A 70,720-nucleotide genomic window follows, 5' to 3' on the forward strand; every position below is an offset into this window, starting at 1 on the left:
CAGGCTATTATTATTTGCATTACCACGGACCAGGACCTCACTGTGCCAGGCGCTGTACAGGCACAGAACAGAAAAGCAATCCCTGCTCCAAGGAGGCGGCAAGTTCTTCAAAGCACTTCTCTCTTCCTACCGACCTCCCGTCGGTCTCACCTGCATTCGGCCTTAGCCAGCTGCTCTTTATCCAGGGGCTGAATTTGGCTGAGCGAGTGGGGAGATGGGGCCGTCGATAGCCAGGAGTGTGGCATACTGCCTCCTGCTGGCACTGCTGCCCTGAGCATCTCCCCGGCTCCCCCCACGGCCTCCTGCAGGTGGCGACTGGCAATGGGGGTGGGATTGGAGCCCTACAGCTGAGGGCTGTGCAGGTGGAGCCGTTGATGGGCCCTTCCGCTCACCGTTATGGCTTTTTTGGGGTCAGGAGTATCCAGTGGTTGGCAGAATCAAATGCAAACATTATTCGACTGGATCAGCCTTCTCCACCCTGAATTCTGTACATCTTAACATGTCCCATTGTGTCATTGCCCGGGCTTGAGCAGTAACAACCCCCCAGGGGAACTGCCCCCTCACACAGCCCGAACCCCCTTGGACATAGTGAAATGCCGGGAATAGAATGAGAGCCCCCCATTGCTCCTGGGCTCGGGGATCCAGGCCGCGGCTCCACTTCAGAGTTGCGTTAGGCCTCTGCCCTGTAAGCCTCTGCTGATTGGGGCCCTGAACTGCATTACAGAAGGCCTCCTCTGTATCCCGCGGTGAGCAGGAGAACGGGGTCCGCCAACCAAGCTGCTTCCCCAGCTCGTGCCTGTTGGTTATCCCCATGCCGGTGCCCTGTCGGCTGACGCTGCTTTGCTCCGGGTTTGCTGTGCTCGAGCTGTTGTGGAGTTTGTGGTTCTCAAAGATCGCTCAGGTGCTTTGTGTTCCCCCCCCCAAAGCCGCTGCGAATCAACCTGCAGCAGAAGAGCTGTATTATCCCCAAGGGGAGGGGAATACACAGCTTGAGCCAACAGACAAGAGGGGTGAGGTGACTTGCCCAGGGGCACCTAATATCTGTGGCAGACAGAGGCAAAGAATCTGGACGTCCCGATGCCCAGCTCTGTGCTTTAACCACAAGACAATGCTTCCTCCCCTACTGCGCTCCCGCACCCCCACCTACAGTAGCTCTGCCAATCTACCTCAGCCCGCAGCCCCCCTGCTGCTCTCCCTGTCCTGGGTCCCCCACTGCTGATCCACCTCACACTCAGACTCTGCCGCAGCTCCTAGAACCCCCAGAGCAGGATGAGAGTGCAGGTCTCCAGGACTGAGATACTCATGCCCTGGGACCCCCAAGTCTTTAATACCCCGGCCCCAATTCTCAGTGCATGAATGGACAGAGAGCAGGGCACCTGGAGAGACTGTTCCAGTGAACAGGCCTTAATTGTGCTGTAGCTTTAAACTATCGGAGGAGGCAGGGGATCCCCCGAGCGGCTGCAATGCAAGAGTAGAGTGAAACGTCGCCCGTTTCATCAGACACAGGGCACCTGCCACCGGCTGCTGGCCAGGGTGAGTGTCTGGCTCTGCTACCGTGGGCAGCTGGCACTCTCCAGCCAGATCCTTCCTGCTGATCTGTTCAGCCGGGAGAAGGCGATTACTGGGGTCTGCAGGGGCTGGAATGCGAGGAGGGGACTGAGGAGTTAGGAGGCAAAGGAAAGAAAAGGCGGTGGGGACATTGGACGGACAAATGGGGATGTTTCATTTCTAATTCGTCCCTCAACCCCAAGGAGGAGCACACACCCTCCTCCCTCCCCTCCCCCCCCCCCCCCCCGGCCAGCTCAGACAGGCTGTCCTGGGGAAGTCCGGGGTTCTCACCCAGCTGATGGAGTGTCATAATTCTGCTCATGCGCCATGAGGCAGAGTGCTGACTGGGGGCCCCCCTAAGGACTCGGGGTGTCTCCCCCTTTATTGCAGTTCTCCCCAGCTTTCTGTTTAACAGTCAACCTCCCTCTCCTCTCTTCCCCTGCTTCCACACCCAACTTTTCCTCCGCTCTCTCCTCTCCCTGCAGGACTGACCCCCACCCCAGCTAGTCTGGCAGAGCTGTTGAGTGCCAGGTGCTGCCCTCTGACCATTGTGCCTCACAGCTGGAGGGGGGTGGAGGGGAAGCAGGGGCTGCTGGAGTTGCTTGTGCCAGCCTCGCTCTCCCTTGGCAACTGGGCTAAGAGAAGAAAAGCTCGGCAGGAAACCTGCCCTGAGCCAGGGGCTGAGAGCGTGGAGCCCCCTCCTTCTGCCGGGAGATGCAGGCCCAGGCCAGCGAAGAAGGAGACAAGCGATGTCATTTCCTAAGGGACCCTGCACTAAACGGCTTAGACAAATATTTGCCCCTGGCCCTGGGCTGGTCCAAAGGTTTTCCCTCGGACTTCAGCAGGAGCAGGTTGGGAGTCAGTTCTCTGAGCTGTCACACACTTTTGACCTCTTAGTCCCTAGGGATCTGTCCAAGCTCTGTGGGCGGGGAGGGGAAGTTAAGGTAGTCTGTGCCTCACAGAGAAATAAACCAGACAGTGGGAAGCAGTTGTGAACTTTAATGGTGATTATTAGTGTATGATCAGGGAAACGAAGCATTTTTTAATGCGGGCAAAACAACATATTTGCCCCTAGCTTCACTGGCAGAAATGACTGATCTGTTTTAGCTGAAACTTAAAAAACAAACAAAAATCAGCTTGTGGCAAACACCTGGTGTGGAAAATGTCATTAAAGTTTGGCGAGTTGTAAGCAACTGAAAACAGGGGCTTACAATGGAACGTGTTGGGCAACCTTAACTATAGGTGGTGGTGTGCTGCCTATAATAATAATGCGCAAGCGTTGACGAAGGACGTTAATGATTGTGGGGGTGATAGGCACTTACTTTTATTTTTCCTTGGGGGTGCTCCGCCCTTGCTCTGCCCCCTCCCCAAGGCCCTGCCCTCGCTCCGCCCCCCAAGGCCCTGCCCTCGTTCCACCTCTTCCTGCCACCGCTCAGCCCCCTCCCTGAGACCCCCGCCTGCCCCCCGCTCGCTGCTCTCCACCCTTCCCAAGCTTCTCCCCCAGCCACCGAACACTTGGGGCTGGTGGATGCCGTTATTTTCTTCCATGGGTGCTTCAGTCCCAGAGCACCCACGGAGTCGGCACCTATGGTGGGTGGTATTCCTGCCTGAGAGGTGGAGGAGCATGGCTGATTGTAGTGCTATCCACAGTGACAAATGTAAAAGCAAAACAAAGCCCCAATAAGGGTATCTCAGAGACAACAGAAAGTCATTGCTGGCCTGAGCAGAGAGACAGTGTGAATAAGATGGAATGGCCCATCTACATCAGAGTAGTTTGGGTTTCTTGGATTTCTCTTTATTGCCGTAATGTGGCTTGGTATCCGGGTATCGGCTCATGGGTTCTCCCGGAGGGGGCCTCGTGCCCAGGTGGGTAATGCTGCAGGGGAGCAGTAACTCTTTGTTGTCCATGATGGTGGAAGTTAAAACTCCGATGGATCTCTTCAGAAAGACAAGGGCATAACCCCTGTCATCTGGCCTGATCCAGTGAACGGGGTTCAGGCCTCAAGCTGCACAGCATGGTGGCAGTGTTTGAGTGCACAGGCATGGTCCCACCTCTGTCTACCTCATGGCTTTGAGACACCTTGGGTGCTCATACCCCGAAAGAGGATAGTCTTGTGGTTTAGGTGCAGGGCTCGATGCCAGAAAATGTGGTCCCAGCTCTGCCCTACAGTTCTAGAGCCATCTCGGGCAAGTTGTGATACCGCATGGTGCCTCAGTTTCCCTATTTGTTACATGGTGATAATGATACTCTGGAGTCTCACTGGAGTTGTTGTGAGACTTCGTTTATTAATGGCTGCAAAGTGCTTTGAGTTCCTCCCACAGGAATTGCTAAGTGTGAGCAATAAAACCACTGGCATCAACTCCAGGGAGGCCGTGGGGCTTGAATCCCTAGAAAAAACAGGGGGAAAGGCTTAGCTGTAATACAACATATAATACTTGCTGGTTGAGGCCCCCTCAGCAGCACTGTCCAACTGTCTCTTTACCTGGGGACCATCTCTGGTACTGTCTCTGGCTCAGGGTTGGGTGGCTCACAGAGACCTTTGGCAACAAAAATAATTAGGGGGCTGGAGCACATGACTTATGAGGAGAAGCTGAGGGAACTGGGATTGTTTAGTCTGCAGAAGAGAAGAATGAGGGGGGATTTGATAGCTGCTTTCAACTACCTGAAAGGGGGTTCCAAAGAAGATGGATCTAGACTGTTCTCAGTGGTGGCACATGACAGAACATGGAGTAATGGTCTCAAGTTGCAGTGGGGGAGGTCTAGGTTGGATATTAGGAAAAACTTTTTCACTAGGAGGGTGGTCAGGGCCGGCTCCAGGCAGCAGCCGAGCAAGCTCGTGCTTGGGGCGGCAGATTCTACGGGGCGGCATTCCGCCCAATCCTAAGGCGGCACGGCCGCTTTTTTTTTTCCCCCCCGCTGATCCGGCCGTCCTGTAGGGGGGCGGCGGCGCGGAGGAGGGGAGTGCCCTCCTGGGAGCGGGCTGCATGCTCCGTCTGCCCCAGCCGGAGCCAGGTCTGCAACAAGCCCGGCAGGGCAGCCCCGTCCTTCCCTCCCCGCCGACCGGAGCGGTGCAGAGCCCTCCCGGCAGGGGGCATGGCGGGAGGGGCGGCGTGGCAGCGCCCCACTGAAACCCTGGCTGCCCCCCTTCTCTCTCTCCCCCCGCTCCCTCCCCCTCCCCCCGCTAGCTGGGGCACGTCTGCAGCGCAGGGAGTCCCCCTGCACTCTGGCTCCAGCCGCGCCGCAGGTTTTTTTTCCCCCTGCTTTGCCGCTCCAGCCGCGCCGCAGGTTTTTTGTTTTTTTTTTGCTTGGGGCGGCAAAAAAGCCAGAGCCGGCCCTGAGGGTGGTGAAGCACTGGAATGGATTACCTAGGGAGGTGGTGGAATCTCCTTCCTTAGAGGTTTTTAAGGTCAGGCTTGACAAAGCCCTGGCTGGTATGATTTAATTGGGGATTGGTCCTGCTTTGAGCAGGGGGTTGGACTAGATGACCTCCTGAGGTCCCTTCCAACCCTGATAGTCTATGATTCTATTTGGGGGCAGGGGGAGGATCTCCTCAGAGTCCATGGTCACCTGGATGCCTTCCAAACTGGCCACAATGTAGTGGGGGTGTAGTGGCCTCCCTGGCAAAAAATCCGGTGCCCTGTAGTAAGCAAATGTCCTGGGAGTCTCATTTTGTCTCTAGTGTTTTTATAATTCTGCCTCAACTCCCTGGCTGTGGCCTGGTACAGGGTCCGTCCCTGCATTTGTGCTTGTAGCTGCTCGTAGAGCTTGGCATTTCGGTGACTCCTGTTCAGATGTAACCGTGCAGAAGCACAGGGCACGGTCACTATCATGTACTCTAGGTATGGGAACCAGCCAGGAGCTGGAATCGCAAAGGTGTGTGCCAGGATTTAAACAAGGAGGTGACATCTGGTCAAGATGAGCAGAGGAGTGCACCCAGGTAAAGGGAGGGGCTGTTTCAGGTGTGAAGCAATGCAGTATGGGATAGCAGGGGGAGGCCTGCCTGAAGCTGTATAGTTTATCCAAAATAGGGGTGGGTTCACAGGAACCGTAGCCCGGTACAACTCATTCTGAAATAGCATTCTGCTGCCTTTCAAAGCAGATTGATTAAAGCGGGCCAAGACTCCAGATAAATTGAAAACAGCACTTTGTGTGTGGCTGCGAGGCAGTTTATGCTGAGTAAACTAAAGTTACCGTGGAAAAACTTCTCCGCGTAGACAAGCCCCTACACAACACTTGATTTGTTACACATACATGAACACAGGTGCTGACACATCTATTTGCACATATTAACATACATGTGCTGACATACACACGCATACTCATCCATGCACAAATGATCACACATATATGTATCCACACACATGCATATAGGCCCTCATGTGCTTGCAAACATAAACACATACACAGTCATGTAAATATGTATGCACACAAATTTACACATACATATATGTACACACACAGATGATGGTATAAATATATGTATACACACACGAACAAAAGGCGCATTCATGCATATGCACACATACAACCACCAGCTTGCACTCTGTGGATGCCCATACATGCACTACCTACATATACACATGCACACACATGTGCACACAAGTAACATATATGCACATGCACATGCGTACAACTGCTGTCACACATGTATGCACACAAATGCACAAGCATCTTTTACTTTATAAGAAGATGGACGGTTCGTGTGCATGTCTGAAAATCTTAACGTTCTGTTTGAGGTATGTGACAACGACAGGCCCAAACCATGAGTACTCTGGCTGCAAAGATAATGACCACTCCCGTCCTTTGCAGCTCAGGAAATCTGGATGCACCCAGCCTGATGCACTGGGCCTGATTATAAAACGCAGCTCTTGTAGAGTCCAAGCACACTTGTGTGTATGGTGCAGACTGAAGCATTATTGTGCAAATAAATAACCTGCACCTAGACCCTGGCTATACTGTACATTATCCCTCCCTCCCTGCTTCAGACCTGCCCCTCCAACTGTTGGTCAGACCCTGCTCCAGCGCTGAGCTTGTGTGGTGCTCTTGTTTTTTTCACGCTTCACAGAGCAGAGCAGGGCCTGTGTCTTTGGCTGCTGAACTGATGCCCTCAACTTGCCCACTGTTGGGAATGCCCGCAGCCGGGGGCCTGGAAGTGGATTTAGGGACCCTGTAGCTTGGCGGCATTCCGAGCTAAATTTCCCAAACTCAGTCCTTAAGCGGCACAAGCAAATGATGCATCTGCTTGTGCATATTGCCGAGAAACTCTATGTGAGCTGGCACGGCTACGTGTGGCTTTTGCATGTACGTTTGCACGTGTGCATGCGTGCACAAGCGTTTCCCTGCATTTTGCATGGGCACACAAATGCAGGTTTTGCGCACCAAGTTCTCTGGCATGCGCACGCCTGTGGGGTTTGCACACGTGGCTCTCTCTTTGCCCTCGTGAATGCACATGCACCACACCCCAGTTATGGATTTTAGTTTATTTATGTACAGCCAAACATTCCAGAGATATCTCATGGGAGGCACCTGTTCAGTTCCTGAACATATTGGGAAGTGTATCCCACTATCTAAATAGTCCCATGGTATGTTAATAGAACAACAGCTGGACAGCAGGAAGGATGGAGACCCAGCCGTGAAGGGGTTAAAGTTCCTAGAATTGTTGAGGAAATTCTTTGGAGCTGCATGGCTGTTTGGTGCATGTCTGGCAAAGCAGCTAGGCTCACAGGGGCATGAGGACTGGAAAATACTGTGATGCCCTGACAGGGAATGCCATCTATTTATCAATGGAGCAAAATAATCTGGTTGTAATTGTCTGTCACTGCAGCACGATGCCATGATGTTTGCTTACTCATCTGGCGATTTTGCATCATGATGCTGTGAAGATGAATCCTAGCTTAGTGTCACAAGCTCCAAACTAAACCCAGAGTTTTATGAACTTTCTGGCAATGCCTGGCTTGCAGGAATTAGGCCAGACTGTGGAAATCAGGAGTGGCCCTTGGATTGCCGGGGGACAGTTACATGGACCACACATGGCTGCTGAGGGATTGTCAAACTGAAATCTGGTTAATTTCACAAAATGAGTTCAAAGTAGTTTCTGGTGCTACATCTGCCCCCAAAGCATCCCCTTCCTCTGTGCTAATTTATAGCCATATTTTTCTGTGGTTTCCCTCTCCCTTGCTGCTGCATGAAAGACCCACACAAACAGGAGGAGAAACGGAGGGTGATATTTTTCAAAAGCACCTAAGCGACTTAGGAGATGAAATCCCATTTTCAAAAATGACTTGGGCATTTGTTTTTATAATTTATTATTTGCAATTATAGGATCCTAAGTCTCCCTGAAAGTCCTGAGGGCCAGATTTTTAGGTATTTAGGCACCAAAAGATCCAGATCAGTGCCTAGTGGATAGTCCAAAGCAGCTGGGTGCCAAACTCTCATTGATTTCAATGCTTTAAAAAAACTCCCTTAGGTGCCTATCTGCATCTTTAGGTGCCTGGTGACGCTGTACGGAATATGTGGAACACATTATTGGCATCAGCACTGCCTAGCCTGTTCGATGGCCCATCAAGGGTCATCAACTATACAGTTGATCCTGTGATATTACGCCCCATATTCTTCAAAGAAATACTGTTATGATATGAATATGGCATGACTAAGAAACGTTTTATGCAAGATGGGTCATGTGAGGTATCATTCGAAAGTTATGATTTACTGGATATGATTATCCTATTTGTATACAGGTATCATTTCTGTATCTGAAGTTAGGAATATGGACTATGTAGCAATTACAAAAGTGCTTGCACCTGGGGAACGCCCACCGGACAGTAGACAATCAGCCTGGATGGGCCATTAGGAAGGACAATAGGACTTTGAAGATACTAATCTCCCACCTTCCTGGGATGCTGCTTTGACACTGCAGGGTCATGTGATCATGTCACCTAGTACAGGAAGCAATCTTGATCTGCTGGTATTTTTCCACTGGAAGGGGGTGAGCGTCAAACTGGGAAACAAAGGATTCCCACCATATGTAACTCCTATTTAAGGCTGGGGAGTGAGTTAATCTTGGGTCTTCTCCACTGCCTCCCCGCCCAAGAAGAAAGACTGATGAAAACACCTGAAGAAACAAAGGAACTAAGCTGGGGGTGGCAGGGGCTGAGCCCAGGCGAGAAAGGTCTTGTCTGTGAAAGGAATCCCTGGAGAGTTAAGCTGCAGACAGTGCAGTTTACCGTCAAGAAACTCTGCAACCTGCACAAAACAACACTTAGGGTGAGAATTTGCTTCTATTAACCAGTTAATTTAGTGTATTAAGCTTAAGTTGCGTGTTTGTTTTATTTGCTCAGTGATCTGCTTTGATCTGTTGCTATCCCTTATAATCACTTGAAATTTATCCTTTGTAGTTAATAAACTTGTTTGTTTTCTAAAACCCAGTTTGTGGCAAAAAGCTGTGAGTATCTTCCTCCACATTGAGGGAGGGAGCAAATTTCACAAGCTGACGCTGTATAGATCTCTACACAGCGCCAGACAATATCATTTTGGGTTTGCATTCCAGAGAGTGTGTGTACTTGAGTGCAAGGGCAATCCCTGTGCTGAGTCTTCCTACACAGAGCTGATTGCAGACTCTGTGATTCTACAGCTGGGTGAGTCCCTCCTGTGGGTGTGGGTGTGGGCAGCAGGACATGGTGAGGGAGCCCAGGCTGGTGGAACAGGCGGGCTCAGTGGAACCCCAGTACAGCGGTGGCAAAGACCCATTGAGAGAAGGCAAGGCATGGAGGGGCAGGCCTATGGACAGAACTCTAAGGCTTTTCCATGCCATGTGCTGTGAAGCTTGTGTTTGGGAGGACACAGGAAGTACAAGCCACATTGGCAAAGGATATAAAAAGGCATCATCTCCATTTTGTCTTCATTCCTGCTTCTTACCTCTGGAGGAACTTTTCTACAAACTGAGGCTCTGAACAAAGGACTGCATGACCTATCCCAGCTGTGGATGTGTTCAGAGAGACTTTCAAGCCAGCAAACTCAATACTGCTAAGAGCCTGATCTATGCTCTTTGTAGTCTCTGTATGTATCTAAGTGCTTTATCATTTAACAGCTCTTTTCTTGTTCTTTCTTTTTTAGACCCTAAAGGATTGGCTGGCCGTGTGGTATTTTGGGTAAGATCCAACCTAATATTGATGGCCCTTTGGGGTTCAGAAGAACACTTTGTATTCAAATAACTTCTCACTGTACTGGACCTAGGTGCTGACTGGGAACCAGAGAACTGGAATGCAATAAAGGGGGCTGTGTGGTTTCTTTTTCCTTTTTTTTTTGCTTCTTGATAACCAGCATGGGGGGATCAGAAACACAATTGGTTGGTGAGTTTAACTTCAGTGTTAACCACCAGTTTTGGGAGAATCTGCTCTCCTTTTCGCAGCCTGCCCTGACCTTGGCGTTTTCAGTGAGGGCTGACCCCGCACACCGGGTTACACACCTAATAACATGGAAAATGTGGCCCCAAATCACTTGTGGAAATGGGGCTTTGGCAGCTTAGTCACTCAGGTGCTTTGGAAAATGTTACCCTGACTAAACAGTGAAACTGACAGCATGCAAAACGCCAAGTAAATAGACTGGAGAATAGAGTGTACTCTGTTGTTCTTCTCTAATCTTGTCCAGTTCTGTCTTATTCGGTGATATTTGCAACAAGAGCCCATGAAACATTGTCTGGACAGAAGTCGGCTCGTCAAGATGACAGGGTCTCTTGAATGTAACTCTCATTCACTCCGTTTCCCCGCCTCCATTTCTTAAACTTTGCTCTGCTGGTTGCAGTTTGGAATCACCGGCTCCTCCCCATCTGCATGCGTGGGGAAGGGCATCGCCTTTCGGGCCTGTGGCGAGGAGGCAAGAGATCCCAGCCAGAATCACGGTAAGTATTCCAAATACGAAGCAGATGGCAGGCCTGTCACTGTGCAACCCAACTGACAGGCAAAGTTGCTGAGGACATAGCTAAGAGGGCTGGGGAGAGTTGAGGTCCGGGAGCCAATCCTGTCCTTGCATGCAGGGGGGGTGTCTAACTCGAAAGGGATTTGCTAAGGACATAGCCTTGTTCTTTTAGGGAGGTAATATTTTCAGTTTAGGCCGAGATTATCTGTTTATACCCATTAACCCTTGAATGAGTCTGACGCACTTCCCTAGGTGCATGTAGGCCGTGCATATGTGCCGGGATCACACTCCGCGTCAGTAAATAATGAATGAGTGAGTGAACTCTGTCCTCTTTCTTCAGCCCTCGGGCTGGTCAAGCCTTTGACAACTGGTCAAAGGTTCTGATCTCAAGACTTCCCCGTTTCTGACCGCAGCCGCCCTCGATCCCTGGGTGACGTCTGCTGAAGCTGTGCGGCTAGCAATGGCCATCTTTTAGCTTTCACATGAGGGTGCGCTCTGAAGCAAACTGCCTGGGGACTATGAAGAGCAGCTCCTGAATGGGTCAGGAGAAGGGATCCAGCGTGGATTCAGACAGGCCCAGAGCCTCACAGAGATTTAGGCATCTACCTACCTTTGAGGATTGGGGCCCAAGAATCTTCAAAAGGAAATGGCAGGGACAGAGGGGTGGGGAGTTGGTGCCCTGTTCTGCAGCAGTGCTGTCACCCTCAGCAACGTGTTTGATAACTCCGGTGACGGGCTAGATAGACAGATTTCTGATTCTCAAGGTGCATCGGAGGGACTTGCTTGGGGTCCGACTCTCCGTTATAATAATGCCCCCGGTGCCCTCTTGGCAGCATAAGGGGGCAAGGAATGAAACACCCCCTTGTGCAGAGGTGCTCCTGCATTGATGTGGAACTAGCATGAGAGCTCTGCTATGACCCTACTTCCAGCTCCTGCCATAGAGGGCATGTTAGGGACAGAAAGGGAGCATGGCTGATGTGCATTGTATTACTCTCTGCTCCTGCAGGGGGCAAATCCTAAATCAGAGCAGCTCTCAGGCTGCTCTAACTTACACCAGGGACTGGACAGGGTCCTGCAGAACCCCCAGAAACATGGATGGTTAAAGGATCCACAAAGATGGTTAAAATCTCTTCCCCCCTCCCATTCCTGCCCGCAGAGTAGGCACAGACTGACTGAGCTTCAGGCCCCCAGTGTCTAACAGAGAGCAGCTGGCTAGCGATGAACCAGATGAAGGTGCCAGGAGAACTTGCAGAGATTGTAGCGGCGCCCGTGGTTGACAGGGTGCGTCTATCACTTGTCTCCGAGGTTTGGCACTTTGTTCCATCCCCAGCTGCTGCTGGATTCCCAGCTTGTGGCTGCTGAGATGCGTGTTTCCTATTATCTGCACTTAGCCCAGAGGTTGAGTCCTTTCCTTCGGCCGGGGGAGCTCGCCACGCTTAGTCATCCCTAGGTTTTGTTCCTTCCTGTCTCCACCATTGCCAGGGGTTCTTTGCGAGGCTGCACATCAGGACCACTGGGAAATTGCTGCTAGCACAGAACACAGTAGCTGCGGTTAGCAGGGCCTAGTGCAGGGAGCCCACGACACCCACCCTCTGAGATCTGCTGAGTGATTTCTGGGGCAAGCCTAAAGTACTAGGTCTGATCCATAAGGCCCTAAATGCCCCAGCTGTTGGAGAGATCTCCCTGGCCGGTAGTGAGGCAGTTCGTATCAGTGGAAGTGAGCCTGGCACCCGGGCGCGCTCTGTGCAGGGTGCTCGGATCTGGAAAGAACACGGGCCTGATCCTCTGCTGGCGTAAATCAGCGTAGCACAATTGAAGTCAATGGAGCTCTGCTGATTTATAATAGCCAAATGTCTGGTCCCACGTGAGTAAAGAAAGCCAAGAAACAATTTATTGACTATTGATGTCAAGGCAGTTATCCAGAGTAACTGCAATAAATAATTGTTAAATGTTCTTTTTTCCCCCAAAAGAGAAGAATTTTATTTTACATTTTACATGGTAATAAGCAGACTAGTGTCCAGGTGTCACCACTGTCCTCTACTGCATGATATCAAAATTGCGTAACTGTGTGTCATATGTCCTATATTGCTTTTGCTAAAGAAGAGTCTCCTTGAATTTTAGCTCAAGTAGGAAGAGGTTTTGCTTCTGGAGCAAGAATATCTGGGTTCTGTTAATTACTAGGCAAATGGCAGACAATTTCTTAAGCAGTTTGTTCATGACATTTTCCACGATGTATTGATTTCATCAGTTTTTGTGGTGGTGCTGTCCTTTGTTGCTTTCAAAAAAAAAAAAAAAATTACCAGCAAAAGCCATGCAAAATCACCAAAGGCCATGTTGTTACAGTGATAGCAATTTGGCTCAAGTACAGAGTCTCTTTTTCACTCAAAATAGCTCACTCTTGGCATTTTTGAAAAAAAAAAGGGGGGGGGGGGGATTTCAACTTGGCAATGAACTGCAAAAATGTTCCAATTTCAGCCATTCAGATGTCCTTGCAAATAGCTTGCAAGGCATAGCCTTCCCTTGGAGCCAGATCCTGCAACTCTAACCCATGCAAAGAGACCCTCTCATAGGCCTTGACTTTTACTTTTCCCTGGGGGTGCTCCGAGACCCTGCCCCCACTGCACCCCTTCCTCGAAGGCCCTGCCCTTGCTCCACCTCTTCCCGCCCCCTCCCCTCAGGCCCCCGCCCGCTGCTCACTGTCTACACCCTCCCCCAAGCACCTCCTGCCAGCCACCAAACAGCTGATTGGCGGCCCTGCCGAACAACTGTGGCTGGTGGGTGCTGAGCACCCACTGTTTTTTTCCCCGTGGGTGCTTGAGCCCCGGAGCATCCATGGAGTCGGCACCTATGGACCCTCTGAAGAATGGAACAACACCTCTGTGCAAGGACAAAGCCCTTGTATTGTGGTAATAGTCATTTTGCACCTACCTACTTGGTTCCCTGGGCAGAGAAAGCAGATTTTGGCCTCTTAGGTTTTCCCTGCACCCTTATCCATGCGTGGCATGAAAGGCTGGATTCCTTCACTATGCCAGTGCAAATCCAGGGTAGTTCCAGGGCCGTCCTTACCCATACGCAAACTACGCAGCTGCGTAGGGCACTAGGAAATTTGGGGCACCAATTTGCAACTGCGTGCTGCTCCAGCGGCCAGCCCGATCCCCTGGCCGGCTGAGCTGGCCAGAAAAGCTGCCCCCACCCCTGCTCCGCCCCACCTCTTCCCCTGAGCTATGTCCCGGGGGACTGCAGCAGGGGTCAGGCCCGACGCTGCACTCACCGGGCGGTGGGAAGTGGAGTGACCCGGCCCCAGCTGGCTCCGCTCCACCGGCTCCCAGCCGCGCCACCGGTGAGTGCTGGGGAGCGGTTCCCCCTGCCCCCCAAGTCCCACAGTTGGGAGCCAGGGAAGCAGAGCGGAGTGGGCTGGGATTGGGTCACTCCAGTTCCCGCCACCCTGTGAGTGCGGGGTCGGGCCCACCCTGCAATCACCGGGCAGCAGGAAGTGGAGCGAGCCGGCCCTAACCCGCTCCACTCCGCTGGCTCGTGCTGGGAGGCAGTTTCTCCCCTGCCCCCCAAGCCTGCTCCTGCCCCCCACAGACCTTGGGTGCCGCCCCCCGCGGAGGCCTGAGGCCAGCCACCCTTCGCGGGGGGGGGAGGGGGCCTGTGTAGGGCACCACAATGTCTAGGGATGGCCCATCCATTAACTTCCAATCAGTGGAAATGCTCCAGATTTAACTGAGAGTAGGATTTGGCCTCTTGTATCTCTTGCCTTGTCTCATTGCCTTGGGACATGCCTTGTCTGTACTTTAGGTGTTTTCTTTGACACCGATGGCAGCCCTGTTGGACAGAGATGGGAGAGGGTTCCACATCCTCACTCCTGTGCTGGAAAGCACGGCCCTGTCCAAGGCTGCAGGCACCAGGGTCTACATGAAACTGGAGAATGTCCAACCTACCGGCTCGTTCAAGATTCGGGGGATTGGCTACTTCTGTCAGGAGGTGAGCCCAGCCTTGGGACGTTAGCCCTTGCTCTTCTGATGTTTTGAGGCGCTTGGTGACTGACACAATGTGCCGTGAGTATGCCCAGAAGAAGGCTGTGTGCATTTTTGTGTGTGGGTAGGATGGTGCAAAATGCATTGGTGTGTGCCTAGTGTGTGTGGGGGGGTTGCAAAACACACTTGTATGTGCTTGCAAAATGGTGCGGAAACATTAGTGTGTATGTGTGCAGTATGGGTGCAATAGACACTGGTGTGTGTGTATGTGGTGGTGCAGACAACGTGTGTGTATATGGCACAGAATGCATTCGGGTGTGGGTGTGTAGTCCAAATTGTATTCCTGACGTTGCAGTATTATAGCTGTAATTGTATCGCTAATTTTACCTCCAATCTGTGTTGGCTGATGCACAGGCCAGCCCTGAGAAGTGAGTTACGTGAATTCCAAGCTCTACTTTCTCTTTCAGGCTGCCAAGAAAGGCTGCAAACATTTTGTTTGTTCGACAGGTAAATTTACTTCAAACTATTCTTCTGCCTTGGGATATTTAGCAAGACAGGGCCGTTCTGCTCCATCACCTGATCCCTGGGGAGGTGACCCAGGCGTTCCCTGGGGTACCGGTGCAGATTTCTTTAAAGCACAGGGGAAGTGGGACGTCAGCTCTCACCCTGCCAAGGCCCAGGTGAGGGCATCCGGCCTTTCAAATCCAGGCCAGAAGACACATTTGGGACTCAGCCAGGAACCCAAGGAGAGGGAAGCGGTGTGAAATGATGCAGTGGATCATTTCTGGGCATAATGTTTGTGTCTCGACGCAGTCTCATGACTCAGCGTTTCTAGCCTCAGCAGTAAACCGAGAGCAGCCGGTCTGGGGTTACAGAGGGACAGACAAACGATTAGTCATCTGAAGGGTGGAAAGCCGGACGTTCACCCTCTCAGCCGTGCTAGCCACCACGCTCCCTGCACTCGAGTTCAGTCTGACTGCAGGATATATTGGGGGGGGGGCATGGGGGCTTGGCCTGTATCAGTGGGTCCGTATTACACTGCGCCTGGCATGAGCTTGCTCATTCCAAAGTCCAGTGAGTCTGTAAATCCATGAGGGGAAATAGCCCCAAAGAGGCTGCGGGTTATTCTATGCTGTGTGTCGGCGAACAGATCTTACAATCCTGTTCTCCCTTTGACTGCCGGCCTGGTCTCTGCCAGGGAGAGCGGGTACCTGGCACTGAAGAGGGCTGGGGATTAGAACCCACTCCAGGTTGACACATCAAAGCTCTTTTATTTGAATCGCTTGGTCCAGATTCTGTCGCAGGCTGGAGCCAATGCGCTGGTGCCGCTCACTGCGCGTTTCTGTACCCGCCTGGGGTGCCTGTCCCCACACGCCCGCTTCCAGCTCTGCCCCTGAAGCCAGCAGGGGGCAGCGATTGATGCTGAGATCTTTGTGTCAAGGGAGCAGCATGGGTTCTCATGCTGTGATTTAGGGTTCCCTACATGGTAGGGGGGAGCTTGACTCCAAATAGCCCTCATCCATGCGTGGACCCAGATGTGGAGACCTGGGTCTGTTTCTGATTCATCGAGTAGGGCCCGAATCCAGAGCCCGCTGGATCATTGTTCCGTTGCCACGCTGGGGGGTCCCCAAGCCCCCACTGTTCTTCACTGACCCCTGTCTCCTTGTCCCTACAGGGGGGAATGCTGGCTTCGCCACGGCCTACGCTGCCAGGAAGCTGGGGATCCCTGCCACCATCATAGTGCCAACGAGCACCCCCCAGGCCACAGTGCAGAAGTTGGAAGAGCAGGGGACGGAGGTGGAGGTCTTTGGGAAGGTACCTGTTGTCACGGATGCACAGGGTCTGGTCTGTGCCCCAGCCTGTAACCAGTCCCTTGGGAGTGACCCCTGTAGCAGGCCGGACCCCAAGGACCACAGGGCAGGTCCATGGAGTCCATGACACCGAAACTGGGCCTTCGGGCACCAGCAATCTCTGTCTCTCTCCGTGGCTCCCTGGAGCCAGTGCAGCTGAGCCAGACTCTGGCGGGAGGCTTGTGTCGGCCCCTTTGGGGCGCCCTGCTCCCAGGGAGTATTTGCAGCGACAGCCTTTCCCAGACACGGTAACAATGTCTTAGTCCCATGGCCTCCATTGATTTGGGTTGGTTCTAGCCAGTCCTCAGCGACCTAGTCGCATCATCCCAGAGAGCCACGTGACGCTAACCCACAGGTGGGCAAACTACGGCCCGCGGGACTGTCCTGCCTGGCCCTTGAGCTCCCGGTCGGGGCGGCTAGCCCCCAGCCCCTCCTCTGCTGTCCCCCCTCCCCCACAGCCTCTGGCCCGCCGCTCCTGGAGCGCGGCAGCGTGGCTGCAAGCTCCTGCCGCTCTGAGCCGCATGGTAAGGGAGTGGGGGGTTGGATAAGGGGCAGAGGGCTCTGGGGGGGCAGTCAGGGGACAGGGAGCAGGGGGCGGTTGGATGGGGCAGGGCTGTCAGGGGACGGGGCGTGTGGGGGGGTGTTGGATAGGTGTGGGGTCCCGGGGGGCCTGTCAGGGGGCGGGGGTGTGGATAGGGGTCGGGGCAATCGGGGACAGGGCGCGGGTGGGGTCCCAGGGAGCAGTTAGGGGCAGGGGGTCCCGGGAGGGGGCAGTCAGGGGACAAGGAGCAGGGGGGTTGGATAGGGGGTGGGGTCCCCGGGGGGCAGTTAGGGGCAGGGGGTCCCGGGAGGGGGCAGTCAGGGACAAGGAGCGGGGGGATTGGATGGGCCGGGGGTTCTGAGGGGTGCAGTCAGGGGATGGGAAGTGGGAGGGGGCAGATGGGGGCGGGGAACAGGGGAGGTTGGATAGGCGTGGGAGTCCCGGGGGGCCTGTCAGGGGGCGGGAGTGAGGATAGGTGTCAGGGGACAGGGAGCGGGGGGGTTGGATAGGGGGTGGGGTCCCAGGGGGCAGTTAGGGTGGGGGGTCCCGGAAAGGGGCAGTCAGGGGACAAGGAGCAGAGGGGAGTGGATGGGTCGGGGGTTCTGAGGGGGGCAGTCAGGGGGCAGGAAGTGGGAGGGCTGGATAGGGGGCGGGGGCCAGGATGTTTGGGGAGGCACAGCCTTCCCTACCCGGCCCTCCATACAGTTTTTCAATCCCACTGTGGTCCTCGGGCCAAAAAGTTTGCCCACCCCTGCGCTAATCCCTCGTGTCTCCCGGTCTTCCCACCAGCAGCGTCTGAATCCCTCTGCACTCACTGCCTAGCAATCCCAAAGTGACGGGGAGAGTCATATGGATAGTTCATAAAAACAGGACAGAAAAGTCCCACACTGGTCACGCCTGCGCCCGGCAAACCCCTGCAGAATGGCAGTGGGTATAAAACTGTGCACCAGTGGGGTTCTGGGATAGCGCCGTCTGGCGCAGAACCTCCCCAAGGGTCCAGCTCCAGCTCCGTGTTTTTACTCTGCCAGGCGTTTAACTTGCCGTACGTTGCTAATGGGTAGCTGGGAGCGAGGTGTATCCGGGTGAATTCCATTTATCTGAATGGCCTGGCGGGGATCTGACACCCTTGGATAACAGGGTGTTCAGACCAACAGAAGCCCGCAACTCTCTCCTGCGGCTGCTCCCCCTCTCCCTGCTTCCTGTGTCCCTGCTGGGTTGTGGGGAGGACACAGGCCGTTAGAAGAATTGAAATTCAGATAAACAGACGTTACCCGTGTACTGAGGTGACAAAAGGGGCCGAATTCCAGCCTCGTTCACCCGCGGGCACCCAACCCAGTGCAAGTCACGGGGAACAGGGCTGAACGCCAGACCTGGCCGGGTGTGTCATTTCCTGTCACATGCACACAAACGTGCTCACAGAGCTGCAGGCCTGATTCTCCTCGCACACACAGGCACAACCAAACACACAGCGGCACCCGCTAAAGTCACTGGGCCCGATTCTCTTCTTCCCCCAGTTTTCCATCAGTGTAACTCCATTGCACTGGACAGGACCTGCCAGGAGAGGGTAACCAGGACCTGGTGCATAGCCTCCCCTGACCAGCCAGGCCCTGTTGTGCTCGGCGCTGCACATACATATCAAGGAAAGACAGTCTCTGCCCCACACAGCACGCAGTCTAAGTGGTGGGCAGGCCGTTCCTAGCCAGCCAGGGGAGCGAGGGCTGGCTGAAGCTGGCAGCGGCAGGTAGGTCATGGATCCTTCCCTGCATCATTGTGTCGGCAGGTCTGGGACGATGCCCACGTCCAAGCCCTGGCGTTAGCGGAGACCGAAGGCTGGGTCAGCGTCCATCCCTTCGACCATCCTTTGATCTGGTGAGAAGTTGGGGCTTTGGCCCTTATACCGTTCCTTGCTCTTCAGGCCTGGGGCCTCGCCACACCCACCCCTGCCCCCCACTGCACGGTTTCTCCATCAGCTCCCAGGGGGTTCTTGCCGATCGGCCCCAGTGTGACTGACCTCGGGCTGCGGTGGGATCCACGTGGTGAGATGAGCCAGGCAGGGTGCACAAGAGGTGGCGCAGGAGGGAGAGAACTCCAGGAGGTTGCCGGGTTCTCCACGTCCCAGCTGCTCCCGGTGGACTCTGTGTGCAGTGGGAGTGTGGGTGGGTCAAGCCCTTTTGTCCTCCCTTTAGACTGAGCTGGCAAGGGATGGACACAGCCCAGCTCCGGAGCAAAGAGCTGTTCATCAGACCAGATCTCCGCGCTCTGGGGCAGCTGTCGGGTCAGGAGGGTTGTCTTTGAATGCCGCCAGCTGGGGGTTTCCAAGGGGAATTTGCTGGGCCTGTCCTGCCGGTCGTCCCAGTGTCTCTTTGCACCTGAGCAGTGGGAGAAAGTGACCCGGTAGGTCCTGATTGAGGAAGATGCTGAAGCAGGTGTGCAACTTCAGCACGAGTTGAGGGGTTAGCATGGGGGAACGGGGCTCAAGGGAATGAAGGGTGGGGTGGCTTCCCTGTTCCGAACACCCACCTTGCCTCTGACAGCCTTCGGGGAGGCGAGAGTCCCCCCCGAAATCACTCCAGCAGCCTTGTCCGCAAACAACCAGTCCGAGTGCCCCCCCGGCCTCAGTCACTGGCCCAGGTGCCCCTTGCCCTTGGGCTCTGGCCCATTCCTGCAGGGCTGTGCACGCTCCTAATGATCACACGCAGCCAGGCTGGTCTCCCCGTCCTCAGTTCAGACCCTGGGGCAGCTCCGCGTGGTCTCGTCTCCAATGCCACCCAATCCAGGAGGAGGGCAGGAGCAGGAAGCCGGGGCGGGGGTTTCCTGCCAGCTCGGGGGCAGAGAGCGGGCCACGCGAGGCTGGCATGGCAGAGCGGAGGCGGGCAGCGCTGTAGCGATGTCAGACTTGATAGGTAGGGTGTGGCTAAGCCCTGAAATCCTGCCACTGGTCTGAGGGGGAGCCTCAGGAGAGGAGACATTTGGGGAGCCCCTCGACCCCCTGGGTTGTGCTTGTGCATCTATCCATCCCTCCTCTCATGGTCCCAAGCCCCCTTCTCACCTCTCCTGACTTCTGCTACCTCCAAGATTCTTGCTGCCAGCTGGGCCAGGCGGCAGCATGTGCCCTGACCAGCTCCCAGGGGAACTGCAGCTAGGTCTGCGTGGGACTAGGGGGCTGCCCAGCCATTGTCCGAGCCCGGCACGGCATGGACGCGTCACACCGAAGTGCCCGTTGGTTGGTGTCTCACAGCTGGTTTGCTGTCTCCAACCCTGTTCCCATAGGCAAGGCCATGCCAGCATGGTCAGGGAGCTGAAGGATTTGCTAGGCCACAAGCCGGGAGCCATCGTCCTGGCGGTGGGCGGTGGAGGGCTGCTGGCTGGAGTGGTGGCCGGCCTGCAGGACGTGGGCTGGCAGGATGTACCCATCGTTGCTGTGGAAACCAAAGGAGCTGACAGCTTCAGTGCAGCGCTCAGGGCTGGGAGATTGGTCACCCTGCCGGAGATAACCAGGTGAGTGCGGAGACAGGAGGGAATTGATTGCAAAGGGGGCTCTGCAGGGGGTGGCGGCAGGGGAGGGGCTCAGAGGGGGTGTGGGCAGGGGATGGGGGATCTGCAGGAGGTGCGGGGAGGGGAGGCGGGATCTGAGGATATTATTATTATTATTTTATTTTATTGCCTTGCAACAGCATGTTGAGGCCTTGGCTGTTGCGCTAGGGGCTGTACAAACTCGTTACAATGACAGGGAAGGGAAATGGCAGGCGCATGCGATGTACAAGCGGGTGGGTGGGGAAGGGAGTAAGTGAGACCAATAATAGTCGAGCTAGTGCTTCAGAAGAGGCACAGCCCTTACCCAATGTGGTGGGGGAGGGGCTGTCACCCCAATTCTCCCCCCCCCCCTGCACTTCTTGGCTGATGCCCCTCACTCACTCTCCTGTGGGGAGTTTGCAGCTGGTATCAGCTGCCGGACTGACAACTCTGGAGGCTGGAATCCTCTGCTTGGCTTTCAAGTAGGAAATTCAAGGGCAGGCTTCCCTTTTCCACACCCCTGCTTTGGAGGAACCCCTGCTTTGCTGAATCACAGGCCTGGTTTTGTTGGGAACCTGCCTGGTTCCCTGCCAGCTTGCCTGGCTGGATGCTGCGGTGCTCCACCATGCAGGCTGCCCTGGGGCTGGAGACACCCTGGGATTCCAGGGTCTGCAGCTCTGGGGCAGCCCTGCCATGCTAGGCTAGCCTAGTCCCACCCTCCCTCTGTGAATGATATTCCCACCCTGAGCTCCCTTGATTTATGAACGCCAGCAGCCAGCCAGGGACCTGCGCTCCCTGTCTGGCAGTTCAAGACAGAAAAAGCCAGAAATCAGGACAGATCCGATCTCTGTCCAGGGCCCAACTTAAGAATCCTAGAATCCTAGAATCTCAGGGTTGGAAGGGACCTCAGGAGGTATCTAGTCCAACCCCCTGCTCAAAGCAGGACCAATCCCCAACTAAATCATCCCAGCCAGGGCTTCATCAGGCCTGACCTTAAAAACCTCTAAGGAAGGAGATTCCACCACCTCCCTAGGTAACCCATTCCAGTGCTTCACCACCCTCCTAGTGAAAAAGTTTTTCCTAATATCCAACCTAAACCTCCCCCACTGCAACTTGAGACCATTACTCCCTGTTCTGTCATCTGCTACCACTGAGAACAGTCTAGATCCATCCTCTTTGGAACCCCCTTTCAGGTAGTTGAAAGCAAATCCCCCTTCATTCTTCTCTTCTGCAGACTAAACAATCCCAGTTCCCTCAGCATCTCCTCATAAGTCATGTGCTCCAGCCCCCTAATCATTTTTGTTGCCCTCCGCTGGACTCTTTCCAATTTTTCCACATCCTTCTTGTAGTGTGGGGCCCAAAACTGGACACAGTACTCCAGATGAGGCCTCGCCAATGTCGAATAGAGGAGAACGATCACGTTCCTCGATCTGCTGGTAATGCCCCTACTTATACAGCCCAGAATGCCGTTAGCCTTCTTGGCAACAAGGGCACACTGTCGACTCATATCCAGCTTCTCTCCACTGTAATCCTCAGGTCCTTTTCTGCAGAACTGCTGCCTAGCCACTCGGTCCCTAGTCTGTAGCAGTGCATGGGATTCTTCTGTCCTAAGTGCAGGACTCTGCACTTGTCCTTGTTGAACCTCATCAGATTTCTTTTGGCCCAATCCTCTAATTATTGATAATTCCAATTCACTTCAAGAGAGAATCTCAGAGATGTCCTGGACTATATTCCCTGGCTTGTACACAGATCAGTGTGTTGTACATGTCAAAACTTTAAGGAGGTGCTAGGATAGACACTTAAAACCACAACCCACAATGTTCCCTTGGTTTTTAAAAGTGGCCAGTAGTAGATAAGAAGTCCTTGCTCTCTGGGCCTGGTGTGGCCTCTCAGGTACTGAGCTGGCCAGAAACCTGCTAAGAAGATTTGGAAGCAGGGTGTTTTCCCAGGGATTTGAAGCCAAAATGAGCAAAGGGGATACTGGGGCGGTTTCCTGAACTCCCGTAAGAGTTTATCTGCCATGAATTTTGTCCATGAGGATCCGATCGAACTGGCCAGCCAGACAGTCATCTGAGCCTTCCTTCTTAGGGCTGGGGTTTCCAGAGCAGTGTGAGCCTGTTAGGAGAGGAAGGCTGGGCCAGTGGTTTGGGTGTAGCCTCAGGCTGGGGAGACAGAGGGTCTGTTCCCTCCTTTGCTGCAGACTTTGTGTGACCATGAGCAAGTCTCTTAGCCTCCGTGTGCCTCAGTTCCCCACCTGGACAATGGGGATAAGAGTATTGCCCAGGGCTGGTGTGAAGACAGATCCATTGACGCTCATGAGGTGCTCGGACACTACAATAGAGAGACTGTGGAAATAGCTTCGATAGCTAAGAGCCCAACTCCGCAGGCTCCTTTGGGAATCCCAGCCTTGGACTTCAAAGGCCACCTGTGAGTCACCATCCCTTGCTCTGGATGAAATGAGTGGACAGTGCTCTGGTTTGCTGCGGTCAGGTCCTGTCTAGGGTGCAACTTGTAACAAGCTCTGGAGAACACCCCATTGAAAGGTTTTCATAGGTGGGACATAGGGTGGGCTGCTGCTCATGCTCTGGGTCTGCAGCAGGATGCAAATATTGCAGAGCTCCAGCGCCTTCCACCTCTAGGGGCACTGGGTTCAGATCCAGCCTGAGTCAGTAATGACTGCAAGTTCTTACTCTATCTGTTGACCCTTTGGTGGTCCTTGTGTGCAATGAGTTGGCAGGCCTCAATCCAGGGCTCCACATCACCAAAACCCAGCAACACTGTTGGCCACCTTGGGGGCAATCCCAGCAGAGAGGCAAAAGGCTGGATGGGCCATGGAGACCAAACTCCCGCCTTGTGATGGTTTCCTCCTTCTCAAGGCTGAGGCTCATTGGTGGGGCTCACAGCTGTCCCGTGCTGTGTCTGGTCAATGGCATTCCTCAAGGGCTGCCAGCCTAGAACCCTGCCCCACCACAAAGTCCTAGCTGCGGAGGTGAAGGGGTGAATTTCTCCCCACCCTCTGGCCTGGGCTGGATTTCCCAGCTCGGAGCTCTAATGGGGGCTCTCTCTTTTGCTATCCATTTCCCAGCGTGGCCAAATGCTTAGGAGCCAAGACGGTGTCTGCCCGGGCACTGGAATGTGCCAGCGAATGCCAGATCATCTCTCAACTGGTGGAGGATGTGGAAGCAGTTCAAGCCGTAGAGCTGTTCCTGGGTAAGTCCTACAGACACTGGGTGCTGATGCTGCTCTCTGGCTGACTACGGCGAGCCAACAGCACCACCTAACGCCTATCAGAGGTGCTTCGTGCTCCGAGTTCTCCCTTTTGGATAAGGAAATTGTTGACCCTTGATTCTGCCAATTCTCTGCGGAATAGGAACATAGGTTTAGTTACCATTTTTCTGTCAAACGGGGACGGGGGAAATCAGCTCCAGGGATCAGAGACACTGGCAGACCCATCTATGTTACAGTTACGGCTGTGCCATGCAATTACGGCCCAGCTGTGACCCAAATGTATCCTAATAGTGTATATTTGGTTTCACCCGAGTAGAGGGGTCCAAACTGTGCTACAGCCAATAAAGGACTTGTGCCATAGGCCTGAAGAAATTAAGCGCAGAGACGGGCTTCCTCAACTGGCCTGGAGCACAATGTAATGGTAGGGAATTTGAATGTTAGTGGACAGATCAAGCGTGTCGCATATGCAGTATACCAGCTTAGGTTGAAAGCACAAGGGCTAGTCTCCAATTAGTGCCGATGGTCATTCCTCCCTCTAGTGGCTTCCCCCTGTGAGGATAACAGCCTACTGCCAGTGCATAGCGGAGTTCCTCCTTTATGGGGGGAGGGATAGCTCAGTGGTTTGAGCATTGACATGCTAAACCTAGGGTTGTGAGTTCAATCCTTGAGGGGGCCATTTGGGGATCTGGGGCAAAAATCTGTCTGGGGATTGGTCCTGCTTTGAACAGGGGGTTCAACTAGATGACCTCCTGAGGTCCCTTCCAACCCTGATATTCTGTGATTCTTTCTCCTTCCTGCCGGCATTGCCCAGATGATGAGCGGATGCTGGTCCAGCCTGCCTGTGGAGCCCCTCTGGCCTTACTCTACACAGGTCGTGTTCAACAGCTGCAGCGAGAAGGGCACTTGAACCCAGACCTGGACTCCATTGTCATCATCGTGTGCGGAGGAAGCAGCATCCAAATGACTGGGCTCCAGGCTCTGAAAACCCAGCTGGGCATGAAATGACTGCGGATGCCGACCCCAGGATGGCTCACAGGGCAGGGGTGCATGGGATCCCATGCAGACACTAATAAATCATATTGTGGGGTTATTGTAAGTGGAATCTAATGGAATTCAAACCAGTTTATAGAATAAATACCAAGCTACTCTTAGATCCTGAGCTCACCACTGACTGCTTTACTGCTGCTGGGTGTGGCTGCTTGCTCTGCGCGTCCTGGGTAGGAATGAAGGCGGAATCAGCTGAGCAACGTTGGTTCTCTATGAGCTGTGGCAGTCGGTGCCATTTGGGAAGGTACTTTAGGGCACTCACTGGAGCTAGGCAAGTTGTGGATTGTGACTATCCAGCACTGTGGTTTTAACCCATCTTTCTCAGTGTGAACCGTTCACGGCTGACCCTGATTTCTGTTATTCACAGGGGTTTATTTGCTGAATAATTCTCAGACAGTGGGGCAAAATGTTCATGTCCGCTCTTTGTTATTTGTGATTGGTCACCAGTCATAATAGAGTTGTTTCTGCTTCCTGATTGGATGACTGAAACTTGTCTAGCTAGCAAATAAAGGAAAGTGAATGATGGATTCTGCATAGCACTTGTCACAGGCCAAACGCTTCGGTGAATAAATATTTGTGCTAAAAATCTGTGAAACCCTTCTGGCTTCATGATCATTTTCATGAATACTCAACAGTTGCCTGCACACTAGGGAGAAAGGAAGTCTTTGTTAAAGATCTAACATCTCTGCCTGCTCAACTAAGGTGTCAGATCTGACAATACCCATCTCTGAGACCATCCAAGGAGTGCTCCAGCAAAACGGGCCTGGCTATTCCAGATACTTTGTTGCCCATTCTGATGATTTTATTGTAAGTCTCATGATATTTTGTGCTTTTCTTTAAGGTTGTCGATTAATCGCGGTTAACTCATGTGATTAACTCAAAAATATTAATCGCGATTTTAAAAATCACACTTTTAATTGCACCATTAAACAATAGAATACAAATTGAAATTTATTAAATTTTTTGGATGCTTTTCTACATTTTCAAATATATTGATTTCAACTGCAACACAGAATACAAAGTGTACAGTGCTCACTTTATATTATTGTTTTTTATTACAAATATTTGCACTGTAAAAATGATAAACAAAGAAATCGTGTTTTTCAATTCACCTCATGCAAGCACCATAATGCAATACCTTTATCATGAAAGTACAACTTACAAATTTGGAGTTTCCAGCACTGCTTATATTTCTAAGCTAGAAAAAAATATTGAAAAACAAAAGCCTTTCAGGGCTGAGAAAGGAGCCCTACTCAAATTTAAACAGAATCCTTTGTTGGTCTCCTGTATTATTAAATCCACCAAAACTTTGGAATGTCCCCTAGACACGTCATCTTCTTCCACCAAACTCCCCTAAATGGCCTCCCCTCTTAAGCCACACCCACTCTGTATCCTCCAAGGTACTCCTTGATCTTCCATTCCCTGCCACTGTTCCCTCAACCCTCCTCATAGACGCCCAGGGCCTGATTTTTCAGAGGCGCTTGGTGTTTGCGGCTCCCACTGTCTTTAACTAGAGGAGTGGGAGCTCAGCATCTCTGAAAATCAGACCTGTAGGGTTTTCCCACTGCCTCACTGCTACATTAGGTCCCCTCAGACTGCTGGGCCCAGATCCCAAGAAACCTGCCTTATACACTCCCCTGAAGTCACAGCAGAGAAGAAACAAGCATTTGATGCAAGGCAATTATAAGATTTCAGTCCACAAGGGGGCAGCAGAGTCTCTCCCACCTGGAAGTTCCCTACCTGCAGAGGACACAGCTGAGTTCCGCTCAGCAGATCAAAGAGCAGAAATTTGCCCCAAATATGAAAAAGTAAATGAGGAAATTAAGGGCGTCTGTTTTTCAGCAACTAGGAAGGGTGGCCAATTCAGATCCAGTTTTTATATTTGTCTTGGGACTAATTCGAGAGACAAGGTGGGTGCGGCAATATCTCTTATTGAGCCAGTTTCTGTTTGAGCTTGTCTCTCATCCCAACAGAATGTGGTCCAATAAATTACCTCCCCCACCTTGTCTCTACATCCTGGGACCGACATGGCTACAACCCCACTGCAAACAATTGGGAATAATCAGACATTCTTTTAACATATTTCAGGCCCATTTTAATTTCCAGACTCAATCATAATAATAATGCTTTGCGGCTTTTGCACGAACGTCGCAAACACTGATTAAGGCATGCAGCCGTCTGCTAGGTGGGCAAGTCTCACTGTCCCTTTTGAAAGAGGAAATGGAGGCACAGCGGGGTTACAGGAAGTCTGTGGTAGAGTCAAGAATCGGCCCCAAGAGGCCTGACTCCTGGGGTATGTGTACACAGCAATGTGAGCTCAGGCTCGAACCTAACCCCCCTTGAGGCCACGCACCAATTGTTTTAACGTAGCGCTCAAACCAGGGCCCTGAGGGGATGGAGGATCCAGGCCTGTGTTAAAGTGGGACCTAGAGTCCAAGCCCTGTTGCTTTCCTGTATGCACGTGGTCTCAGCTTGACTTGGGTCCCACCAGTCCTCCGGATGTATCCCAGAGTTCCTTGGGGGCAATTTCCTTAGTCCTCCCTATGCCAACAATCCGGGGTGCAGTTTCTTGCACTCTATTGCAGATGGCAGCAGCTCCGATCAGCGTTAACCACCTACTGTCTGCTGAACACCAGGCTGCAGGCACGTTACCTGCTGGGTTTGCAATGGAGACTGATCAGAGACTCTTTGCAAAGAGAGCTGCTTCCTGGTCACAAGAGCACGGCCAGATTTTGGTGCACACAGCCTGGGGAAGTGGAGTGGGGACCAAGCAGCTGCCCTGTTGGGAGCAGGCGGCTGAGCTCCCAGCTCAGCATGGATGGGGGAGCTGATCCCCAACACCCCAGCCACTCCCCATCCCTGGGACTGCATGTGCAGGGGTGCTGGGGCAGCATGCACTGTCAGGGCGACGAGTGGGAGTCAGCCCCAAAACTTCCCAGCAGCCTCCCACGGGACCAGCTGCTGCTGTGCAGAGCTTGCCCAGAGCAGGGAGCAAAGCTGACAGGTGGGAGGTGGCGCCTGGCTGCCAGGATGTTGGGGGACAGCTGGGAGCTCTGCTGCTCTCTCTCTCTGCAGGGTAGCCAGTTGGTCCTGCTACACCCCCTGTCCCTTGCTCCTGGGCCCCCCATGCTCCCTGGGGCTGTGTGTGCTGAGGCAGTGTGCACTGTCAGGCTGGTGAGTGGGTGCCAGCCCCCAAACTCTCCCACAGCCTCCCGGGGATCCCTTAGCCCTGCCTCTCAGGCTGTGGTGGGGGCAGGGAGAAGGGATCCTGGGGTGGGGCTGGAGCACACTGCACCCCAACCCCTGGGGATGCACTTCACCGCTCCGCGGCCGGCAGCAGCCAGCCTGTGTTTTTCCTCTGAAACCTGCATTTTATGGCAAACTTCAAAACAAACGGACAAAAATAAATAAATAAAAAAAACCCAACCAACCAAACCCCCTTCACTGACCAGCCCGCTTTAAAATTCAGAACTGCACGTTTCATTTGACTAGTTTCCCAGCCCTGGTGCCTGATGTGCTAATGATCCTCAGGACAGGCACACCTGGGCAGTTTCCAGCCAGCATGACTCCACCGAGGGGTGCAGAGCCCAGTTCTCAGGTTAGATGGGAGGTCAGTACAAAGCCTTCTCACGACTGCCACAGCCATCAAAGGAGTTCATGATGTGCTTTACGGACTGCTGGGCTCCTAAGGGGGCACCCATGTCCCATCAATAGCACCACCGCAGTTAGCAAACCGGGGAGCAGTAGAGTTTTCCCACAGTGCAACACATTCATAGGGCTAGAGTGTCAACGCTAGGGGCGGGGGCGCTAGGCACTCGGGGGTAGGATTACTTTGATTCGGATCTGTGCACTGCAGTGTGGATGCCAGAGACTTAGATTTGAGCATGGATTAGAAAATCCTTAACCCAGGGTTAAAATGCAGTGTAGACGCTCAAGCCCAGGGTTCCCTGACACAGGTCAGCTGACTTGACTCCCACTAACTCTAGGCTTACACTGCTGTGTAGACATACCCCCCCATCTTCCCTAATGGCTAGCCCACGCTTTCAAAAATGTTGATATAGGTATATCTACCTCTCTAGTATAGAGACCATCTCAAATGATCATGCCTGCGCTGGATCAAGCGAAGCCTGCTGTGATATTGACCTCCCGGTGAAGTGCGTTGAGCCCAGCTGATGAAAAGCGCTATACAAGAGCTAGGCGCTAGTATTGATTTTATGATATGACACTTATTTCATCTGGTCATCTCTAGAAGCAGCATTGAAAACATGAGCCCTAGATCGACAGCGTGAACAAGACAGGTTCGAGATAGTGCCGTGCTGGTGCCTCCAAACAACTCGACATGACACCATGGGTAAAATGACAGCAGCTGCCCGACTGCTTTCAACCCTAGCCCGTCCTCCAGGGGGGAAAATGTACCAGTGGTGGGAAAGTTTAGGATGAAAAGGCAAGTGGGAGGAAGGCTGGGTCAGCGGTCAGGGGATTAAACTCAGACTGAGGAGAGCTGGGATCAGTTCTCTGCCATTCTACAGCCTTCCTCTGTGACCTTGGGCAAGTCACTTAGTGTATGGCTACACAGCCAAAAAAACCTCCAAAAACCCAGAGCCTGGGTCAACTGATTCGGGCTTGTGGGGCTCGCATAGGGGGGTAAAAATAGCAGTGTAGAGATAGTCCCTAGGCAGACCGTGGGCCAAATCTGGACCACCAGACGCTTTTGAATGGACCGTATATTATTGTTTTTATTTTTGTATTGGTTTCTCTGGAGTCCAGCCCTTGGCTGTACATTGACCAAGAAATTTGGACCTTGACAAACAATAATTGCTTACCCCTGGGCGGATATTCCTGCCAGGGCTCCGAGCCCCACCTCCCTCGCCGGGTTTCAGAGCTCAGGCTCCAGCCGGAGCAGGAATGTCTGCACTGCTAGTCAGTTGAGCTGGGCTCTGAGACTTGCTGCTTTGGGGTTGTTGTTTTTTTGCAGCATAGATGTACCCAAAGTCTCTCTATGCCTGAAAGCCCTGCCCTACGAAGCAGGGGGTGGTGAGGATAAAGACACTGAAGCTGAGGAGGTGTTCAGAGATTCTGGCAGTGTAGACAAGGAAGCAGAGGTTTTCTTTCCACAGCAGAGTTGAGGCATGTTGGGGATGGGGACAAGCCTGCCCAGCTGTTTTCCCTGGACTCTCTTTGCTAGAGGCCTTCAAGCCTGTCAATAGGTGTTGAGTTCAAATCCCGACTAGGCCTGGGTCCGCATTTAAATTCTATTGCTCCTTTGATTTAACCCCTTCTAGTTTCCTCATTTTGACCCTCTGATCTGCACCGGTTAGGGTGACCAGATGTCCCAATTTTATAGGAATAGTCCCGATTTTTGGCTCTTTTTCTTATATAGGCTCCTATTACCTCCCACCCCCTGTCCCGATTTTTCACACTTGCTGTCTGGTCACCCTAGCACCAGTTCCTGTTTGTTCATTCCTCCCCACCCCATACTCAGTTGAGTTCTGTGCCCCCCCCTTCTGTAGCTTCAGTGGGCCCCACCCACCATTCCTAGTCACCAGGTCGGCTGGTACTTGCCACCCGCACTAGTGGCTTTGTGGCCTGGTCGGTCCACTAGGAGCCCACAGAGGCTGCTAAACAGCGCTGGAGGTTTGGCCGGCATCCCGTGACTTGGGCTGAGCACGGGCGAGACAAAAGGGCCTGGCGCTCACAAACCACCCAGCTCCCCTTCCACAACTGACTTTAAAGCCAACTCTGATTTCTGTGGAACTAGGCCAGCATAGCAGAGCCAACCCCCGGGTTAAATTGTAGCTGGCACCATGGGCAAAGCTGGCACGTGTCCGTCTGAGTGTCGTGCAGTTAGCGGCTCATGCCAGGATGGCTCGTTGTTCCAAGGTATAAAAATAACTCAGCCCTGCTCCCCTCTGCGAGTGCCCGTCTCCTGGGTCTTTGTCTTTCCTGGATGAGTCACGCCGCAGCTCCTCTCACCTGTTTGCTAGGCCTCCGCTCCCCCATTGTTTGCTGTGTGAAACCCTGGGCCCTGCAACAGCTGTTCTCAGCTGTCTCCTGTTCATGGAGCTCACGTACAGGAGCACGGGGAGCCCCGTCTTTATTGCCTCTCCCGTCCACCTGAGACAACAGATGCCGTTTTCACACGACAGAACGAGCGGGGGAGCGGGGCATGGGGCTGCTGGAGGAGGTAGGTTGGTGGGAGACCAACTCTCCCATTCTCGGGCGGGGGTGGTGAATCAGCAAAGCTCTGCAGAGGGCGGATTCTTGAAAACAGGGCCAGTGCAAGAGGCTTGTGTGGGATGCTGGCTCATCCTTCCCAGCATCCTTTGCCTTCTCCCGAAGAACTTGGCCTATTGGTTTGTTCTAGCCATCATCTCTCTCATGTTTTAACTGGCATTTCTACTGGTAATTTTCATTGGCTGCCGGTAATTACCAAGGATCCAGCGCTGCATAACTAGTGAATGGTGTGGGAGCCGGTTGTCTAGAAATAGGGGAGATTTTCAGATGCCCGCTAAACCTCTCTCTTAAAACTCACATAGAGATACGTGAATAATTAGCAAGGCCAATTTTCCTCAGTAACTTTCCACAGCTCGGCTTGTCCCCCCTCCCCATTCACCTATCGGCCTTTAATGGAGGACGTTCATGTGTCCAGGCATCTCTTGGTAAGTGAGAAATATACGGTGTAAACTGGCATCACGCCACTGGCTTCAGTGAGTCCGTTGACAGGGGCTCTGGCGCGTTGTTGGGTGAATTAATATGATGTTATGGTTACACATTTCATCCAAGTGTATCCCGCACACGTTATGGCTTTGATGCACCATATAACTTGTCAACTAGCGCATGGGCTAGGGGTTAGAATTGGGTTCCATTCCTGACTCGGCCACTGACCTGCTGTGTCATTTCCGAGCTCAGCCTTTCTCTATCTTGTCTATTTCGACTGTGAGGTCTTTGGGGCATGGACTGTCTCGTGATGTGTATGTACAACTCCTAGCACAGCGGGGCACTGATCTCAGCTGGAGGCCTCTAAGCACTACCCTCATATAAATACTATGTTTTACAGTCTGTTTGTCTAGCTAGCTAATGTATATGCTCATTTATCATAGAATCATAGGACTGGAAGGGACCTTGAGAGGTCATCTAGTCCAGTCCCCTGCACTCATGGCAGGGCTAAGTATTATCTAGACCATTCCTTTATTTATGCCTTTGTTCTATGCATAGCTCACTGAGCCGCCCACTGAAAAGCAGCTACCTCTGGGGTGGATCGTATAAGCTGTTTAATAGCACAGCGCAATGGATATGCAACTGTTTAGGACAAGAACAACATTTCACACCTGTCAATGAGTGAAGCCTCCCGTTAGCTTGTTGAACAAAGTAAGTATCATTAGTCTCATTTTAGAGATGGGGAAACTGAGGCATGGGAAGACGTGACTTTTGCCCATGATCACACTGCCAGTCAGTGGTGCAGTCAAGAGTGGGACTCAGCTCTCCTGGGAGTTAACCAAACACCTCCACCCCGGCTGCTGACTTCCCATGGTAGGAACAGTCAGCGCACTGGCTTGACCAACCAGGGTTTTTCCATTGAGTCTGACTCCCATTGGCAGATGTATCTGGGCACCTTTCGGAGCTATCAGGTCTCCAGCCCTCGCATAATCCCAACTGAATCCAACTCTCCGGCCTAACCTGGACCTGTGGCAGGGGAGACCTTTCGGCGGTATTTCTACGCTGCAGCTGGAAGTGTGATTTCCAGCTCGCATAGCCATACAGGCGCTAGCTTGAATCAAGCCAGGGCGCTAAAAATAGCACTGTGGCTGCGGCATGGGCGGTGGCTCAGGCTAGTTGCCCAAATATCATCCCAGCCCAGATCCTTGTGTGGGCGGCTAGCCTGTGCCATGGTGACCACATGCGAGCTTGACCAGCACTAGCATGTGTCCGTCCACCCAAGCTGGGAATTACACCTCCCAGCTGCCGTGTAGATGTACCGGGGGAGAGGCCTGTAGCCCTTTATAGACAGAGTGCTCTGCATCATAGCAAAGACCCCAAGGCAGGCTCTTAGAGGCTTGTTTGTTCCTTCAAATCGTCACTCTGGCTCCCCAGGTCCCCACCAAGCCCCACTGAACTCAGTAGAGTTCCCAGTGTAGCATACCGGTCAAAGCTATGCTGGGGGGAGGGATAGCTCAGTGGTTTAAGCATTGGCCTGCTTAAACTCAGGGTTGTGAGTTCAATTCTTGAGTGGGTCACTTAGGGATCTGGGGCAAAATCAGTACTTGGTCCTGCTAGTGAAGGCAGGGGGCTGGACTCAATGACCTATGAGGGTCCCTTCCAGCTCTATGAGATAGGTAGATCTCCATATATTTATCATCCCATGTACAGCCAGTAGCTGTGATGCTGGCTTGTGAGCCACTCTGAGTATGCATCCAAAGAAGTGTGCTGTAGCCCACGAAAGCTTATGCTCTAATAAATTTGTTAGTCTCTAAGGTGCCACAAGTACTCCTGTTCTTTTTGCGGATACAGACTAATACGGCTGCTACTTTGAACTCTGAGTATTATTGTTTCTTACTCTTAATATTTCTTCTCAGTCAGATTGTTTAGACTGCAGTTCCCTGCATTCGTTAGCCAGCGCTGCGGCTCAGTTTAATTACTTTGCTACTGTCTTTCTGCATTTTTATTATAATTATTATTAATTATTACACTCTTCTCCCATTCCCACTGTGCAGTCTCTGGTCAGAAGAGAACAACACACAGAGACCTGCTTGTTACAGTGATTTATTGATTGAGTTCATGAGCAGTATTTAAAATACAGCCATATTTCAAACACACCCGTATTCTCCCCGCCACACACACAGACACCCACCTGTCACCGTGCAGCAGACACCCATACCCCCCTGACCATATGCACACCAACACATACTCTCTAATCACACGTGTGCACGCACACACACACACACACACACACACACACACACACACTCTTTTCTCTCTCATCATGAAGACACACAAACATACAGCCAACCCTCTATCCATATTTGCACATACAGATTCACAGACATGCAGTACAAACTATGCATACACACACAGAGACATGCCCATTTGCTATGTGGGTGTGCACACACACACACCCTCTAACCAGGCACACAAGCAGCAAAACATTCTAAACACACACACACACCCTCTGATCACACACACATATTGACACACCTTCTAACCATGCACACAAGCATACACACAGCAAAACATTCTAAACACACACACCTGCTGATCACACACACACACTGATACATCATCTGTGTACACAAACATCACTCTCTCTCTCACTCTCTCTCTCTCTCTCACACACACACAGATACACAAACACCTCCCCCCTCTGATCACACACTCAGACTGACACACCTTCTACGTATACATAAGAACATAAGAACGGCCACACTGGGTCAGACCAAAGGTCCATCCAGCCCAGTATCCTGTCTACCGACAGTGGCTAATGCCAGGTGCACCAGAGGGAGTGAACCTAACAGGTAATGATCAAGTGATCTCTCTCCTGCCATCCATCTCCACCCTCTGACAGACAGAGGCTAGGGACACCATTCCTTACCCATCCTGGCTAATAGCCATTAGTGGACTTAACCTCCATGAATTTATCCAGTTCTCTTTTAAACCCTGTTATAATCCTAGCCTTCACAACCTCCTCAGGCAAGGAGTTCCACAGGTTGACTGTGTGCTGTGTGAAGAAGAACTTCCTTTTATTTGTTTTAAACCTGCTGCCCATTAATTTCATTTGGTAGCCCCTAGTTCTTATATTATGGAAACAAGTAAATAACTTTTCCTTATTCACTTTCTCCACACCACTCATGATTTTATATACCTCTATCATATCCCCCCTTAGTGTCCTCTTTTCCAAGCTGAAAAGTCCTAGCCTCTTTAATCTCTCCTCATATGGGACCCGTTCCAACCCCCTAATCATTTTAGTTGCCCTTCTCTGAACCTTTTCTAATGCCAGTATATCTTTTTTGAGATGAGGAGACCATGAGGAGGCAGTATTCAAGATGTGAGCATACCATGGATTTATATAAGGGCAATAAGATATTCTCTGTCTTATTCTCTATCCCTTTTTGAATAATTCCTAACATCCTGTTTGCTTTTTTGACTGCCGCTGCACACTGCGTGGACGTCTTCAGAGAACTATCCACGATGACTCCAAGATCTCTTTCCTGATTAGTTGTAGCTAAATTAGCCCCCATCATATTGTATGTACAGTTGGAGTTATTTTTTCCAATGTGCATTACTTTACATTTATCCACATTAAATTTCATTTGCCATTTTGTTGCCCAATCACTTAGTTTTGTGAGATCTTTTTGAAGTTCTTCACAGTCTGCTTTGGTCTTAACTATCTTGAGCGGTTTAGTATCATCTGCAAACTTTGCCACCTCACTGTTTACCCCTTTCTCCAGATCATTTATGAATAAGTTGAATAGGATTGGTCCTAGGACTGACCCTTGGGGAACACCACTAGTTACCCCTCTCCATTCTGAAAATTTACCATTTATTCCTACCCTTTGTTCCCTGTCTTTTAACCAGTTCTCAATCCATGAAAGGACCTTCCCTCTTATCCCATGACACTCTACCCATGCACACAAACGCAGACACATTCTAAACACACAGACACAGACACATACAGAGCCAACCCCTCTACCCAGGCATGGTCCCCACCCCCACCCCAGTTGAATAACTTGCACTCCAGGTTTGGCTCACTCCGGTTAAGCTGCAATGTGACCATCCCTAGCCTGTTTAAGCAAAGGCCACACCTCAAGGAGACGTCAAGGTGCTGCCGAGAATGGCCTATTTTCTAGGAGTCCTGCCTGTATCAGGATTCCAGGGGGCCAGTCAGCTTGTCCTGTGGTGGGGAGCGCAGTCGATTCCTGGTAGCAGGGCTGGCTGGCACCTGACATGCTCACTGGCTGGGGGACAAACCCTGCCCCTCTTTCAGCCTGTGGCGTTCGCCCTGGCGCTTTGGTTGGCTGCAACTCCTATGCCCCTGGGCGATATTGTGCCAGGCTGTGACAGTCGACCGCACTGCTGCTTGAGCAGCCTCTTTCTGCTTGGTTACTCCCGTGGGCCCGATCCTGAAAGGTGTGAGCTCCTTCAACTCCCACTGAAATCAGGGGGCCAGATCCTGAGTCCTGACGTCCATCGGAGTTTGCTGAGCCCCTTTGGGTTTGGCCGCTTAGTGCTTCAGGGCCCTCTGCACTAGGCATGTTTGGGCCCAGTGAGAGGATTTGTTTGGGGGAACTGGCTATTTAATAAAGTACTTGTGGTAGCGCTGGTCCCGTGGCAAACTCCCACCCATTATAACCCCCTCTTTCCATATGGCTACCTCTCTGCAGCAAACTCACCTGCCTATATTAACCGGTATGTTCCACCTAAAGGGCACAGCCAGGTTGGGTCCCATTGTGCAAGGCACTGTACGAACCTATAATAAACAACAACCCAATGAGCCATGTCACAATTCCTCTCTCGGTCAGCGCCATGTCCCAGCCCCTCTCCCGGCAGCAGAGTGTATCCAACGCCTGTCCCCTTTGCAGAACAAAAATATCACTGGGGCGGGAAGGCTTGGGGGGCGAGTGCCATGGCAGTTGGAGGGGGGCAGGTCTGGGGTCAGCCATGGAGGCAAAGAATGATGGTTCTGGCAAACTTCTCATCCCAGCACTTTTAGTCCCTCTTGTCTTTCCCCTTTCTCTGTCTTTCCTCCACTTTCCCTTCTTCAGTTTTTCTCAGCAGCTGGGTTCCCCCATTTTCCTAGCATATTTCATATACTCATTTCCCCCATCCCCCAGCACATTTTTCTTTTCTTTTCTGATTTGGCCCTTCTCTACTTTGTCTCTGCTGGTTGCTCTCACCCATAGTCTCCTTTCACCATTATCTTTCCTCTCCCTCCTCTGTTCCCTTCATTTCCCCCTCTGCTACGAGCCATATGCCCAGATTGTACATTTGGGTCAATCTACTGAAGACATTATGCTTCAGTGAAGCTAGACCTGTTTACAACAGTTGAGGACCTGGCCCACAGCTCCAAACCCTACTTTGGTACCTCAAAGACCTTTTATACAGTTACCCGTTTTGACCCAAGCAATTAACCAAAATCCAGGGTCCTGCGGATTGTGTCTGTTAGGAGGGGAAATTGATGACGAGTCAGCTATTTCTTTGATGCAATCCTATTTAGAGAATGTACAAAGTTCTGTTTCCTTGAACACCGGAGGAATCAAACAACAGGAGATAGTTTCTTTGCTTGAGTTCCAGGCCTCTTTTAGCCAGCACACTGCCCAAAAGTTCTCTCCCTTAGCTTTTTCCCAGTGTCACACAGCCAGTGCTTCTTTGGCTGTGTCTGAAACTTCCTGGATGCCTTCTCTTTCTCTTCCTGTAGGGTTTCTGCCCCTCTGTTACTCACACCCACATGCATTTGTCTGCGAAGGACTGTTGTACCAGCCATAGTGACCACAGGTGATGGTGTTGCACCAGGCATCATATAGCAAAGTTCCCAGCTCTGGCTCTTTATTGACAAACAAGCCTACACAAAACTATACCCAGTGAAACCCGCCGCTCACATGTGCCTTTGCTTTGGGCAGTGATGTGCTTGCATTTTGGGTAGATACTTCTATTGTTTCAGCTGCCTGGTTCCATAAAGGAGCTTAATGGCTTCTTGCAACTGTCTTGAGAGAAGGGGAGTGATTAAATCCAGCCCGTAACAACACCTTCTCCATCTCTCCCATATACTCATCCCGTGTGCCTCAGTGCATGGATCTTGCAGAATATGGGTGATAAGGTGTCTCCAAAAGGGCAGTGGGTGACAGAGTGAATCCACAGGTGCCACACTCCAGATGCAGGCTAGTTAACAACAGCAGTTTGCATGACCTGATATCCTCCACCCCTAAAGGAGTTTTTGGTGGGACTGCATGCATGTAATTGTGAAGTGCATTTAGTGCTCAGTGAGGATGATATTGAAGCTGCTAAGTGCTTAGATACTACAGTGCACACACTCTAGGCACGATAGGAAATCTAAGATAGATACTAGCTAGAATAGTTAATCTACCATTATTGTTTTATGCTGCTGTTGTTATGACTGTCCCTCTGCATTAGTGCAAGTAGAGAGAGGACAGATGGTCTTGTATCTAAGGCACTGGACTCGGAATACCTGGAATCTATATTTGTCTCTGCCACAGACTTCCTATGTGACCCTGGTCATGCCTATTACCCTCTTTCTGTCAGAGTTTCCATCTGCAAAAAGGGGATCATAATATTTCTGTTGTCTGTCTTGCCTATTTTGATTGTAAGGTTTCCAGGGCAGGAATGTCACGGTGGATTCTCCATCACTCATGGTCTTTATGTCAAGGCTGGGTGTCTTTCTAAAAGAGATGCTGCAGAACAGAACTTATGGGCTTTATGGGAAAAAAAATCAGGTGGGGTTCTCTGGCCTGTATTAAACAGGAGGTCAGACTAGATGGTCTTCATCATCCTCCTGGCCTTGAAATCTATGACTCTCTTGTTATGTTTATGTGCAGCGCCTCACACAATGGAGGCCTCAGTCTCAGTCAGCACCTCCAGGCAGTAATAATACAAATAATAAACAGCAACAACAGCTGTAGATTTCACGCAGTTGGCCCTGAGAGATGAGAGAGCTGCTGTCAGATCTGGAGGTGAAAGATCACAAGAGGTGGCTGTCCAGGACAGACCTCTCAGAGCTGATTGACAAGAGGAGCAATCTACTACGTTTTCTTTTTTTGAACGATGCTGATTTAGTTGGGGGCCTCATTTGCAACCCTCACTAAAGGATCTTTCCTACTTTATTTCCTTTCTTTTTCCCCCTGATAAATTTTACTGGTCAGGCAACCCCAGGAGATGTTTTCCGGAGGATGGAACCCCATAAATCAAAACCCTGCTGCTCCATGATGGGCAATATCTTATGTAAAAAGGTGTTTCCACGGAGCGCCAAAGGCTGGAGAATCCTATTACAAGGCGTGCCATTAATTATAAGAAGTCAACTCAACTTACTCCAGCAATTTTTTATCTTAAGTCCGAAAACTGGTTATTTTCTACCTTCCACAATCCTTCCCCTTCCAAAAAAAGCAGAAAATAACATAAATGTTTCAGAACAAATGTAAAAAGTTTCTCTTAAAACCGATGTTGCAAACTCTCATCTGGATCAGCGGACAGTATGGGTTTACTTTTTATTGGGTAGGATCCTACACATCAGGTCGTTAGCACTTTTAATTGCTAGCAGTGGAATGATGTCATAACAGTGAGGCTCATTTGAAATTTTCAAAGGCCTTTGCTTTCAAGCGACATAATGGGGCCATGCCTAAAAAACTTTATCACTCAGAAGACCCGGAGTCTAGCCTCAGTTCTGTCACTACTGTGTTGTATGACTTGGGCAATTCATTTCACCACGCTGTTTCTCCTCCTACTCTTGGGTATTCAATTTGCAAGCTCTTCAGGGCAGGAAGTGTCTATTATGATCTGGAACAATGGGCCCTGATCTCAACCCGTGTTGCTAGATTCTGCTATAATGTAGCAATGTTTCCCATTGAAATCACACACCTATTTAAAGTTAAACTCATAGAATCATAGACTATTAGGGTTGGAAGGGACCTCAGGAGGTCATCTAGTCCAACCCCCTGCTCAAAGCAGGATCAATCCCCAATTAAATCGTCCCAGCCAGGGCTTTGTCAAGCCTGACCTTAAAAACCTCTAAGGAAGGAGATACCACCACCTCCCTAGGTAACCCATTCCAGTGCTTCACCACCCTCCTAGTGAAAAAGTTTTTCCTAATATCCAACCTAAACCTTCCCCAGTGCAACTTGAGACCATTACTCCTTGTTCTGTCATCTGGTACCACTGAGAACAGTCTAGATCCATCCTCTTTGGCACCCCCTTTCAGGTAGTTGAAAGCAGCTATCAAATCCCCCCTCATTCTTCTCTTCTGCAGACTAAACAATTCCAGTTCCCTCAGCCTCTCCTCATAAGTCATGTGCTCCAGCCCCCTAATCATTTTTGTTGCCCTCCGCTGCACTCTTTCCAATTTTTCCACATCCTTCTTGTAGTGTGGGGCCCAAAACTGGACACAGTACTCCAGATGAGGCCTCACCAATGCCGAATAAAGGGGAACGATCACGTTCCTCGATCTGCTGGCAATGCCCCTACTTATACAGCCCAAAATGCCGTTAGCCTTCTTGGCAACAAGGGCACACTGTTGACTCATATCCAGCTTCTCGTCCACTGTGACCCCTAGGTCCTTTTTCTGCAGAAGTGTTTGTAGGATGGGGCACAATGCTCTATTCTGCAGCTGGGGAAACTGACGCAGAGAGGTCAAGTGATTTGCCCAAAGTCATCCGCCAATCCAACAGCAATTCTGTGCTTAGAACCAAGGAGACTAGACTCCCACTCAGGGACATGCGCAAGGGGAGGCAAGCCCGGGCCCGCCCCTTAGCCCCCAATTAGTTAGGGCAAAGAACTTCTCTGGCCCCGGGCTGGGGCGGGAGATGACAGCTTCTCCAGCCCTGGGGCTGCAGGGGGAGATCCAGCTCCTCTCGCTGCTGGGGTGAGAGCAACCTCCACCGGCCCTGGGACCACAGCGGGGAGGGCAGCTACTCCAGCTGTTGGGGGACAGCCAGCTCCTCCGCCACGGGGGGCACAGAAAGTGCCCCTCCAAAAGTGGCCAAATTTTTATTCCTGTGCACACCCCTGCTCCCACTCCTCTACTCTAACCACTAGTCCGCACCCTCGCTTCAGAAACTGACATCAGCATTATTGATTGGCAGTGCGTTTTCAATGATCCTCTGACAACGTACCCAGAGCCCTTCAGGATGGGCTGCAAACTGTGCTGGAAGGCTTGGCACACATTCCAGTTGAAGCCAAAATGGAATTGAGTGTGTTTGGCCCCTCGCTAGATCAGGCCCTATATTAATTATTACCTGTAGTTATTATTGTTGTTGTTGTGCCACAGTGCCACATTTGGGACATATTCTGTAGGTTCTGGTTGTGGCACACGCACAGAGAAGTTAGATAAAACATAAGCGCTCTTGCTGGAAATCTGCAGCAGAACGCTACTTTATTTCTTAGCCTGCGGGACAAGAACCCCGAAACAGAGGCAGCCCAGCAGGCTATGCTGTAAAAAATAGAGACACTCTCCTCACCCCACTTTACCCTGGCTGCAAACTGACTGCTGCTAATGCTAGGCCAGATCACATGTTTCCCTGCAGAGCTTCTTGCCTGCAAGCAGGACCAGGAAATCCCCTGAGAATTTAAAGTGATAGATCACAATTTTTACAGAGTTCTCAGTACATCACTCTGTATCAACAGGAAATGCAGTGGTACGTGCAACCCCCATGCTCTGGGTGTCCCTAGGCCTCTGACTGCCAGAAGCTGGGACTGGATGACACGGGATGGATCACTCTCTAACTACCCTGTTCTGGTCATTCCCTCTGCAGCATCTGGCACCGGCCACTGTCGGAAGACAGGATACTGGGCTAGATGGACCATTGGTCTGACCCAATATGGCCGCTTTTATGGTGTGAAACATGGCTGCCACTGCCTGCGGTTTTCCATGTAGGGCTAGTAGGACTGGGGGGGGTCTGAAACGATCCATTCCTCCCCTTTCTCTGACATGACGGCAAAGCCCCTGGTCGCGATCTGAGGCCAACCAAGGATGCTAAGCCAAAAAGCCGCGGTGCAGCCTATCTGAGTTACTACAGCGAATTCTTTCCCAGGTGTCTGGCTAAGCACGGCCTTATGTGCGTTCATGAACTGGAGCCCGACTGACTGTCTAGCCGGAGTAAGGGTTGGGTAAGGGAAAGGCGTGAGGCTGGAGATGGGGACTGCGACAGAGGAACAAATAAGCAGCCCCAGTAATTGCAATGAAGCTGGTGCCAATTTCCCATTTTGCTTAAAAATCACCTGACAGCGGGGAGCTCAGCTTGGTTCCTTAGAATAAAAATAAATAAATAATTTTTAAAAAATGACAAAATAAAAACCTGAGGTTCTGTCCCCAGCTAATAACCCTGGCAGGGACCTTGCTCGTCTGCTTTATAATCACCATATGAGGGCTCTGAAAAAGTTATTTAACAACGTCTTAAACTTGCCTCAGTCCCCTTATAAAAATTCCTGTTACCTGAGTAATACAAACAACATGAAAAAAGGGAACGGGCTCGATTTAACCCTGAGGCAGGATCGGTGCCGTCCAATGAGTCAGAGCCTCAGCGGGTATAAATTGGTGTAGCGCCAGAGATGTCAATAGAGCAGTGGTTCCCAAACTGGAGTTCGTGAACCCCTGGGGGTTCGTGAAATGTTACAGGGGGTTCTTGGGAAAAAATTTCCTAATGGCGGACAGAGCTGTTCATAGGGACCCCAAAGGGCCAGCAGCCCAGAGCCCTTGGACTTCCAAGAGCTAAGCAGATCAAAGCAAGCATCTCTATCACACTGAGGAGATTTAAACTTCAAGACTCCTTATAAGAAATGGAAAGGGAGGTGGATATTTCTTTTACTGTTTTTAAAATTAAATAGGCAGCTAGTGTTCTTCATAGTCATTTTAAAAACAATAAGTTTAAGCTTTGTTGTAACGTGCGTTGTTTGCCTGAACTGCTCAAGACCTAAATGCTTGCGTAGGAGGAACATTTTGAGTTGGCTTCTTAAATACCTTCATGCTGTTTCACATCTGATACTCCTTGATGAAACATAGGAGCCTTGTCTTATAAACAGGCTTATTCAAAGTGATACAAGCTATGAAAGTGCGATCTTGGAAGAGTGTTGCGGTTTTCATAATGTAATAAAATACTGTAATGATGAATAATAATTAATAATAAAGCGTGCGTAATCACCTTTCATTAAAAAAAATTATATTTCCAAGCTCACTGCTTTTATAATTTATACTCAGGTAAAGGAGAAAAATCCCTGGAAATATTCATTTTTAGGAGGGGGTTCACGAGACTTGACATTTTAGTGAAAGGGGTTCACAGGTTGTTAAAGTTTGGGAATCACTGCACTAGAGTGATGCAGACACACTAGCTGAGGAGCTGGTTCTACTGTGTTTATCCTGCTAGCGAGCGTGGCTTGCCTGCCTGGCATGGACTGCTGAGGAGGGTGTGTGGGTTGAGTACCCGGTAGCTATGCCACGGTATAGGAGTCAGCAGCACCGAGCCTTATTCAGGTGTAAGGCCATAGTAACACTAGCATAAAACTGGGGGTAACACAACAGGAAATTAGGCCACTGGGTTCTACTCTCAGGTCTCCTACTGACCCACCCAATTGCATCGCAATCTTGTGCCTCAGTTTCCCCACCTGTAAAATGGGGATAAAGCCACTCACCCACCTGAGGCTCTAGAATAGACAGGTGCTGCCTAAAAGCAAAGCATTAGCCAAACTAGGAGTGAGAACACAAGTTCATTCCTCAGGAATCCCGTAGGTTTCAGTTCATCATTAGAATGGCTCATTTACAATGATAGGTAACCCAGTTGTTAAAAATCTTTAATGGTCTAGGAAGGATAAATTCCATCACTTGGCTGAACAGAGAAAATATGCAGAGAAGTGACTGGGTTTTCATAAATCACTAGTGCATGGTGGTACAATCGAGTTAGGACTTAAAATTCAGGTCAGGAGATAGGTATTCTCATAATCCACCAAGGGAAGGTAATTTATTCTGTTTATATCTTTTTACTGCAAGCCAAGGGGAAAAAAAACTCCACAATGATTTTGCATTTTAAATATTAGTTCAGAGCTGCAGCCTTCCTTGGACTTTATTTATTTATATCTCTGGGAGGAAAAAAAAAAAGAGGCGAGAATCTTTAGCTGTTTGGCAGCAGGGCTGCGTGAGTGATACGGGCTGGAATCGATATAGTTTAACTGCCACATCTTATTAAGAATTACAGCTCTGTGCAAGGCAGGATAAATAAAATGCACAGATTCTGGGCTTTAAAGGATTGCACCTAGGCCAGCTGTCTTAGAACTGTCCTTGTTTTGTTAAAAACGTGGCCCCCTGCTTTGCAGGCCTCTGAAGTCATCTGACAGATTAGAGGGGGAAATGGGAGGATGAAAGTAAAGAGGTAGGTGGGGAGGTATATGGGTGGGGTGGGTGGAGCGATAGATAGATAATAATGAAAGAGCAGAAAGAAAGAACGGCCATACTGGGTCAGACCAAAGGTCCATCTAGCCCAGTATCCTGTCTTCCGACAGTAGCCAATGCCAGGTGCCCCAGAGGGAATGAACAGAACAGGGAATCATCAAGCGATCCATCCCCTGTTGCCCATGGTGCTAGAGACACCATCCCTACCCAGGACCGGCTCCAGGGTTTTTGCCGCCCCAAGTGGCGCAAAAAAAAAAAAAAAAAAAGCCACGATCGCGATCTGCGGCGGCAATTCGATGGGAGGTCCTTCGCTCCGAGCGGGAGTGAGGGACCGTCCACCGAATTGCCGCCGAATAGCTGGATGTGCTGCCCCTCTCCGGAGTGGCCGCCCCAAGCACCTGCTTGGCAAGCTGGTGCCTGGAGCCGGCCCTGTCCCTACCCATCCTGGCTAATAGCCATTGATGGACCAAAACTAAACTGGATGACGACAGCCATAATCAGATGCCTGGTTTGTGCCCTGACGCTCCAGCTCCAGAATAGTGTGGATGGGAAATGGTGACTCTGGCTCTGCATTGCAGTAAAGCTCAGGTCTCCCCTCCTTGATCTGGGGGCCTCTTTTCAGGTCAGGATGGGGACCCCGGAGAGTCTTCTGGGCCCTGCTGTGCCGAGGAGACTTTCCACTGATTTCAGTGGGCACTGGGTCAGGCCCTAAGGGAAGTCACCAGTGTGGGGTTCCTGTGAGAAAGTCAGCCCATCATACAGCGGGAAGAAGGCCCCAGCGAATACCTTCCTGGGGTAGCTCGCAGCCATTCTCTCACAGTGGTCTGCGGTCGCCATGTTGGGCCCAGGCTAGGAGCCAGACAAGCTGGGTGAGGCTGTATCTTTTACTGGACCAACTGCTGTTGGTGAGAGATGCGGGCCCAAGAAAAGGTCACCTCACCCAGCGGGTGCCTCGATTATCTCACAGTGGCAGGGGCTAGTTCCGGAGTGAGGGGCAGCTGGGCTGCCCTGAAGAGAAGGAACCTTTAACAGCACTGGCTACGCAAGAACCACACGCCCTCAAACGTTGGGCAAGGGAGGGTCAGGGATGGTTATTGGCTACTGCAAGTTAGCTACACAGCAACACAAGGCCTTCTGCCCCAACTGCCTCATCACCGCCTTCCCTGCCCGTACCCCAGACCAACGAGCAGAGCACACCACCAGCACCACTCGCTTTCTCCAGCAATGACGGGGCTGCTGAATATACCCTCTTCCACCACACCCACAGAGTGGGAGCTGCACTTTCTTGTGGCAATCGCACGGCAGTATGGGCCATCACCAGCCCTGGGCTCCCTGCGGGGGGAGGTGTCCAACAGCAGAAACCCCTGCTCCAGCCCGGAGAAGGTATTTTTCACCCACGCTGAAAGGGAGCATGAGCCATGTAAAAACGTCTCAGTCTCTGCACCTTTTCCCCTGCCCCTTCTCCTTGGCAGAATGAGTTTAGCTCAGGGGGGTTAACAAACAACTGCAAGAAAGATCCAGGAACACCAACAAGCTAAGCGCCGGTTCTGGAGCTTTCACCTCTTGTTTCCCAGGTACCCTCATCTTCTCCCGCCATCTTGGGCTGAGAAGCTAACATCATCAGCCTTTGGAAACAGCACCAGCCTTTCCAATACCTCTGCACTGATGATGCACCTATGACATGCCGCGACCGTTAGTTTGAAATCCACGTGTCTCACAGCCCTCATGCTACCCCCGTAAGCCTCACTCCTAACACCCCATGGGCAGCGTTTGCTTCTTAGCAGAGAGAGGCCTTGTTTGCATGGGGGTGATTAAAAAAAAAATCAGGGCACTTATTTCCAGAATTGTAAAGTAACATCGAAAATGAAAGAGGGGTGTGTGTCTCCGGCTGTGTGTCTAGCTGTGCATCTGTGTCAGTTGCGTTTGTACATGTGTGTAAAGAAATTATGTGTATAAAACAATTGAATGCCATCCTTCAGCTATTTATGCGGAGACACTGAGGGCTGTGTCTCTCTCTCATACACACACTTTTAAACCAATCATTGTAGACAATTTTATTTTAATAAAAATGATTACCTAGCTAGTTATAGCGATAGAGCTAATCTGTTAGCCTCAGCGCTAAGCAGTTACAGATCCCATAGCTATTATTCTACTGATTCCGCCATTGCTGGGTGGGCTATAATGTGTACAATTCAGCCCTCTCTGAACGGGCTTTCTTCTTCTCTAGGGCTGCTGCGGCATGAGGAGGAGAGAAATGTGGCTGCCTAATTAAAATGGTCTCACTCCGTCTCTTTTCTCGGGCTATTGTGACAAGTGCGGCGCTCACTTGGTAAATCATTCCTATAGAGCTCCAATTTCTGGGTAGAGTTGGAGACTTGTTTGGGGGGGTGGTTCGCAGAGAAGATGAAAAGCTAATCAAAACATCTATTATCACTCTTTGCCTGTGTTGTGTATGCATTGACCTCAAGCTAATATGAATCTCAAGAGGCAAAAACAAACTGAAAGCAGCTCCTCCCTGAATCTCACAGGAGCTCGATCCAAAGCCCACTGACGAAGCCAATGGAAGTCTTGACTTGGATGGGCTTGGGATCAGGCCTACAACCAGGCAGTTTGAAGAAAGCCTGGCAAACGTCTCCGAGGGAAAATGAATTGGCATTCGAGCCTGCAGGCTCATTGGAGTTCTCCTGACCCATAAGGATTTTAATGGGACTACAGAAATTGGGTACTTCCATGAGTAAGGGCTACTCAGCTGAGTCAGGCTTGCAGGATTAAACCCCTGATTTTATATACATTTCTTGCAGAATGCTGGAGGGGGGCTAGAATAACACTAATGAATAAATACCTCTGACACTAGGCAGTGTAATTAAAGTATATTGTAAAGATGAATGATCTCTGCACTATATTTTAGTTGCACTGTCTCGTGCCAGAGTTTTCCCAACAATATCAAGAAGGCCTTATAAAAAGAAGTTAAAGCTATCATGGCACCATTTTTTAAACCACGGTTGCTATTTTCCTTTTCTTAAAAAAAGGGAGCAGGTGAATGAGGATTAGTTAACTAACAGGTTTTTTTTATTCACATTGAACAACATAAGCTAGTCACGCTGGCACCAGCTGAAAGAGGCCGTGGTGAAAGGAAATCCACAATGCTTTGGAAAAACAATTTCTTTTCTTTTTAAAAATTATTAGCCTTTTTTAAAGAAAAATTCTTTCCTGTCACTCCCCTCCCATCCCCCTCTTAAAAATATAAAAATGTTGGAGCATTAGTTGACTAAAGCACAATAAATAACCAGTAAACACAAAAACATACTTTATTTGTTTCTTCTTTATACAAAATAAAGAAACTAGAAGCAAAAACTATAATACATCCTTCAATCCGTGTAGCCTCCAATAAACTTTTGGGTTTGAAGTGGTGTTTGCCAGAGACATTCAGACTTGGATCGCTTTTTTATTGGTAGTTTTAGTTATATTTCTGCTCAGTGGAAAACAAAACAAACCCCAATGAAAGTCTCTCCAAACATTAAAGTCCTGCAGTCCTGGAAAGCTGAGCCAGAACTAACCACGAGGGGGCGCCTTGTCATCAGTGAAGGTTTTCTTTTGCAAGACACCAATTCCCATTCCCACCTCCATCACCACAAAACCAACCTTCTAATAAAAAAAAGTGGATTATGAGGGGTCCCCCCCCATTTCCAGATTAAGATTTAAAAAGATGCAATTCTGGATGGAGCAAAAAGAAAGAAAGAAAGAAAAAGCCCCCCCCCCACCCCAAAAGTATGAAGTTCAGTCATTCAGGAAATCTGTGATCCAGTCCAGTTCAGCTTTGGTCCAAGAGATGCTGCTTCAGATACTTGCAGAGGTTAGTCAGCACTGGCACGTCTCGGCCCCGTGCCTGCTAACACGTGGCGAGGAAGAAAGACACTGAGTGCGGGGAGCCCCAGCGGCCTGCGGTCCTGTTGGCTTGGGGCGTGGGGGGACTCCGGAGAATTTTGGCATCAGTGTCAGGCGGCCGGTTTTGGTTCCTGATGTCTTAGCCGGGGCTGGGACGAGGAGGCGGGATCTGCCTGGGGCAGAGGGATCCGGGGGTCCCCAACTCCCCACAAACCCCCGCTGGCTGGGTTAGCCCTACCACACCGCTGCCTCGTTCAGCTCCTGGTTTGGATGCGAGAGGGGGCCGCTGTAGCCGCTGTTGCTGGACATGGAGAAAGGGGGGCTGGGGCCGCCGCTGAAGACCTCGCCGGGGATGGGGTGCAGCGAGCCGGTCAGGCCCGGCTCGGGGCTCGGGGTGTCGGGGTGCGAGATCATGTCGGTGTACCTTTGGTTTTCGGAGGAGTGGTGTCCGGGGAGCGGGGGCTCCAGGGGCCCCAGGGGCGTGGAGCCGGGCCCTGAGGTCGGAAGGTAGCTGGAGTCTGCTGGGGACTGGGCTTGCGAGGGAGGCCCGTGGGGGAAAAAATCGTAGTTCCCGCTTGGCCCGTAGTAGTCGCCTTGGTAATCTGGAGCAGGGGAGAGAGAGGAGGGTGAGGCGGGGCCGGGGCTCTCCGGAGCCTCCCCAGCCCAGCTGGAGCCAGCGCAGAGCCCGGGGGTTTCCCGGGACTGCCCGGAGCTAGCGGCCCCCAGGAACGGCTGCGAAGTGCTTGCGCGAAGGGACACAGCCCCGAGGGGCAGGCGGGCACCTCTCTACCCGCTGCCGGGACACAACACACCCACAAAGGCCTATTCACCCCGCTCCTTCGCCCGGAGACGGGTGGATCCCCCGTCTGGCCCGTCGCTTTTGCTCCACCACAGAAGAGCAGCTCATGAAAGCGACTCTCCGGTGGAGCTCAGTGGTCGGCGGCTGCTTCTTTCACTGGCTGCCCCCCCCCCCCTCAAGCCTCATGACCCCGATTGCCAGATTCGGTGATAAAAGCCAGGAAGGGGGTGGATCAAACGCGCTACTGGGGTCCCACCATTATCCGGCTCAATTGTCCAACGGGCGAGCAAGGTCTAGGACCAGAACCCAGGTCATTTTTTATCAGTGGCAGAGATTTTTCTCGGACACTTGCACGCTTTTTCGGAAGCCACCAAGGTGCAGAATAGCCCACGTCCATCATGTGCAAAATAATAGACTAAATAGATTCCTAACCGGGCACTAATGACTGTAACCGTTAATAAAACCAACGTCTTCCGCTAACCAGCTAGAGCGGAAATTCTTTCAGAGGGGATAGAATGATAACAACACGTCTAATAAATGGGCAAGGGGGTCAGGTTAACATTTTTAAAGGTTTAGCTTGAAATAAACAGGAGCGGGTGGGAAAAGATGGCGTATTTAATTCGATTAACCGCCTAAGTAACATCGCCCTTAATTGCGCGGTCATCCTGACAAGCAAACACCCCCGAACACCCCCCAAAACCGCAGCATCGCAGTGGGAATCTTTGAAAATAGCGGAAGTCTCTGGAAAGCCGCGAAATCTGGGACCTGATTAGAAACCAGCCGGGGGTGGGGGGGGGGGGGGGAGAGTATCTGAACGCGCTGAATTTCTTTCCAACCCTAAAAACAAAATAGTCTCCATAATTGTAACTGCCCAAAAATCCAGAAGAAGAACTAGAAAAGGTGTCACTGTCTATAGCGCTCTGTAAAAAAATAAAAATAAAAAAAAATCGACACTCACAACTCCAGGGAGCTCTGTCTCTCTAGGATGGGGGGGGGGGGGGGAGAGACTGTGTAAATGGCTGGATGGGGCGGGGGGGGGATCTCTTATTTAGCTGGCACAGAAGGAAAGAAAAGGAGGATTTTTTCCCCCGCTCAGCAATGGCAGGGTTGCAAGTTCTAAGCCCCCGGCTCACGCAGCAGCCAGGCCGGCTAGCACCCCCCATCCCAAGCTGCCTTCAGTGCCCCCCCGCCCCGCACCCCATCAGGCGCCGCTAGGGAGAGATCGGCCCCCGCGTGTGGTGAAGGGGCCGAATTTCGAGGGGCCGCATGGCCCGAGCGGGGAGGGGAAAGACCGGCAAGGGGGAGAAAACAACTAGCAAACACGCGGGCCCGGCCCCTGTGATAGTGACCTTCCATATGCTCCGGGAGCGCGGAGGTAATTGGAACAAATGCCGTCTGAAAGAGGTACAAAAGGGTGCAGCTGGAGCTTTGTTCCCGGGCACACACGCGGGGGGGCGGGGGGCTGAGTGGGAGCGGGGCTCTGTTCAGGCAGACAGCTTCATCACAATGGCCCTTTCTTACTTGCTGCAGGGGTGCAAACTTGGCCAAGGACCGGACGGAATCTCTAACAGGGGGATTAGAGGGGATCTCGACAAGCTGAGCTCGCATTCAGGGCGAGGGAGGGCGGGGTGTGTGTGCGGGAGGGGGGAGCCCTTCAAACAGATGCCACAGGAAGGGTGGCAAAGTCATGGCAACCGGCCCTCACCTTCCCTCCTACCCGCTGCCTTGGCCAGTTGGGTCCTTAGCTCGTTGGTTTCTGGGCGAGAATGATCCGTGATCGGTATCTCCGGGCCAATGAGCAGCAGGGGAGGGAGGGAGAGAGGAAGAGAGAGACAGAGAGAGTGAGGGGTGGAAAGAAAGTGAACTAAAGATGGAGAAGGGTTGGAAGAAAGAAAGAAAGAAAGAAAGAAAGAAAGAAAGAAAGAAAGAAAGAAAGAAAGAAAGAAAGAAAGAAAGAAAGAAAGAAAGAAAGGTATGGAGGGATTAAAAGAAAGAAAGAAAAGAAGATGGGATGGAAAGAAAGAGAAAAGGATGGAGGGATGGAAAGAAGGAAAGAGGAAGGGATGGAGGAATGGAAAGAAAGAGAAAGAGATGGAGGGATGGAAAGAGGAAGGGATGGAGGGGTGGAAAGAGAAAGAGATGGAGGGATGGAAAGAAGGAAAGAGGAAGGGATGGAGGGATGGAAGGGATGAGAAGAAGAAAAGAGACAAGGATGGAGGGATGGAAAGAAAGAGGAAGGGATGAGAAGAAGGAAAGAGGAAGGGGTGGAGGGATGGAAAGAAGAAGAGATGGAGGGATGGAAAGAAAGAGAAAAAGATGGAGGGATGGAAAGAAAGAGGACGGGATGAGAAGAAGGAAAGAGGAAGGGATGGAGGGAAAGAGACAAGGATGAAGGAATGGAGAGAAAGAGGAAGGGATGAGAAGAAGAAAGAGACAAGGATGGAGGGATGGAGAGAAAGAGGAAGGGATGAGAAGAAGGAAAGAGGAAGGGATGGAGGGAAAGAGACAAGGATGAAGGAATGGAAAGAAAGAGGAAGGGATGAGAAGAAGGAAAGAGACAAGGATGGAGGGATGGAAAGAAAGAGGACGGGATGAGAAGAAGGAAAGAGGAAGGGATGGAGGGAAAGAGACAAGGATGGAGGGATGGAAAGAAAGAGGAAGGGATGAGAAGAAGGAAAGAGACAAGGATGAAGGAATGGAAAGAAAGAGGAAGGGATGAGAAGAAGGAAAGAGGAAGGGATGGAGGGAAAGAGACAAGGATGAAGGAATGGAGAGAAAGAGGAAGGGATGAGAAGAAGGAAAGAGGAAGGGATGGAGGGAAAGAGACAAGGATGGAGGGATGGAGAGAAAGAGGAAGGGATGAGAAGAAGGAAAGAGACAAGGATGGAGGGATGGAGAGAAAGAGGAAGGGATGAGAAGAAGGAAAGAGACAAGGATGGAGGGATGGAGAGAAAGAGGAAGGGATGAGAAGAAGGAAAGAGACAAGGATGGAGGGATGGAAAGAAGGAAAGTCTGGGAATATGTTGTATTCAAACTCCTCGAATCCAGCAAGATTCCGTTACAACCCAGGGCTGTGGCTGCGGCTGCGGCGGGCCTGCAGACGCGCTAGTCTAGCGGGGCGCTGAGTGAACTCACAACATCCCCGGGTTTCGCTGCTGGGGAGCAGCGGCAGAGCAGGGCGGCCTCCGCCTTTCACGTGTTACTTTCTGCAAAGATGATGCTTCCTTTAAAAAACCCACCCAAGCTATGTCAGGGCAGGAGCGCGCTCCATCTGCCATGCGATGTATTTCTAAGGGAGGGACGGGAAGACAAGGGAACCCCCTTCTGCCTCAAAAACCGAACCGACACAACCACAACCACCCCTCTGCGCCTCTCCTCTAGCCCCCAAGCCGCAGGGAAGGAATGTTTCTCCTCCTGTCTGGGCGGTGGGTTTCATGATCATTTGCCAGCTATGGGTCTAAATCCGGAGCGTTTACTCCTGGGAGTAAACTTTATTCGGGCGACGAGTCCTGCAGAGCCAGAATCCGGGGTCGGTTACACCGGTGTGACTCCGGATTCACACCAGGGGTAACTGAGGTCAGAATCCGGCCCCTGGCTGTGGACAGTAGTAAGGTAACCAAGGCAGGACCGCGCGCCGGAGTAGGAAATTTACTCCCCGTAGTAAAGTTTGGAGGATCGAGCCCTACAGCATCACAGCGGAGCTTCTCTGTGGCGCCCCGCACAGCTCCTGTGAAATCCGAAGCCTCCCCTTCCAGTACGGGACAGAGAGGGGCTTTAGCTGGAGATTAACTCTTTCCTTTCTCTTGGGAACCCCAGACTGCACCGGCAGCACATGGGTGCGAGCTAACCCTAGGGGCACGGGACGGGAGGCAAAGCCCCCTCCGCGAGACCGCATCTCTTCCCGTCTATGTACAACCTCCGAGTAGGAGACACACTGGAGAAACACCGCTCTCCGACTTCTCCGGGCTGCGGAGCTCCCGGCAATCGGACAAGGGTCTCAGCGCCGGGGTTTGCTGGGCTCGGGCGAGGTAAGGTTCAGGGCACAGACGGTAACAATTTTACCAGACCCACAAATTCCTTCCCCCGCGCCCAGCCGCGAAAGGCGGTAACAATGAATAGAATCCGGAGCTAGCACTTTGGAAGGAAGAAGTGGCGTGAACCGGATTGGGAGAAAGCATCAAGACCTTCCCTTAAAGACAAACTCCAGAGTCTTACGGCCAGCTAATACCCAATGCAAGCAGCGCGCTCTCCCCTTTAAAAGACACAATGAAATGCTATACAATGCAATAGAGTTAAAACTTCAGAGGCTTAATTTCTAAAAGTGGCAAAAGAAAGAATACAAAGAAACGAGAAAGAAAGAACAAATGACCAAAAGGAAAACAAAAGAAAGAAAGAAAGAACAATGATCAAATAGAAAAGAATGAACAAATAAATCGATTAACAAGAGAGAAAAATGAAGGAAAGAACAATGATCAAATACAAAAATGAACAGATGAATCGATGAACAAGAAAAAAAGAAAGATGAAAGAATGAACAATGATCAAATAAAAATTAACAAATGAATGGACAAGAAAGAAAGAAAGAAAGAAAGAAAGAAAGAAAGAAAGAAAGAAAGAAAGATGAAAAAGAACAATAATCAAATACAAACGAACAAATGAATGGATGAACAAGAAAAAAAGAAAGAACTATGATCAAATAAAAATGAAAGAAAGAAAAGCGAAAGAATGAAAAATTATCAAGAAAGAAAGAAAGAAAGAAAGAAAGAAAGAAAGAAAGAAAGAAAGAAAGAAAGAAAGGTTCCTCTAGCCTTAATTTGTTTGCTCTGGGATCTGTGTTTGTTTTGTTTTTTACAATGTTTGAATACAAAGAGTGTTAGGAGGTCATCCAGGAAGTGATCCATAAAATGCTCATTACCTCCATAATAAGTGTAAGGGGTAGAACCCAACATTTCAGATTCATCCAGCCTGCCTCCCAGAGGGCGCATGCGCCGAGGACTCCTGAAGAAGGCATGCCTCCTGGCCCCCAGCGCGCTCAGCTGTTTCATTCTCCTCTCTTTGGACCTTCGATTCTGGAACCAAACCTGCGGGCAAATTAAACCACATCAGCAACGTGGTGACAACATCCACCCCAACCCCACCGCTCCCGCCAGCTGTCTCCCAAGGCCCTGCCAGCCACCCGGGCGCGTTGGAGGGGCAGGCACAAGTTGATTCATTTGTTCTGACCTGCCTGATTTTAACCAGCCTGGCCTGTCTCTTGCACTACGTGTCTGCCACCAGGACGGCCTCGTCTCTAGATTAATCGACTAACGCCCTGATTGATCTCTGCAATGTAGGGGCGCATAGATCTACTGCTGTACGCACATACACAGACAAATCGGGAAGCTGGTGTTAATAGGATGCCAGCTAAGAGGCGGGTTCCCTCCACATGATCGCCTCAAGATGTTCCAAGTTTTTCCCTGCAGGATTTGCCAGATGAAGGCAGCAGCAAGTCACATCCTCCCCCCGCCAACTCCCAGCTGACAGGCTCCCCGAAGATCCGCTTTCCCATTCTTTGGACAAGCTGGATACTTTCTGGACCCTTTACAAGAGGCAGGCGAAGAGGCTCTGAAGAAAAATGAGGAGAAACTTTCAACCGGGGGATTAAACTCTGCAGTTTAGCCAATGGAGCAGATTGGCTTTGAATTAAAAAGAAGAGGAAAGTTGCGAGTGAACTCTGAGAACCATCCAAGAGTGAAGGATTTTTGCACACCCTTGGAGAGGTTTATAATGAAGTGTGCTTCCTACCCCCCTCCTCTAAAGCCTAGAAGACAGATTCATAAAGGCAATTAAAGGGACTTTTCAAACTACAAACAGTTGTGGGGGTGCCTGCTTTCCTAATCTAGCTATCCATCCATCGACAGACACGTAGAGCAATAGAGAGACAGCTAGAAACGTATAGCGATAAATGAGAACACAGACACCTAGATAAATAAATGAATATGTACAGCGCCCGATGCTAAAGGGGGAGGGGGGAATTCTTGGACATTTTCCCATCTTGCAGATTTCAGAGATGAAATACAGAACCCTTCATCCCCCCTTTTGTTTGGCCTGGAACAATTTTTTTCCCACACGCTCAACACTGTATATTTGCCAACAGAACAGCAAAAACGTCGTTGCATATATTACTTTAGTAGTAGCAAGAGACCCGAACATACTTCTCTGGTTCATCTCAATCTATGTCTCTGTTTTGGGGATTGTTTCTACCCCCCACCCCATTTCCTCGTTAATATAAACGTGCAGATTCTCTTAACCAACGCTGTGACTATATCTTGTTGCAAAATGTCAAGATAGAGACAGCTCTCGGGTTGACCCAGTTTAAAGGACTGAAGTTAATTTCTTCTCTAGCCCCCCCGCCCTTTGCTTTACAAAGGTTTTTTTTTATACTTTTAATTTATGATTCATGGAATTTTTTTTGGGGGGGGGGGGCTCTGAACTCTCTTGCGCTGATTGGCTAGGCTGAAAGTTCCTCCAGGCAAGTACAGGATCAAGAGATTTTAGTGGAGAACTGACATTGCTTCAAATAAGTAAGCAGGAAACCGAACGGAGGCTGAGGCAGCAGGTTGACACCGAGTTTGGAAGAACTTCCCACCAGGTATTGGCTGGAGATGTAATAGTCCAGCCTGCTGGATTTTGCATCCAGCACCAGATACAGCCTATAGACCCGGAGCCTAGTGGGGACTGCTTGGTCGTGTTGTGGTGTTGGCTAGCATGGCCTCCATTTGCCTTGGCTTCAGCTCCCACTGATGTCAACCGGAGCCTTTTCATTGACCTCGATGGGAGCTGAGTCCGTTCTTCAGGGAACTTGGGGCTGCTCCAAAGCTCACTGAAATCAAGGGGAGTCGCTCCGCTTTGGCTCACTCACTCCACGCGCTGCCCAGAGTGCGTGGGGGCTCCGACTCCCAGGGGGAAGGCTGAGCCCCAAAGCTCCAGGCCGGCGGGGGTCAGCACGTCTGGCGTACGGGCCACCTCCAGAGGCCTGGAGTCTTTCCATTGAGTTCAATGGGCTTTGGAGGAGAATGCTCGAGAGTGAGACTGAGCGCTGGCTTTTGCCTGAGGACTCTCCAGATGAAGAAAACAATTAGATAACCAGAGAGCTTCCAAACAAAATCTCCCATCAGCATCGCTAGTACTAACCACGGTGGCCAATTATTAGAACTGTTAGCATAATACTGACAAGCGGAAAGTGTCCTCTTGGTTAGGCGCCAGGAAGCGTTCAGTATCCGGATAACACCCCGAGAGATACAGCAGGAAGTGAGCGGTGGCGTGGGAGTGAGGAGCTCTGGGCTCGAGTCCCAGCTTTGCCCCAAGCCCTACGGGGGCCCCCTGAGCAAATCACGTCACTGCCTTGTGCCTCAGTTTCCCCAGCTGTAAAATGGGGGGTTACCTCATTCGTAAAGCCTTTGAAAGGGGCGTGTGTAATTATTACAAAGGGGAGATATTCGTAGCAAAGATCTACTTGGCCTCGCCTTTGTTTATATGCCAATTTCCTCCGACACTTTGGCGACTTCCCAGATCTCTTTTCTTGACATGTCACAACTTTCTCCCCCCTCCATCCCGCACTTCTCACAGCCCACCTGAAGTCACACTGCTGAGTTTGGGACGTCACAGTCATCTCCATGGCGACAGGCTGTGATGTAACAAAAGAAGGTGGCTGGGAGCTGTAACCCAATGGCGAGGGAAGCAGGACTGACTACTATAAGTGCTCGCCCCACCTGGTTAAGCAGATGGTGATGCTATGGGCGGTCACTCTAGTCCCTGTTTTTGATACTTCCTCCTATGCTCGGCCAGGGCACCCCTTGTAGCCGAGCTTGTCTGTACCTGGATCACTCTCATGTTGAGCCCCGTCTCCTGGGCCAGCTGTTCCCGGATGTGCCTGGTAGGTTTGGGGGTAGCAGCAAAGGCAGCCTTGAGAGTCTCCAGTTGCTTGGCTTTAATTGTAGTCCGAGGTCCCCTCCTCTTGGTGCCCGAGTTCTGTTCCTCGTTCTCGTTGTTGGTGGTCTCTTTGTCCGAGGAGGTGGAGTTGTCTGTTTCTTTTGTATCATCCTGCATGGGGTCCTGGAGATCCGGGGACAAACTTCTGTCTGTACAGGAGGACACTGCAAGGGAGAGGCAGAGGGAGATGGATGACTCTGGGCAGAGATGGGACCCTCACCCCCACTGTCCCTCCCAGGCAGGGGAGCGGGGGGGGGGGAGGTTGAACTTCTCTGGAGGTCAGATCCTCCTGACTCTCTGCGCTAATGTAACACGAACCAATCACTCCCCAGTGAACACCACGAAGAGGTAATGAGGGGTCTGAATTAGCAGCAGCACGGGCTCCTCGGTCTATGTGGCAACAGGGACGCACAACACCCCTGGCCTTTTCTGTCACTGGAGCAGGCAGAGGGTGTGACTCCGGTGTGAAACCCCTGGCTAAGGTGGCGTCGCATCGGATTTACACCAGGGTGACTGGATCCGGATGGCAGATTTGCAGCCCGTTGGCACAGAGGGGAGTTGTCCTGTCCCAGGCCCGAGGCTCCCACACTGGGGAAGGAAGCGCTTTCGTTTGGACCAGCTGAGCGTTTTCCTTTCAGGCACAAACCGAGCCACAGCTGGGGACCAAGAACCCACTGCCACAAAGCCTTGGCTGAAACCGCCCGGGCTCGGGGAGTTAATCACCGCCTGGGCCCTGCCTCATCCCCCCACGCTTCGGAGCCAGCGAACCCCTGACCCTGGGGTCGGAAACGGGCCCACCCCCAAACAGGCCCGTGGGCAACCTCTGCTCGCCTGGCTCAGAGCAGCGGCCCGAGGGAGCCGCCTGGCAAGATCCAGCCGCGGGCGCTGAAAGGAGACAGAGCCCAGGGAAAGGGGGTGAGCACAGGCCACAGGCATAAACCGCGGTGCCAGCGAGGGCCCGATCCCGCCGCCCTGAGGCAGAGACAACTCCCAAGGATCGGGTCCACAACGCGTGCTCGTGCCTATGTGAATAGCCTGTTATGTCCACACCCGCCACAATGAGACACAGACATAGCAGACTACCGGAGCTGGGGATCCGGGGTATTCAATCCATTGCGTTTCGTGAGGGGCTCTGACGCCACAGGGGGAAAGACAGAGCGAGAGGAAGAAGGGAGGAAAATCTGAGGATTTGTGTGTGATTCTGGGGGAAAGGAAGAACGTTTATCCGCAGAGGGAGAAGGTGGAAGGCCTCGGACGCTGTTAGCCCCATGGCCGTGAGGGGATCGCTCCCCGGAGTGAGGGGTTGGAAGCTCGGGGCCTTGTCTGGCTTCTCTTCGCATATAAGGAAGCCGGGAAAATATCCCAGGCCATGGGGCTTTTTTTAAGATCGCAAAGCGTGGGCGGAGTTTAGGGGAAAGTAATGTTCGTAGCCAAATCAAACAGGAACCCGGAAAAAAACCACCTGTCTCCCCAAACTCCCACATCCCCCTTCCCCGGGCTGGTCGCATGTTCCCAGCTGGGTCTGTAGATGTAACTGACAACGGCCGCTTTTCCCCAGCACCTGCTGAAGGTGCGGCCTGGATTTTGTTTAAATGGAAATATCTCTTCGTTTTCCACTTCCAATCCTGGCTCAGACCTCCATCCTCCTCCAGCCCCCTTTCTCCCCTCCCCACCAGGTTTTAGTCCACTTTTCTACTCTCCCTCCCCCCTCTCCGAACCGCAAATATTTTGAGAAATAGGAAAAAATAAAAAGAGGGGGGAAAACAGATGTGTGTAAAGATCGAAAATAAATAAATCGATAAAGGATTCCCCCCCCCCCCAACACACCCATGGTTGTGGGTATCCGACAGCTATAGCTCAGGTTGTATCTGGTGCCAGAGAGGGATGCGTGCGTGTGTGTGTGTGAGAGAGAGAGACCCAGCCAATACAAAAAAGACTTAAAGTCCCCCAGTTTGCTAGAATTTGCTGTTGGAATATGAAACTAAACCCCCCCTCCCGGATGCTTTTTTGAATTCACACCTATGCTAGGCCTCTAAAGTCCCACGCCGGCTTAGAGGCTGGCGGACGCTCCATACCTGAGTTGAGGCTCCCTTCCTTTAAGCTGGGCGAGTTCAAATAGTCCTCTTTGCAAACAAATTTGTTTTCGTCTATGATATAAAGTTCCTCTCCCGTGGAGAGCTGTTTGTTGCAAACCATGCACGTGAAACAGTTCAGGTGAAAGACTTTGTTTCGGGCTTTCCTGACGAGGTCGCTTGGAGAGATGCCTTGGGAGCAGCCTGCGCATTTGGTACCGAACCTCCTAAAAACGGAGCAGAGACAGAGAGAGACGGGAGGAAGATAAATACCCGGGTGCTTAGCGGCCGGCCCCAGAGTCCCCTCCAGTCTATATGTGCATCGTCCCCAACTGCGGGCGCGTGGGTGGAGGGGGGCGAGAGATGAGACCATTAAAGCAATTGCCTGGATTCCGACAAGGAAAGGGAAGCGGACTTGGTCGCCTGCAAAATGCGTGCGCAAAATTATTCCTCTGGTGGCGAGCAAAACGCGAGCCCAAGCGAGGACTCGCATTTACGTGTGAATGCCCTTGTTTGACTCCATACAAATGGACACCCCCTCACCCCCACTTTAATAGTTCCGTCTCCACGGCAAATATTCCGGGGTGTCTGTTTTGTTTGGTCCCTCCCATATCTCCGGCAGGTAGAAAGCGGCCCCGACCTTACTTACAGCTTTGGCTCAGACACGGCGCGGAGGAAGGAAAAATCCTTCTCTCTGGGGCGCCAAAGCTGGGAGGCGAAGGGGCCATTTCCGGAGCTGTGCTTTGGGGCAGACAGAAATGGGGCGCTAGATCGCAGCTCGGCATAAGGCGGGGGAAGGGGATCAGGTTTTTATATATGCCCGTGCATGCGTGTGATCCGGCTGGGCCGCTTTAAGGAGCAGCCACGATTCGGTGTAAAAAATAACGACCCGCTTTGGTTTCGCGGGATTTATGGAGCGATTTTTACACCCCGTTGTATCCCCCGGAAAGCTGCGGAGTGTTCGCATCCTTTTGTCAGGCTTCATTTCGCGAGGACATAGGAGGTAACCAATGGATCTTCCCGCACAGTCATAATTCGTCTGAATATTCGTGTTCTCTTCAACGGTGTCACATTTCGGTTAGTAAATATCTAACCAGGGCACTTTGGTTGTTAGCGGGGTGGTTAGACCCAAAAGAGAAACACAGGGGGCTGCTTATTGAATTCAAAACACGAGTGGGGATAGGGGATGTGAGGATCCTAAAAAATGGTCTCCCCCTTCCCAATAAAACAACCCACACATCAGTGCTGAAAATGGTTCTAGTTTTGATCTCCTTTTATTCAGCATTCCAGCCCCCCTCCGATTTATTTATTAATTATGAATTATTATTAGTAGTAGTATTATGCATTGCAGAAAGGGAATATTTTCCCGGGGGAATGATCACTATCAAGCAGCAGAATCGTATCTGTTTTTCAAAGCAGATAATTTAGTTTCCACTTTGGGGCGTTGATTCGGGCACTCTAGAGGTTTGAGGGCACTAGTGGAAGTGGGGTGGACGATGGGGGATAAGGGGAGAAATCAAACTATTTCTTTTCTCCCTTGTTTAAACACAACTTCGAACAGCTTCACTTTCCATGACGTTGATTTAGTGAAAACATTAGAAGTCATAAGTCATTTTTTTGTCTTATCCTGGAGCATAATTGGCTCATCTGCACCTTATCAAAAATCATTAAAGGCATTTAAGGAGTTGCAGCGGGAGGGGTGCTGAATGCATAGGGGCCATTAAAAGTAGTTTACATGTGTAAAGGCGAGTGTGACACTTAACCTATTCAAATTCACCTTCATTAGGGCCTACAGGACTAGGAAAACTGCCGTCTCCCTCCCCCCCCCCATATTAATCATCCCCTGAGCTTTTCACCCTTTAGCTAAACAAATGCCCACATTTACCTCAATTACAGCCAGAAACAAAAGGCCAAGCGATATTTAGGGCGATTTTACATTTTCAATGAGTTCATTTGTTGATTTAAAAGAAAAGGTGTGTGTGTGGGGGGGGGGGGGGGGCAGGACAAGTTTGCGCTGTGTATGCACAGCCAATTAGACCACAAAGCCTTGGTCCTAAGCCTCGCTAGGAACTTTAGTGTGCGTTTGAGAATTCTCCATTCAGGATGGAATGTTGGGGCAAAGGAGTTTGGGGATGTCCCCCCATATTCCGCTCTCTCTTCTCTCTGCACTTTAGTTCGGATTGAGTCTGATTTAGGCTCTGCCTCTCCGCAATACAAATGGCTTTGTTTTTAAAGCCCGGGGCATTCGAAAATCAGTTTTCTGCTGAGAAAAGTTTTATTCTTCTCCATTCCAGAATGTTTTTTTTTTTTTAAGTAACCTACAAAACCCGTGCCCTCTAGCCTGGCATACGATCAGCTCGGATCTGGCTCAACCTCGTGCATAGACCTACATTTAAAACATTCGAATCGGGTTACCGAGCGAACAAGGAGCCTGGAGTCCCCCCCCCCCCCTCAGTTCTAGGATCTTTCCTTCTGTACAGAAAACTCTGAGGAATATCGCAAAAGGAGGAAATTGACAATAGGTACAACGGATTTAAAAAATCACTGAAACCGCTCTGGCCTGCTGATAATAAATGGATACCCCCCTATAGGAACATATAGGGTTCCTTTGGGGAATTGGAGTGGCATATATATATGACACCTTTTGCAGCATCAGGACCGATGGAGCAGACCCCAACAATGTGCCAATTACAGAGAGCTCTCAGCTTGTGGCTAGGAAGCTAGGCAAGGCACCGAAGCAGGGTATCGCTAGATAACCTTGCCCCGCTTTGCTAGCCAAGCAGTTGGGGAAGGGGTTCGTCTCTTCCTTGCGGGACTTACCTGAAAAAGTCATTTTTGCAATAAAGCTTGCCTTCCCTGGAGAAGCATTTCTCAGTCAGGTTGCACTTGCATTCGCAGCACTGGACACATTTAATGTGCCATGCCCTGTCCAGCACGTTCAGCAGAAACCTGTCCAAGATGGGCCGCTCGCAGCCTGCACAATGCACCATCATGACCTCCGCAGAGGAAAGGCGAGACCAGCAAACTAAAGCAGAATGCAACCCCCCACCCCGCCGCCGCAAGCGATCGCAAAGGGGGGGAAACGGAGAACAACCCTGGCAGCTTCTTGCCTTCTTCTCCTGGGCGTCCTGAGGGCAGGCGAAAAGTGTCGCGTGGACTTTCCAGCCCCCCTCCACTGAGGCAGACGCCTCTCTTCCCCCACGCCCCTCACACCTCTCCCAGCAGGTTCAGTGGGGGGAAGCCAAGCAAAGATATCCCGGTGGGGTGACTTTCCCGGTGCCTTTCAATTGAGCAGCATCTCGGCCTGGAGTAGCATCAGCGCCTGTGTGGGAGCAGCCGGTCCACGAAAGGGATTAATAATAACACATAATAATCATAACCATCATAAAAAGCCAGGAGCCCCGTGTTCCTACGTGTAGATGGCTGGTTGGGACTTTTCTCCACTTTCACGCTGTTCCCATCTTCAGCTTTGTCTCCCAGTTTAGTAATTCGCGCATCCTTATTCAGATTTGGTGACGTCTCGCGGAACGTAGAGAGGCCGGGGGCCAATGAGAAGGCGGTGGCCATGGCAACCTCTTAATTTATAGCATATCTAAATTGGCTCCAGCCTTGTGCTTGGCACAGAGGGAAAAAAACAAGGCACCACTATTGTTGAGTAGTAGGTTTTACCTGGTGCGGGGGCTAAGTAAGTATTTACCTTTATTTTGTTTGCAGGGGTGGGTGGGTGCAGATTAATTTTTTTTTTGCGGTGGGGGGGCTAATATTTTATCTTTCTCTTCTTGGGGCGCTGGGTGGGGGAGGGATGAGACCTCGGGGAGGTCACTGCACCTGCAAAACAAGCTCTGTTTCGCCTCAGTGTCAACAGAAAGCCAGTGAAAGCAGCTAATGGCCTCTTTGCATAAGCAGAAAAGGTGGAAATTCTTGCTCTTTTGTCGAGTGATCTCCATGAATCCAAATAAAAAAAGAGAAAAGCCAAAGGACCCCGATCTAGGGGGTGTTTAGGCCACTGGCATGCTGAGGGGAGTGCCCCCCAGGAAAAGGCAGGTTCAGACAATGTCTGGGGATGAAAAGTTATCTGTTTTGTACTTCTCAGATATGAAGGTAATTGACCCCCTGGCGAGCTAGTTGGCCTTTGTTATACAGATTGGGGGGCGGGGGGCATTTAAAAAAAGATTTTCTTTGAGTAATTTACAACATCTTTAAAACCAGAGTCAACATGAGAACGAAGGGAGGCGAATCAGGAAAGCAAACCCCCTTTGGAAAGAGAGAGCCTTGCTGTTCTTGTGCTGTTGTATATGATTTTTCTCTTTAATTTCAGGTCCTGCGGACTTTTAAATTACCCAGTCACCTTGTGCGCAAGGTGATGGCTCGAATGAATTAACCTTTTTAAAGAAATGTTCTAGAGCTGAAAATATGTCTGAGTTAAAATAAAAGTTGTTGTCTTAAACTGCTAGATAGATAGATAGATGATTAAATGTTGATAGATCATCTATCTAGCAATTAGATAAATGAGAAGCTATAGCAATAGATAAAATAGATTAGATGATAAAATGTTATTGATAGATGATCTAGCTAGCAACAGATAGATTAGAAGGTGTAGACAGATAGACAGAAAATTAAATAGATAAGAATGTATAACAACAGTGAAGAATGTATATAGATGGTTAGGTAGATTGGAATGTATGGGGAGGACATATGAGAAGGTACAGCCATCGATATATGATAGATAAGAATAAATAGCAATAGATAGATTAGTGGGTGTAGCCATAGATGGACAGATAGAAATACAGTTAAGCAGATACCAATGCATAACAATAGTGAAGAATCTCAAAATGGGATTTTTTCTAAAAGCTCTGCTCTAGGAATTATTTTGGGGGAAGTTCTCCGGCCTGTTACACAGGAGGCCAGACTAGATGTTTACAATGGTCCCTTCTGGCCTTGGAATCTATGAATCTATCAGTGTACAGGGATAGATAGATAGATAGATAGATAGATAGATAGATAGATAGATAGATAGATAGATAGATAGACTGATTGATTTCCCTAGAGTTAGGTGAATCTGTATAGCTATAGAGAGATCAGTACATTTCACTTAGCATCGTTGGATTTATGTACTTGTTGAACCTAATAAATCTAATATTTGCAAATGTTTCAGTCAGAGCGCATTTAAAGTGTGTAAATCCGAGTTTTGGAGACAGGTATTTCAATTAATCCATCCACAATGCCTTAGTGAGAGAGGCCGGCTGCAGCTGGCCTGCTAAACAAGGGGGGACGGTTTGTTTGCAGGATTTGATTGTTGTTGTTACTTAGGTGTTTGGGGGGGGGGGAGGGGGGTTGGGAAGGCCGATCCCCTGCTTCCTCCTCCTTTTGTCATGCGAGGGACAAATGACAATGCTGGCACAATAGATTAAGTTATAAGGTTCTCTTGCTCCGTCCGTCCCCCCCCATTCCCACCCCTCTAGAAGGGGAGGGCTGGACAAGTGTTTCACAAAGCAATTGTTAATGGAAAAGTACCCAAATGTTTAGTTAGTCATTTCATTAAGTCTGGTAATGAAGAGAACACTTAGACCCCAATGTGGAGAGCAGCATTTTTTCGGGAGCCGTGTGGGGCGAGGAGCGGGTGAGGGGCAGAGTTTAAAAGCAGCTCTGAGCAATCCTGCTAGAAATAAAATAATCTCTCTCTCAAGCGCCTAAGCACCACCAGCTAACGAGTTCCGTTAGAAATCCAGGTGGCTGTGTAGAGAGAAGCCCTTCGCTCAGTTGCATCGCTGGCTCGAGAATAGATTCCCTTTCACACTTACTAAAAATCTTTCTTCGAGGGAAAAGTAATTGACTTGAGGTTTGGTGATACCTTGCTCCTTTTGCAGAAAGGAAAGGGAAAATAAAAAACCCCTTGAGAGTGTTCTTTCAGGACAGCATTCTGCGAACTATTTGTACGCACAGAGGTTTCTTGTTGTTAGTTGGTTTTCTTGTATGCATTTTTTTTTTAAAAGTCGGGAGAGCGAAAACGTGTTTGACACGTTCTTGGGACTTTAAAAAACTGTATTTCATGAGTCTTTTGCACTAGTTAATATGTCAATAGGGAAATTCCCCATTGTAGCGGAGAGGTACCCCTGGTAGGATAAATAAAAGTCAATATCCATTAATGTTCTCCGTTCAATACATAAACAAACTGATCATTCACTAGAGCAAACAGAAGAGCCTGAAATTCACAAAAAGGGTAATATTCTCTTGAGGGAGGAGGGGAGAAAAATCGGAGGAAATATTTTTACAATGGTTAGGTCAAAATATTATATCTCGGGGCAACACGAAAATTCCTGTGGTTTTTTTGGTTTTGTTTTTTTGCTTTGGAATGGAATAGTTCTTCCCGGAGATACAAAGCAAATGCGTGAATATTTTAAACACACACACAATTATATATATACACACACACCCCTTGGTCTGTTTGCTTCGTTGTCTATGTACACATAAAATATTTACTAATATATAATTTATAGACATATGTAGTCTAAAACCACTGCTATTACATATTTATACACACTTTACTATACACAAATTCATACACATTTTCTATCTAACTTAATATAACAATTATACCCATTCTTCATGTTTATTTGACCACATGTCTAATATTCGAACACTTATATCTGCGCACCTTATATAGTCACCGCATTTCACCCATCAGCCAGCTCCTGGAAAGTTACTCCGCGCTCTATCCAGATATCCACGCCAAGAATTTATTTTACCATCGTGTGTACATAAATGCGAGCAGGAAAGGCCGCTAAAGCGAAGCCTGCGGATACTTCGCAAGGTCCGAGCTATTCTCAGGGTCTGTGAGTGCGTTCATTTACCACGAAATAATTCACACTGATTGTCTTATGATCGGGAGCCCTTCCCCCACCCGCCCCCTCAAGGAAACACACTCAGGGAAGAGTCGTAATTGTGGTCTTTGATATGCTCCAGGTGACCCCCCTCACACGGAGAATTTTAACTTCCAGGGACACATCCAGGGACGTTAAAAACATAAATGAAAGGAGGCGGATTGATTTCGGTTTCTCATTAATACTGGCCACAAACGAACTAGGCTGACCCCCCCTCCCCCCCGAGCAGCGCGTAGGGAATACACGGTGTGTGTCTGGCATGTCCCTGCCCGGCATTACTGCGAAAGGGGAGCCGCTGGTACAGAGAGTTTCATAGGGTCTGAACCAAAGAAAGGGGGACCGCTCTGCATTCGGCCCTACAGAGACTGTGGACGAATAACTGAGCCGTGTTTAAATTGCCAGGGTATAAAAGGAGAAGCTGGCTAGCTCCATTATACAACTCGTCTTCGCTAGATCTCTAAAAGATACAGACCACATAGATATGTACCCGTCTATACACACATCTGAGGTTCATTTCAGCCTGTATTCATCAGACTGCATATATTATAATTCTCCCTCTATAATTTTAATATAGTATCAATATTTTCTGATGGATACAGGCAGAAATGAACAGCAGAGATGTGTGTATAGACGGTTATATATGGACAGTTGCATTTCAGGTTATATATGTTCTGTGTTCTTGCACCTGTTATATACAAACACATGCATACATCTTTATATGCACACTAATTTAGACCTATGTTGAGTTCCTTTGTATCTTTGCGTGTGTAGGTGTCTATGTACCAATACAGAGAAAGACTCAAATAACAGAACTATGGGCCTAGAACAGTGCAAATAGGGTGTTGTGTCTGTTAAGACCACATGCTATATACAGATTGATACAACCAACATGACACTCACACATAGTATTCTCTCTCTCTCTCTCTTTCTTTCACACACACACACACACACACACACACACACACACACACACACACACACACACACACACGTTCTTTCGTGTCTCCTATCAGGTGAAGTTATCCTTTCAGCGCAGTAAACATGTCCTCTACAGGTCCCGGGTCCATTTCCTGTATGTCACCTGGTATTTATTTTGACTGGTAATGTGAAGAATAAATATGCAGTCACTCTAGCCTGGGCAATCAGCACCTGCAACTAGCAGATAACAACCGTCATTTGGTTCTGTGGCTTTCCATCAGCCCCCCCCCCGCCCCCAACTGCTTTCCTCAGCAAACCCTTCTTCCCCATTAGCTTTGGGAAAAGGGGGTTGCTTTCTCTTTCTGAAATCTCCCAAGTTATACTACAAACCAAAACACCAGCAAGAACTATTAGGCACATTACCCCTATGCTAACTGTGGTGACAGATGGTTATTCAGGCAACATAATGTCCTCCTATATGTAACTAATACACCTATTGTGTCTTAACAGGGTATTGCATGGAGAAGCAGTGTCACTTATACAAGATGTTGATGGAATTTACTATATAAAAAAAATCCCCTTTCAAGAGTAAAGTGTATCAACATTACAACACAACAGACGGCAGAGGGATAAGTAAAACAGACAAAAGACAAACAAGATAATAATCTGTTTCCAATCAGTTAAGCCCTGTAGAATTTGTAATATGCAGTTTGCATATTCCCCCTTGTGTTTTGTAATTAATTATCTATCTGTTAGGATGTTCCACAGACGAGTTTGTTGATATTTCATAGTATTATTTTTTTTGTCGTGGTTCATCATCATCAATGGTCTATCTTAGCCGTGTTACTTTAAACAGCTGTGGGTTGAGTGTGTACAGGGGAGTGTTATTCCGAAGACAGCTCCCCTCGAACAACTGGAAGGTTTAAAATACTATTTAAAACAAAACAAAACCGAGAGACGGATTCCCCCATTTTGCATTGAAATTGCATTTGCTCCTTCTTGCAAAAGTGGCTTTGGTTCAAGCATTGGAATAATAGCTTGGAAGAGGGTGATGTGAAAGCGATTTGAGTTCGTTGGTAATGTTGTGCAAACCTCCTCCCCCCGCCCCCTGCGTCACTCGAGATGCAACACATTTTTGGCATGATTGTCATCATTAAAATCTCCTCCTTTCCCCTGGTAAAGGGACGGTGCAGTTTTTAACATTAAACAAACCCAGCAAGAATCTCGTGGCTGGGTTATAGGCGCTTTCTGAGTGGCTGCGTTGCAAATTGTAAATTTAAATTGCTCACAGGATTCATTACCTCCTGCGTTTGATTTCAGCCAGCCGTGAAAAATTGTACTGGTGTACCACTGAGAAAGGGTTTTGCTGCAAAGAGACGGAGTCTAATCACCAGCTCTCTCTCCCCAACAAAAGTGTAATTATTTTGTTTTGGGTGTAAATATAACCCACGGTACAAAAAAGATAAACCTCCAACAGCGTCTGAATGCATTACAGGAGCGTTTAAAGAGATCTGTCCTAAATTAATACCAAGGTTAAAGGAAAGGCAGCTGGGGAATATGGAACTTCAGTGCACCCCCCCATACACACACACACACACACACACACACACAAAACACTGCACAATGCCAAAATAACAGAGCGCACCCACCTCCACCCCCCAAAGTAATAACACTGCATGCCTTCCTTCCCCAATATCCATGCATACAAAATAATAACATTGCATGCACAATCTCACAGACATGCACGCACAAAACATACGAATATGCACACACACGCAACATATAATAATTCCACTGCACACAGAAACATACCTACGAGCAAGTAACTATAACACTACATTACACAAAACAAAGTAATAATAATGTGCAACCACAGGCATGCACCCAGAAAAATCAATGACACCACACTCACAAACAGAACAAGATAACACGTCTTCACATACACACAAATAATAACTGCACACACACCATTCATGAACAAACACAAAACAATGACACCACACACACCCACAAGAAAAGAACCCACCCTTACATGCATACATATCCAACACAAAATAATTGCAGTACCCTCCCCAATGATTGCAACACACACATGTGCAAACACAAAACAAGATAATTATACTGCATACAACACACACGTATTTTTGCACAGGGTGGGGCATATGTATTTATAAATGTGTAGTTCTAAAGGTAGCATTCAGATTAGTAATTTACAGCCAAATATTATAACAGATCTTTGCAGTTAAACATCTTTTCCAGAGGGACCGCTTTCTCCCTGGGTGTGTACAGGCACACTTTTGTAAGCTCTCTCTGTCCATCCCAGGGTATGTGTTTCTCTGTGTGTTTCCTATGGTCTCTCTCTATAGGCTAAATGCAAATACAACCAGGGCTAATATTTGATAAGAATCTGGAAGCCCATCAGCCATTTGGAGCTGGGCAGGTTTGCAGTGTTGGGGAGACTAACAACCTGCAACCTCTGAATTCCAATCCGATTTTCTTTCTTGGCATCTTCCGTTCTGTTTTTTTTTTTTTTTTTTTTTTTTTTTTTAATGTCTAGTGCCAGGAAAAAGGGTGCGGGGGGAGGGTAACCAAATCAAGTACATTAAATCCTGGTAATTAATTGTCTCATTAAATGGGCATTTCTTTCACCTACGGAATGAATGTGCTACCGAGACAAAAAGGATGGGGGGGTTCATTTTTCCTTTCCTTTATCTTTCTCTCTCTCCGAGCGGCCGCGGCTCTCCCGCAGAGTCCATTTCGGAGGAAGATGTGGAAAATGAAGGTAACCAACTAAGCCCCAAACAGGACTTTGAAAGGCGCAGGGTTGAATTACTAGCGCGAGGGAGAGAAAGACTCAAACAAACCAAATTAAATCAATACCGTTTGAAGAAGAAAATCGGAAGGGCGAGGCACGACATGGCTTTCCCCGTATTTTATCACCGGTGTAAAAATCGGATGCACATTAATGCTGGGCTCTTTTAAAATAAGCAGCTCGCCTGGATCTTTAAGAGACATTGCTCCTCGGCACGCTTCGTTTGCTCCTCCGGGGTGGCTGGATTCGGATTTAACCAGCTGGTGTATCCGGGGGGCTCGGGAGAGGCGCGGGGGGCAGGAACGCAAACGGTATTTTAGGGTGATTTTCAGTTACTTATTTTGGAGCTGTCACACACACACACACACACACACACACAGAGGAGTAATACATGTACTCGGTGGGCCAGATCTTTCAGCCTTCCCTCTCTCCCCAAATACACCCCACATTGGTTGAATGAATGTAAACATACAGCTGTTGCCCAGATATATTCTACAGGACATGTCACCGAGACGTATAGATCCCTTAATATGGATCCCATTGAAATGATATTCTATATTGTGTATCAGTCTATATCCAGGCGTGTGTATAGCATGCATGTGTGTTATGCAGAGTAGTGTATAGGTGTGTGCACACACAGAGCTATACACAGTTGTCATTCGATTCAGTGACAGCTCCTCACAGCAATCAAGCCACAACACGCCTGTTTCTCCTACAGGCCCCCGCTTTGGGGGTGTTTAAAAAGGCGGAGGCTTCCTGGATTGGCATTCCCGGGGAACCTGGACCACTGGCCTCATTTGACCCCGAGCTGCCTTGCCCTGCCAGCCCCAAGAAGCGAGGTTTGGGGTGTGTGTGTGTGTTATTCGCCCCCGTCCCCGTGCGTTGCACAACGCGCTCCAGACCCAGTTACCTTAGCGGCCACGAGCCCCGCTGCTTTGCGTCCAGGGTGCGGGCTGGGCGCATAGCGCCAGCGCCTTTCCCGAGCCTGCGGCTAGGAGATCTCGGCAAGGGGAATCTTTCCACTGACTTCAACGGGTGAGGCCCCGAGGTCGGAGCAGGGAGCCACAGGAGGCCCTGGACTGAGAAACTGTCCGGGGTCCCCATTCTCCAGCCAGTGCGCGCTTTCTTATAGGAAGGGTAGTTTGATCAGTTGATTTTGAATTGTATTTTTGTATGGCACTTCCCTGCACCTTCCCCCACCCCCAGCACTTACTGAGCCTAGTGGCCGGGGTAACTCCCCACGCAGCGCCATTAAATAGTCGCCTCCAAAACAGTGTAGTGCAGTGTCCGATGCCCAAATCCTTTCACTTCCCCTCCTCTTGTCAACGGCTCACAGCGCAGAGGACCGCGGTACAGCTGCCTGCTACAGTGTGGCCAGGCGTGGGAAGAGAACCGACCACAGATTGAATCTTGTTTCGATGATTGGATCTGATCTTGAACAAAGATTTGATCTTGAGTTTTCTGGTGTGTGTGTGTGTGTGTGTGTGTGTGTGTGTGTGTGTGTGTGTGTGTGTGTGTGTGTGTGTGTGTGTGTGTGTGTGTGTGTAAAACAATCCTAATAAAGGCAAACGAACACTTGCCATCCTGGATTATTATTAATTATTATTATTATTTAGCATTTGTTTTACAGTGAAATAAAAGATCGTAATCTTGGTATAAAAAGTGT

At 50.2% G+C, this 70,720-nt stretch overlaps 2 protein-coding genes across 2 annotated transcripts; one reads left to right on the forward strand and one right to left on the reverse strand.

Moving 5' to 3' along the window:
* Window positions 1-14,281: 14,281 nt before the first annotated feature.
* LOC135890506 (serine dehydratase-like) lies at window positions 14,282-24,579 on the forward strand. Its single transcript, XM_065417926.1, has 7 exons — window positions 14,282-14,449; window positions 14,910-14,949; window positions 16,118-16,257; window positions 18,614-18,702; window positions 20,104-20,331; window positions 23,432-23,556; window positions 24,386-24,579. Exons 1-7 carry the CDS (start codon window positions 14,282-14,284, stop codon window positions 24,577-24,579), a joined length of 984 nt encoding a protein of 327 aa, XP_065273998.1.
* Window positions 24,580-47,836: 23,257 nt separating this feature from the next.
* LHX5 (LIM homeobox 5) lies at window positions 47,837-61,436 on the reverse strand. The gene is made up of 5 exons (XM_065417877.1): window positions 61,264-61,436; window positions 58,447-58,670; window positions 56,258-56,535; window positions 53,316-53,481; window positions 47,837-48,204 (listed from the first exon to the last, which is right to left on the reverse strand). The coding sequence occupies exons 1-5, from the start codon at window positions 61,434-61,436 to the stop codon at window positions 47,837-47,839; spliced, it is 1,209 nt and encodes a 402-aa protein (XP_065273949.1).
* Between the last annotated feature and the right edge of the window lie 9,284 nt (window positions 61,437-70,720).

The sequence above is a fragment of the Emys orbicularis genome, chromosome 16 (assembly GCF_028017835.1).
Source record: "Emys orbicularis isolate rEmyOrb1 chromosome 16, rEmyOrb1.hap1, whole genome shotgun sequence".
Classification (NCBI taxonomy): Eukaryota; Metazoa; Chordata; order Testudines; family Emydidae; genus Emys; species Emys orbicularis.

Excerpts from the sequence above, each read along its gene's own strand:
- LHX5 (XM_065417877.1), bottom strand. The coding sequence starts at position 61,436 with ATGATGGTGCATTGTGCAGGCTGCGAGCGGCCCATCTTGGACAGGTTT. Across the intron at positions 56,536-58,446 it reads GGAAGGGAGCCTCAACTCAG|TGTCCTCCTGTACAGACAGA; the intron begins GTATGGAGCGTC and ends TCTCCCTTGCAG. Across the intron at positions 48,205-53,315 it reads CCCTTACACTTATTATGGAG|ATTACCAAGGCGACTACTAC; the intron begins GTAATGAGCATT and ends CCCCTGCTCCAG.
- LOC135890506 (XM_065417926.1), top strand. The coding sequence starts at position 14,282 with ATGGCAGCCCTGTTGGACAGAGATGGGAGAGGGTTCCACATCCTCACT. Across the intron at positions 16,258-18,613 it reads AGGTGGAGGTCTTTGGGAAG|GTCTGGGACGATGCCCACGT; the intron begins GTACCTGTTGTC and ends TTGTGTCGGCAG. Across the intron at positions 23,557-24,385 it reads AGCCGTAGAGCTGTTCCTGG|ATGATGAGCGGATGCTGGTC; the intron begins GTAAGTCCTACA and ends GGCATTGCCCAG.